Raw genomic sequence first — 72,089 nt, forward strand, 5'->3', positions numbered from 1 at the left:
TCTCTTTTTATAATAAAAAAGTAGCAAGTCTTTTTTTTGACACAAAAAAAATAGCAAGTTAGCAACATTAAAAATGCAAGTAAGGATGATTTTGTTATTTAAAAATAAATATAAGAATAATTATGTCAACATAATTAAAATTGTAATAACATTTAATGTCTCCCCTCCCCTCCCCTCCAAATCCCCCCAATTTGGGGGGAAGCAAAAAGTGGTCTAAAATGTGTTTTGAATCCCTCCCCTTCCCTCACCTCCCCTCCTAAAAAATTGAACCAAACATAAAAAATTGAAAATATCACCCCACCTTCCCTCCCCTCTCTTACAAAACCCCCGAACCAAACGGACCCTTAGTGAATAAATAAAATTTATTTGATTCCTCACCTAAATGGATCCACAGACATACTATACGTGTTGGGATGGAAGATTCTTCAAAAACAATGGTTCGATAAACAATTTATTCATTTTGTTAGTTTTTTTACGATTTAAGTGGGTTATAGACTACGAATTATGAGATTTTTCCAGTCTCACTGAATAAATTGTTAAACTACGAATTTCCGTGTGTTATAGACTACGAATTTCGGAATATTTTCAGACTTAGTGAATAAATAATATTTATTTGATTCCTCACCTAAATGGATCCACAGACACACTATACGTGTTAGGATGGAAGATTCTTTAAAAAAATGGTTTGATAAACAATTTATTCATTTCGGTAGTATTTTTACAATTTTCGTCGGTTATAAACTATGAATTATGAGATTTTTCCATTCTCGGTGAATAAATAGTTCGATAAACAATTTATTCATTTCGATAGTCTATAACCCACAGAAAATGTAAAAAAACTATCGAAATAAATAAATTATATATGGAACAATTTTTTTAAGTGCTACGGTAATAGTTAAAACCCATTGCCGATTCTAAAAAACGAAGAAAAAAAAAGCCAGAACTCGACGCTAGCTTCCCAATGGCGCATCCTTCCTATGAACACTACCTTGGGGATGACGCGTCCTTCCTATGGAGGCTATCTTCTGGATGGAGTGCTCCCCTCACACTAAAAAGTAGGGTAGTTTGGTATTATTTTGTTTTTGGAAGAGTAGTTTGATAAAAAAATCTTTCAACTTGATTGACCGGTACTTGATTAATATTGATCCATTAGACACATATGAGAGACTTATTTTTAATTTTTTATCGATACAACTATACACTCACAAAATCATAAAAATAATTAAAAGAAAAGAATTAAAATAATGTTAATTGATGTTAATTTTTTATTTTTGAAAAAAACTTTTTGATTTGTGTGTATGTGCCCAAATATATTTTATTTGGGTTTGTGCTAAGCAAGAATTGTTCTGTATAGAAAAAATTCTTTAATAGGCATAAACACAAATGACATGTGTTAGACACACTCACAATATCATAAAAATAATTAAAAGAAAAAAATTAAAATAATGTTAATTGATGTGACTGTTATGAACTATTTCTAGAGAATAAGTATAATAAAAAGAAAAAAATTAAAATAATGTTAATTGATGTGACTGTTATGAACTATTTCTAGAGAATAAGTATAATAGAGAAGAAGGAGAGAAATGGAGAAGAGAAAGGAATAGACTATTGTAATATTCTATTCAAGATATGTCTTTTACATTGTGAGATACTCATATATATATATATATATATATATATATATATATATATATATAGGAGATTACATGAGCCAAGAATATGAGCCTAGACTAATGGACATTCACATCTATATTATTCATAACACTCCCCCTTGGATGTCCATCGATGATATGCCTCATTAAAACCTTACTATTAAAAACCCAGTGGGAAAAATCATAGTGAAGGAAAAAGAGTACAACATTCCTTTGTGTGTGAACTGCCTCGTTAAAAACCTTACCAGGAAAACCCAGTGGGACAAAACCACGGTGAAGTGAAAAGAGTGCAGAATATATTTATATTCCCCCCCTCATAAAGACAATTATTATACATGAGATGAAAAATCAAATAATCTTCTGTACTAGCTGCTCCAAAGTTTTACTAAAAGTTGACTTTGTAGAAAAATCTGTCATATCTTCTTTATTATATTCTTCTCTAAATTAACACTGCGTCTGATATTATCTTCATGTTGAGTTGTTGCAGGAACCATCATTTTGTAATAAAACATCTTCTCAACTTGCTTGATGTAGTGCTAAAATGTTCACATGATTGGATGATATTGTTGTTTCTTTAAAGTATAAATAATTGTATGTTTTGCTTTACTTCAATATTTGGGTTGGATGAATAGGCAAAAATAAAATACTACGAAATTATAGCAAATATATTAGTGTGCTTAATTGAATTAAGATATGGTACTTCAGGACCAATTCAAATTGTTCATCATTTTCTTGAGACATGACACATCAAATGACATTGCAACCATTTTTAGTATACAACAAATTAGATTTGTCAATGTCAAACTGTTTTAACACTTTTGCTATATAATTTTATTTAAATTATAAATTTAAATGAGAATATCTCATAAGCTCTTCAGGAGTCTAGATAATATTTTATCATTAATATAAGCCTCAGATATAAAAAATTCATTGTCAAATATAATTAAATTCTTCAGGGATTATCATTATCAAGTGAGCCAGTCAAATACGTTAAAACACATATTTCACATGAATTGAGTATTTCATATGCTACTCAACTTAATTAATTTTTGAATTCACTTCAGGTGAATATGCTTCTTGAAAATCAATGATAGACATTTATCAATATACTTGAATAACAAATCAAACTCTAAATATTTTGTTTTCATTATTTTTCTCCTGAAAATTTATTCATATCGATTTATCTCCATCTGCAGATGAAATGGACTACTGGTCCAAAAACATTTCGCTTTGCAAAGCTAGTTTAATATTGTATCAATTGCGTCTATCAATAATTTAATTGTCTATAATCTTTAATAAACTTTGATTCATGATCCTCATTATTTCTTGTAATATATAGCGCTATATTATATAAATAATCATCGTCAACGTTGATTTTCTTTCGGTTCCATCGTATTCCTTTCATGACATAATTTATTGAGATCTCTTTATTTTCATAAATTTTAGCTACCTTATAAGTTCTTCAGGAACTGCAAAATCAATTATGTCGAATGTTCTTTTGGAATTTTCATATCCTCACTTGGGTCATCTTTGTTTTTAGCTCCTTATCTTATTTGAGGAATTTATCCTTGAAACCGATTTGCTTACCATGCTTCAAGCGTGGTTAAGAATCATTTGCAATCTTAGATTGTCCAATAAGGACATTCATTTTTATTGGAGCATTAGCAGCTGTTGATTGATTTCATAAACTTTGCAAATGAGTTATCTTTTTGAACTTCTGGTTCATATTGATTTTTAAGAGGATCAAAATAAAAATTAATAATTTATTTCAAACATTTCAATTGAACTTCTAGTTCATATTTTTAGCTGCTTATTATCTCCCCATGATATTGGGAAAACTAATTCACCAATTGATAACCAGCCTACAGGGCTGTAAAAATATCTCCAATTTTTTTGGCTCAATTTGGAGATTCATATAAAAATTATTTTCCCAATATTCTTTTATTACCCATTTAAATGCATTATATTGGAGCAATTGAGACGTACCCAACACATCCAAAAACTTTTATATGAGAAATTAGGTTTATAAACCAAAATTCAAATAAATTAGGGGAGAGCTTATGTATATAATAATTTGTTGGCATGATGCTATTCAATATCTCGACATACATGTTTGAGTGTTCCCAAATATAACTTAGAAGTTATGATCTCATAAGTATCGGTCGTGTAATTAACTTTAGATGTCTAAAGAATGGATCTTCAAGTCCATTATTTTATTTAATTTTTTTTTGTATGAACATATTCTACAAGATGTTCGGTATAAATTTCAATTAACATATGATACTTATAAAATACTTTCTAAAATAATATATATAAATAAGCTATTAAAAATAATCTCACAACCTTCTGGTTGTGAGGTGATAACAAACATACATGTGACCATTTAGTTGATGTATCAATTAAACTTATAGAAATGTAATTTGTTCCACATCATCGGTGTATTGATTTACAAATATCACCTTATATATATTCTAAAATAAAATGCTCATTTACTTAATTTGTTAACTTTCTTTGGGAACTAGTGTAATACATAAAAATTATTAGAAATAAGGAACTTCAGGCCCTTCAATATGTATCAATAGTTTTTTTTTTCGCATCATAATAGATCCGGGATAACCCAACTGGTCTTGCCAATGACAAACTTAATATGATTTAATTTGTAAACTTCTAGTTTACTTAAATATGTGCTTAAGTTACGTTGCACTATCCCAAACTAGAGGCAAAGATTGATAACATGTATCGTAATTTAGAGATACAAGATCTCCTCCGTTACTTGTTTCAATATGATATTTATTTATGTGAATATCCTCCAAGCATATATAATAAATTTCTTTAATACTTTAAAATATACAATACATTAGTAAAGTATAAACTTTGTTTCTCGATATAACAATGTATTGGCTCTTCCGGAGCTTCAATAATTTTTGTACTATCAAACCATAGGATTTAATTCCTTCCAATTTTTTATTTTTATTTAATGAATAGTAATATAGATGAATACTCTCATGCTAACAAAATATGTTTCGGCAATTTTTTTTCCAGTATAACATAATAAAAAATTGTAATAATTTATTTGTATGAGAATTAAAAGAGTTGAAATAAAGTATAACATAATAATGTTTATGTGGATTTCAGCAGAATTAGAAATTAGAAGGTTGTAACCAAAAAAAATAAAATACATTAGAAGATAGTAACAATTAAAATATTTTTAAAATTAAAATCAATAAATTGATTTAAATAAGTAACTGAATAATTAAACCAATTTATATTTGAAAAGAATAATCTTTATTATTAGAGGAAAAAAAACGTATGAACCATGCATTCAATCATGAGCTAAATATATCAATAATATTCATTCAATGTATGTGCAACAATGAATATACAAAATATTCTTGAAATTATCTTGTCAAAGTTGCTACTTCTTGAGCATATTCGAGAGACATAAATAATTCTTCTATTAATTTCCTTTAATTTTGGTCCATTCTATACCAAAATCAAATAGATCATATAGACCGTAATCTTGCCGTAAGAATTTGGTTCTTCAAAAAATCTCTTTTTAGAATGGCCGGAGAAATTCACAATTTTACAATCCTTCATTTCATTGAGCGATACTACAAGAATGCTTTAATATTGGATTTTAAGTTCTTCAAGAACTATACAAATAATTTTTTCATTAACAATAGTTAAGGAAATCCATATTCTTTGAGCAATTCATCTAAGATGCGCCAATATTAAAGCTTTAGTTCTTCAAGAACTATATCACAAGTGACCTTCATATAATGATCACAATGATCTTCATAATTTCTTCAAGAAAATTTCATTCTTTGAGCAATCATTCAAAGATGCTTCAATATTAAGGTTTTTTTTTTTTTTCTTTAATTAGTTCTTCGGGAACTAGCTATAATATCACATATATTTTCATTAGTTTTGCTAATTTGTCCACTTTTCCTTTTGTTTTTGTTTTTTTTTTCCCAATTCTAGCGAGAAGCCGAGCTTTTAAAATTAACACAGCCATGACTATTACCACGACCATGGCCATAATTTTGTCCATGGTAATCGTGTGTTGCTTCATTCAATTCTGGGAATGATTTTTCATTCATTTATCATTGATATATACTATCATCAAATAATAAAATTAAGCAAATAATTAGATAAGCATAATAAACACACTCAAATAAAAAAATTAATTCCAATTATTTTTTATTAATACTAATGTAATGTAACGTACTGAAAATTTATAATGCAAATTAAATAGTAACTTAATAATAATTATAATGTAACCTATGTTATGAATAAGATTAATTAGTAACTTATTGGAAAAAAAATTGGCATATGATTATATGTGCTTGCTTGTTAAAAATAAATATGATCTGCACCAAATTAAATTTTTTACTTAACAACAACATGATATGCATAGATCATGAGCAATATACAAAGAAGTATTCTAAGAAAAATTGGCGCATGATATATGTATGTTTAGTTTTGATTATTATTATTACGGTAAATAAATAAATCCAATAAAAATTATAACTTGTTATGACTCTAAATTTTTTTTGATAAAGTTATCCTTTAGGAATGCATGTATATTGAATTTTTCTGGAATTCATAAGAAATAATTTAATTTTTCTTTTAAGTTCTTCAGGAACTATATAATATCGTTATAATGTAAGAATAATCCTTTATGCAATCCTTCAGGGATGCATAATGCTATATAAAAGTATGCATATATTATAATATATCTAATTGTACGATCCTTCATAGATGTATCCATAATGAATTCTTCAGGAATTCGTGGAGTATAAAAATTGGTTTTTAAATTCTTCAAGAATTGTACATAACAGATCAAATCAGTTATTTATCCAATCCTTTGGGAATTGATGTTTTTGAATTCTTCACAAATTCAACCCAAACAAAAATAATATATAAATAATATGAAAAATTATAAAAATAAATAAATTCATTTTACTCATATCTATGAATCTTCGGGGTTCATATTTTAAAAGATACACTTATGAATCTTCAGGATTCATATTATAAAATTTCATGTTTAGAAACGTATGCTTGTGAATCTTCAGGATTCATATTTTAAAATTTCATCACACTATGAATCTTCAAGATTCATATTTTAAAAATTTCACTACGATACTTCTGGATCGTAGGCTGTGAATCAATATAAAAAACGAAAAAAAAATAGAATTAAAAAATACAAGAAATAAAATTATCACCTCCCATGGTTGTTATATCTTTCTTGAGAGGGGAGAGACTATCGTGCTGATAACGTGTTATGAACTATTTCTAGAGAATAAGTAGAATAGAGAAGAAGGAGAGAAAGAGAGAAGAGAAAGGAATAGACTATTGTAATATTCTATTCAAGATATGTCTTTTACATTGTGAGATAGTCATATATATATATATATATATATAGGAGATTACATGGGCCAAGAATATGGGCCTAGACTAATGGACATTCACATCTATATTATTCATAACAGTGACTTTTATTTTCTTTAAACTTTTTGATTTATGTGTATGTACCCAAATATATTTTATTTGGATTTGTGTCTAAGCAAGAATCACTTTGTATATGAAAAATTCTTACAAATACAAATGACATGTGTTAGACACTCACAAAATCATAAAAATAATTAAAAGAAAAGAATTAAAATAATATTAATTGATGTGACTATTTTTTTTTTTTTTTATTTGTGTGTATGTGCCCAAATATATTTTAGGCATAAATGCAGTTTTGGTCCCCTTATTTTCAATATTTTGAAGTTTTAGTCCCCTATTTTGAAAACCAACTTTTTGGTCCCCCTATTTCAATTTTTTTATTACTTTTGATCCCCCACCCTATTTTTGAGTCAATTTTGATGACGTAGCCAAGTCACTTATGACATGGCAGATGCCACATGGACACAATAATTATACATGTAATTATTCTTTATTTTAATTTTAATAAAACACGTTAAAAAATATTTTTATTGATAAAAAAATTAATTTAATTAAACTATATGTTACGTATAAAAATTGAATCCTGCTTCAAAAATAAAATAAAATTGAATCTATGATTTTCAAATTGAATCTATCTTTCCCAAAACCAATATCCTCCCCTCCATGTTCTCCCTAATCGATCCCTACTTCTCCATCCATCAATTAAGTTTTCTCCTCCATAAACATTCTCCACCCTATTTTTGAGTCAATTTTGATGACGTGGCCAAGTCACTTATGACATGGCAGATGCCACATGGACACAACAATTATACATGTAATTATTCTTTATTTTAATTTTAATAAAACACGTTAAAAAATAGAGTTTAATTGTTGTGCACTGTCGGTGTAATTTTTTTTTACATATACATCCAATCACACGTTGCCACATCATTTAATGAATGTGGCACATCATGTGTGTTTTAATGACCATACATGATGTGTCGGTATATTATTGGATGCATGTGCAAAATAACTTTACACCGACGGTGCATATAAATTAAATTCTAAAAAATATTTTTATTGATAAAAAAATTAATTTAATTAAACTATATGTTACGTATAAAAATTGAATCCTGCTTCAAAAATAAAATAAAATTGAATCTATGATTTTCAAATTGAATCTATCTTTCCCAAAACCAATATCCTCCCCTCCATGTTCTCCCTAATCGATCCCTACTTCTCCATCCATCAATTAAGTTTTCTCCTCCATAAACATTCACATATAAAAAGCTATCGTAAAAAAAAATTGTGTCTATAATGTTCCTATTGAGGAACAAAGAGATTGTTCTTTACCCAGATTATCATGGCAGAACTTGACAAATTTTAATTCAAGTATAATGATCCTCTAAAGTAGGAGCAAAATATAAAAAATCCATCTTTATAAAGGAAACACAAATTCTTAAGAAGCTTTAATTTGTTAATTTGGTTAAAAGGGTAAAACCAAAAACGTATGGAAACAATTGAACAGAGATATAAACTCAACGAGTGAGAATAATATTTTTTTTGCAGCAAGAAAAATGAAATTAATTTAGCTAGGGGCACAAGATATGCCCATGGGATTTAGGGTTTCTTTTACTTACGGTATAAGGATTATTTTTTTAACAAATATTATAATTTAATTTATTATTTTATCAATAAAAATATATTGTAATATATTTTATTGAAATTAAAATAAAAAATAATGATATGTAATTATTGTGTTCATGTGGCATTTGCCACGTCACAAGAGAGTTGCTCACATCATCAAAATTGACTCAAAAGTAGGGTGGGGGATCAAAAATTTTAAAAAATTGAAATATGAGGAACAAAAAGTCGATTTTTAAAATAGGGGGACTAAAACTTCAAAATATTGAAAATAGGGAAACCAAAACTGCATTTAAACCTATATTTTATTTGTGTTTGTGCCTAAGCAAAAATCTTCCATATCATGTGTATAGATACTTCCACACAGTGGCGTATGTGGGGTTCAAAGTTTTAAAATTTAGTAGATTGAGTAGTTGTTTCTACGATGTGGGAGAAGGAGAGAGAAGAAGTGGGTGGTTTGGTTTAATTAATTAACTTATTTAAAAAAATATTAAAATATGACTTGACAAAACAATTGATTTTAATTGGATGAGTGTGTAAATATCAATTACTTCATTCTCTTTATTATCTTTAATATGTGGATTTAATTAACATGCACCGACGATGTAAAATAATTTTACATTGTCAACCAATATTAATCATGTTTTCCGCCACATTACCTCACTTTCTTAACATGACATGGAAAAATGATGGTTATTTATTGGATGATCGTGTAAAACTATTTTACACCGTCAGTGTATATCAATTAATCTCTTAATATATAGAGAAAAAAGAATATGTACTGAAGGTATAAAATAATTTTACACCGTCAACCAATACCAACCATGTTTTTTGTCACATCATCCAACTAAATTCCACTTTGTTTATTATTTTCTTAATATGTGCATTTTGTTAAAATGTGCCCTTAAGGCACATGTTAAGATACACCAAAATAGAAATTCAACATTTAATTATACAAGAAATTTAATGCTTCAAAAGTCAAAATACACATATTAGCATTTAATAATTTCTATTTTTGCTTCCTTAACATGTGCCTTAAGGGCACAAGTTAACATTCACCTATATTATTTTCGAGACTATGGCTTATCTATGGTTGAGTTTGATTGGGTGTGAAATCCTTTGTACACGATTGACAAGTTATGCATTGTTATGCATTTTGTTTTAAAGTGCTATCCTTTCTTGTTTTATAGTTTCTTTCCACCAGAAGTAATCATATTTGAGACGTGTCAGGTCACTAAATGTGGATATTTCTCATAATCGTAATTCGAACATTGATACATAACATTGTAGGAATCTAAACCCTTCCGCTATGCCCAATCCCCACCTGTCGAAATCTTTCTTTCTTACATTATTCGGAACGTAGGAATGGACGTTAAAAAGTCTGGAGTGTTTGACAAAATACGAACTTTACTAGTACACCTTTTTATGTGCAAAAGTGCTTGGTTGCATGTAGGGGTGGCAAAACGGGCCGGGCCCGCCGGGCCGACCCGTTTGACCCGCCATTTTTGGCGGGCCGGGCTGAGGTTTTCGGCTCGCTACCTTAAAGTGGCCCGCCCCCGCCTAACCCGCTTAAAAAACGGGGCGGGGTGGGGCGGGGCGGGTTAGCCCGCGGGCTTTTAATTTTTTTATATTTTTTGCTTTTACTAAAAATTGGGCTTGGAATGAGGAGCCCAAATCTCAATCCAGTAATATTTTTCTCTCATATAAAACTTCACGTTTCTTTTTCTTCCAAAATTAGGGTTGTTTGTTTCATTCATTCCATCCGCCGCCGTGCTCCCTTTATGCTAGTATTTATCATTTTATCTTATATTGTAATGAATTACTTATTAACTTAGTTGATGTTTCTGTTAGTTTAATTAAGCGTAATTGTAAGTGTTAGTTTAATTAAAGGTAATTGTAAGAAATTACTTATTAACTTAATTAATGTTTTTGTTAGTTTAATTATCCCTATTCTCTGCTGCAATCTTCTCTCAACTCTTAATTATCCTTATTTTCTGTTAGTTTAAAAATAAGAGGTAAGAATTTTAAGGAATTGTAAAGTTCTAATTCAATCGGCTTAACTTCACAATCTTCTCTCAACGCAATCTGCTAGTATTTTTTTTAACATCAACTAGGAGGTAAGAATTGTGAAGTTATAATTCAAACTATAAAAAAAAAAAAAAAGTATTTGGCGGGCCGACCCGCCAACCCGCCAACTCGCCAATAAACGGGCGGGCTTGAGTTGTTGAACCCGGACACCTAAGTTGCCCCGCCCCGCCCCGCTTTTGGGCGGGCTTAAACGGGGCGGGCCTAAACGAGGCGGGCATGCCCACTTTGCCACCCCTAGTTGCATGTCCTTCAGGAATATGATAAATAGTGTAGGCAGCATATGCATGATTAGTAACTACCTTTGTTCTAAACTCATTATTCTAAGCTTATTCTTATATAATTTCTGTTTATACAATTTATAGAAACAAGACTAGCTTCTACAACTTGCACATTGAAGTTAAAACAGAACAAACAATTGCTTTTCAGATGCATCTTTTTTTTTTCTCCTGTTCTGTTCTTCTTTTCATGTTGATCTTTCTGTTCATCTTAATGTTTTCCTCTACCACAGAAAGTGTCTCTCAAAAGAAAAAAAAATCAATGTAATTTGTGGACAAAATCAAAATCGAGACTTTTGTATCACCTCTCTAGACGGTTACTTGGAAGATAAAAAAGCCGATTTGAATCGACTTGCCATTGTTTAATTTCAATACTTTTTGTATGGGTTGGGACACCAAAAGAGTTCTATGTAGGAGGTTCAGAGTTCGATCTTTGCTACTAACATTTTCCCATCCCTGAACAAATTAACCACCGACACATAAAATAAAATATTTGTGTTCAAAGGTGCAATTTGGTTCTAGATCCTTTCTAATAATGGTTTCACACTATTGTATACCAATTCATTCCCATGTATAACAGTTGCTGACCTCAGTAATTTAAAAAGTTAAATTTTAACATAGGATTGATCCAGTTCATTTAAATGCAAGTTCACACTACAAAATTCGTCAAACCTTACTTAAGAAAATACTTAAAATCTTCTAGAGGATAAAGCAATCTAAATTGTCTTAGCAATGATGTAATCAAACTCAATCTTGAGCTCCTTCAAATGATTCTCGAGAACATGTGAATCATTGTGATGGTGATCCTCATCAAGCATATTTGTGGCCACTGTAATTGCGGATTCAATCTTCCTGATCTTTTGTGAGGAAAGCTTCAAATTAATATCTTTTTTCTTTAAAGCATTTCTCATTTTGTAAATGTAGTGATCCAATGCATTCACTGCTTCAGCCTTCCTTAGGAATTTCATGTCCTCAACATGGTAACTCTCAGCTTCTTTAATCAATTTTTTAATTTCTTCAGCTGACATCCTTTCTTTGTGATTGGATATTGTAATTTCATTCATTTTGCCACTTCACTTTTCCTTAGCAGAAACTGTCAAAATACCATTTTCATCTATAGCAAAACAGACATCCAAAGGATGGCCACGAGGAGCCAGGGTATGACCAGAAAGAATAAATGAACCAAGCAAATTGTTGTCACTAGCTCTTGTTCTCTCACCCTCATAAACCTCAATCATGGAACTGGATTGGTTATCTTTGATTGTAACATATGTTTTGGTCATCTTGACGGGAATGCAAGTGTTCCTCGGAATCACCACATCCATGATATCTCCTAGTACAGACCTACCAAGAGACAAAGGTGTAACATCCTGCAGCACCAACTTAGGAACATTCTTGATGTCATCACACAACAAAGCAGCCTGAACAGCTGCCCCATAAGCTACAGCTTCATCAGGGTTAATGCTCTTGCACAACTCCTTCCCCTTGAAAAACTCCTGCAACAACTCTTATATATTATTTATACCTATAAAATATCAGATGTATATTAATAGATTAATTTTTAGGCCCTAAAATAATAGTTATATATTGTTAATGTTCATAAAATATCATATGAGTATCAATAGATTAGTTATCTATACTCGTAAATATAGTTCTAGTACATTTTAATCTTTGCATAAAATTTAATCTTAGATTAAGATGTTCCTTTTTGACGTTATATACAAAGATAATTATTTTGTATTTCTTGTTCCATTTAATTTAATGCAATTGATTTAATATTGATAATTTATTTGTTTACAAGAATGATTTTTTATTTTATTTTATATTATATACAATTTAAATCGACAATTTTTTTAAAAAAATTATATTTTTATTAAGGGGTCACTTTTATATTTTGCACGGAGCCTCCTAAAACTCGGAGACGCTACTGGTGCATATATATATATATATATATATATATATATATATATATATATATATATATATATATAATTACGAAAATTATACCGTTTCAGAGTAAGGCAATAGGAAAATATGAAGAGAAAAGACGAAAGAAGTGCATGGTACGATGTTCATACATTCATTAAAAAGGTCCATATTCATTTCCTCAAACTTGGCCGTTGAGAGTTTTTTTATTTATTTTTAAAAAAAGCTAAATGAATATGGACATTGATTTGTCTTGTTGATGCTAAAATTGACAAGAGCATGGTAGATGTTGTTATCCTTGTTGGTGGATCTTCTAGGATTCCCAAAGTACAACAGCTATTACAGGACTTTTTCGATGGAAAGGAGTTGTGCAAGAGCATTAACCCCGATGAGGCCATAGCTTATGGGGCAGCTTTTCAGGCTGCTTTGTTGAGGGAAGACATTAAGAATGTTCCAAAGTTGGTGTTGCAGGATGTTACACCTTTGTCTATTGGTAGGAAGGTGGTAGGAGATATCATGGATGTGGTGATTGCTATGAACACTTGCATTCCTGTCAAGAAGACACAAAAATATTTTACAACTGTTGATAATCAACTCAATGACTTGATTGAGGTTTATGTAAGGTTTGATGAATTTGTAGTGGAGACAAGTATTTAAACCATGCCAACAACAGTGTGCTGAAACCATGTTGTATGCACTCCTGTTTCCATTATCAGTTTACAAGTTTCTTTGAGTCTAACCCACTTGGGTTGGTGCGTTGTGTAATAATTAATAATTTAGAGATCGATATATTATATGAAATTAGAACACACTTACTTGATAATCATAATCACAAAGCAACGTTACCGAAATTGCACCGATATCGAAAACATCGATATACTAGACAAGGTCTTCCTCTGCCTAATCACATGCTCCAGTCTTTGAGGTGTTTGATGGGGAAGACAACAAATGAGCGTTCAACTTATTGTTAGCTTGATGACGTGACGGCAAAGGGGACCTAGCCTATCTATTTATAAGATAACAACCCTAGTACCACCCATCATAGACTCTAGAGTTGGGCCTACACTTTGTTTCTACACAAATCAGAATTAGTGTTCAAACCCATTATTACTGATCACAATTATCGGGCTTAAACATCATCAAATGGATCACAACAACATCAACCCGTTTTTATTAAAATCAAAACTCACAATTGATTGCAGCCCACATAATATTGGAAAATATTCTAACATTCTCCCACTTGGGCAAAATCAATTGTATATTTTTAATTTGAGAAAACATTTTGAAAACGACTCTCGGGTTGATAACATATTTTAATGTGGCCACATTGATCCCAAGATGCAACATCTAATTAAGACTCCGTCCAACAAAAGTTAAATGATATCGAATCATAGCGGTAATTATATCATTATCGACACAACACCTTCCATGGTTACAAATACCACCAAACTCCGTCGACTAGTCATTTGTGTAGAGTGTAGCGAGAAAATGATATGTTTGTGATCTCAACCATACTATCATTTTCTTCGTCAGTCCTCAATTTCTCTCAAATGCCTTAAAGCCAGAGAAATTCTATGGTCCATAAGATACCACAAGTCCAAGCTCCAAAACAATGTTGACTACTGCAGTATAATGATCTAATCAACATCGAGCTCCAATATTTTAGACATAATTTCTCTCAAATGCCTCAAATTAAGCCAGAGAAATTACATGGTTCTTAAGATACCATAATGCCTCAGCTCCAAAATAGTGTTGATCACCGGCTAAGTGATCCCGACAACACTGAGCTTAAATTTATTTATGTTTACACATAATGCCTCAGCTCCAAAATAGTGTTGATCACCGGCATAGTGATCCCAACAACACTGAGCTCAAATATTTTTATATTTCAAATAATTTCAATATTATAAAGGAGTTAATATAAAATTTTAAACTCCCACTAATCAAGCATATCAAAAGAATATAAGTTATCTCCCACTAATCAAGTGATTTATGATGTTCAACATTTCAATGGAAACATAACAATTATGTGTGGAGAAATTCATTTTTGAATCAAAACCAAATTGGATTAGTATTATCATAAGAGGCCAATATAATAGTACAATTACCTTTGGGCAGAATGCACCAACTAAGGTCAAAACCTTAGTCAAAACCTCAGATGAGTTAATCAATGAGTATACATTGAGCTTTGAAAGTTGTCACCTTTGGGCTGGCAAATTCCTCCGTTCAACGCATTCTCCAATAACTTCATCTCAAATTAAATTAATTTTTAATCGTAACATATAATAATCACCTTTGGGCAGAAAATTACATGTTGTAATTAAAACAATTACTCAAACTACAAAGAAAATCTCATCGATCAATATAAGTGGTCTCACTTTGGTGGTGACGGTTTATACCAACGCACAAAATTTTCTTGCATAGGAATCATTTGCTCTTTTCAAAATAGGAACGGTAAAAATATGCACTATATAAATGCATCTAGACTGATCATTCATTATTTTAATTCGCATTCCCAACATATTTCTTTTAATGCGGAAAATTAGTATTTTAAGTGAGAGATCATTACTATTAAACAGTCAACTCATAAGAGATCATTACTGTGAAACAGTCAACTCAATATAATAAATACATAATTTATGTAGCGGAATAATATGAGACTTCATTTGAAATATTATTGAGGATATAAAGCAAACAGTCCCGAACTTTTATATAAATAACATAAGACTCCTCAATATAAGTTTCTATAAACATTTATAAATAGTTGACATGTAAAACTCTCTCACTTGATAGAGAATTATAGTTGAATTATCAATCCAAAAATGTTAAAATATTTAAACAAATATTCAACTATTTCCTCTATCACACAATAGACATGTCAAACAATGTCACACTAAATTTATATTTTTCCAGAATAAACTTGAAATACTCTCACTCAATAGAGTAAAATTTTAAAAAAAATGGAGTATATAACATGAAATCATTTAATCATTATATGGAGAGTTTTTAATTTAAAATATTCTAGAAAAATAATAAAACTTTCATATATAATTGCATATTTACTGTTTCAAAACAAATTTAGAAACAAATTTCTCCTTATAAGCAATTATATATGCAGTCACAAGAGGACAAGTAATTGCACCACTAACCTCCAAGAGTGTGACTTTCATCCTTGCAATTAGAGTCAATGAACTTTAATGATTTGAGAGTATAATGAAGTCTTTTACAGCGTCATCTCAAACAGTTCACAAATCAACAACAAACCATTATATCATAATAATAAAGGAGCTCTAATAATAAATCAATGCAAAGATAATTCAATTTTCAATCGCCTAAATAATTGCTCCAAAAATTTCTCTATAAATATTTCATAATTGAGCAGTATTCTCAAAATAATATGAAGTAGCATATCTCTACGTGTCCAAAATTTCTGATTGCCTGAAACTGGGTCACGACGGAATGAATCCCGGCTTGTTTTGATAATGGAACCCAAGTAATTTATTGAGAAAAGAAGGAAAATATGACATTCAATCATGATCAAAATTAGCCTTACAACCAAGTTAACAGATTTGCCATGAATGAAATTCTTTTCCTCGCATAAAATCAAAATAAAATGGCTCTGGAAAATTTAATGATGCAAATATAATTCTTTAGCAACACAAACTGTCCATATTGGAATTTAAATCACTCAAATCAAAACCTATAATCAAAGTTCCAAGCACAAAAATAGAGATGTGCCATATATTTAATTCATAGTAATTGACAAGTAGAGTGCTCATTTTTGTTCCCTTCAATTTACAACTTAAATTAATAATAAATCTGGAACAGAATTTTACGAAGCACATAAAACAAATACTATATTTCAATACATTCCTATTGAACTGATTCGAAACGGTAAGCCGTATATATACAAAACCGCAGCTCAAGAGCAAAAACATAAAACAAAATCAATATGATTTACCATAAAGTGCTGACATCGTAAAAACATATATAAGTTTTAATGTATGTAAAACCGAAAACCATCAATAAAGAGTGAAATTTCAATTCACATAGGAAAACATGGCTTAAAAAAAATATATCAACCAATATAAAATATCGATATACTAGACAAGGTCTTCCTCTGCCTAATCACATGCTCCAGTCTTTGAGGTGTTTGATGGGGAAGACAACAAATGAGCGTTCAACTTATTGCTAGCTTGACGACGTGAAGGCAAAATGGACCTAGCCTATCTATTTATAAGATAACAACCTAGTAACACCCATCATGGACTCTAGAGTTGGGCCTACACTTTGTTTCTACACAAATCAGAATTAGTGTTCAAGCCCATTATTACTGATCACAATTATCGGGCTTAAGCATCATCAAATGGATCACAACAACATCAACCCGTTTTTATTAAAATCAAAACTCACAATTGATTGCAGCCCACATAATATTGGAAAATATTGTTGGTATTGGCTTGGGACCTGGGAGTGTGCTCCTCTTGAGGTCTGAGGTTCGATTCTCTCTGGCACCAATTTGGGTGGGCTAATTTAGCTTCTTCAATTTGTATCATTCCATAATTTTACATAGTTGAATCTTAAGCACCAATACTTGTTAAATTACTCAAATCCTAGTTTATTCTCTCCTTAGATTTGATTACATATATCTTGTTACTTTAAGATTATAAATCAATTTTTTATCCGGAAGATCACTACCATCTGTTGAAACCTGAAATGTCAACTGAATCTGTGGATTGGGATCATCTTTGTTTGGTTGTTGTTAAGAAGTCCCACATCGGTTGCGAGATGGCCTGACTAAGTGTTTATATACTAGAGGCAATCCTCACCTTACAAGCCGGTTTTGTAAGGATGAGTTAGGCCCAATATCCATTTCTAAGATGGTATCAGAGCCTCTCAAAGATCCGTTGGGCCACCCGATATCGGGCCACCTACCATTTATATCCGCGTACCAAGCCCAATAGCGCTGGACGCGAGGGGGTGTGTTAAGAAGTCCCACATCGGTTGCGAGATGGCCTGACTAAGTGTTTATATACTAGAGGCAATCCCCACCTTACAAGCCGGTTTTGTAAGGATGAGTTAGGCCCAATATCCATTTCTAAGAGTTGCCTCTATGTTTCAAGATGCTTGGAAAGCAAGCATTCAAAATTCTATATGTGTCACCGATCAACATGGATTTGAAATTATTACCATAGGACAGAGTAGGCAGTTAATGAACACCATTTGTTACCATCATCAGGTTGTTTGTTATGTCATTTAAAGTACATTTAATCACTTTTTAAGTATAAAAATCTGATGAATGGTATTTTCCGAACTCTTCCCTTTTTGAGTCTAAGTTGGGCCATAATCCGAGCTATGCTTGGAAGGTATTTGGAAAGCTCGGCAAATTCTTATGAATGGTTAGGTGGAGTATTGGCAATGGAACTAATATAAAGGTTATGAGTGAGCCTTGGTTGCGAGAAGCAAATAGAGCATGGATATCTTCACCGCAAGACCAAGGTGTGTATAATTTTTATGTTAATGATCTCTTGCTTCCTGATATGAAAATATGGGATAGGGAGAAAATTGAGTCTATTTTTCCTATGTATGTTGCGAAACGCATTCTTGAGGTTCCATTATTTAACATGGTTGACGAAGACAAGTTAATATGGACTGATAGCACTAATGGTAATTATAGTGTCAAGAGTGGATATAAACTGATAATGAATATTACAGGGAAGGTGGATGTTGTGTCCTCAAAGAAAAATTGGAATAGCCTTTGGACAATTCTTGCTCCGCCAAAGGCCAAGCATTTGTTATGGAGGATAAGTATAGGTTGCCTACCTACTCGATTACGGCTTCAGGAAAGGCGGGTTCCATGTCCGTTGTTGTGTCCAATTTGTGAGCAGCATGATGAAGATGATTGGCATGTAATGTTTGGATGTGCTGCAAGTACACAGGCTATGCAGGCAACAGATTTCGGTTTTAATTTAGAAGCTTACCTGCAGCAAACTAACAGTGTTAGTGATATTATTCTTGAGCTGTGCTTGCGTGAAGACAAGGAGGCAGCAGGTAAGTTCGCTATGCTTATCTGGGTTTTATGGAACAACCGCAACAACAAAGTTTGGAACGATTCATGCGAACCGGGATGAAGCTTAGGCCTAAAAGCAAGTCACTTTTGGGAGGACTGGTTTTCGGTGCAGCAGGTTCAATATGGTGGCTCCCAATACAATCAGCAGCAGCCCCTTATGTGGCAGAAACCAAATTATGGATGGTACAAATGTAACGTCGATGCGGGCTTCCACAAAGAGATAAGTAAAACTAGTGCCGGTCGGTGTTTGTGTGATCACATGCGACGTTTTGTCATGGCAGAGACTACTTGGGTGGAAGGAAATTGCACCATTTTGGAAGGTGAATCCATAGCTATACTTAATGCATTGGAAACATTGGGTCAAAGAGGTTTATCTAATGTTATCTTTGAGACGGATTTTAAAAGCGAGGTGGATGCAATTCATCATTTATGCGCCAGCGAACATGGTTGCACATACTTTTGCTAGGACGGCCGATTCTTGGCCTCACCGCTGTCATTTAGAGACATTACCTCTTTGTATTAATCCTTTATTGAATAATGAAATGATATAAGCTATTGTTTAAAAAAAAAAGTATAAAAATCCGATTGATGGCCAAAACTATAATTAAACCATTCTATTTCTTATTTTAAAATATACTAAATCACTTTTTGACTGAATAATATTTTAAAATCACATTATTAAATCACTTGCTTAGTATTAATTTCTTTTTCTTTTATATAAGACCACAGGAAATAAAACTTAAACTCGAGAATTAAATATATTTTAATTTTTAAAAAAAAAATGTTTCACTTTTGGCAAAACTCAGGAATAAAATTTAAAAATACATATAAAAATTATGGATGCTCTTTGCCTCCGTATTATTCATATTAAAAATCACACTTGAAAAATATGTCTCAATAAAGCAGAGAATATTGAGTAGATTTTAATCAATTTACGAGTCGAATAGAAACCACTATAAAATTGAAGAATAAATATTTGCCCTTGGATAAATATTTCGAAGAATAAATCACCCCGTGTTTCTTTTTTACTTTCGAGTTTTCATTTTTGCCCTTTGATAAATATTTCGAACGTGTTTTCTGAATTATTTTTTTGCCTTGAAAAAAATTTGAAATGTGTTTTACGAATTTGAACTCGGAAAACGCATTCCGAAAATTTTAAACAAGGGCAAAAAATAGAAAAACGGGGGTTAGAAAAGAAACCCGATGTGTTGGAAGAGAAAAATGGTTGATTGAAAAAGAAAGGCCCAAATCCAATTTACAATAAAAGCTCACAACAAAACACACTTCAATTTTCCTTTTCGTTTTCTTCTTCACATTTTGTAATCTCCTTCTTCTTCCTCTGCAACAAGATCTAGATCCAAATCAATCATCAATGGCTACACCAGATCACTTATTCAACCTCCGTAACAACTTCTACCTCGGTGCATATCAAGCCGCCATCAACAGCAGCGAAGTTAACGGCCTCTCTCCCGACGACGTTATCGAACGCGACACTCTCGTTCACCGTTGCTACATCGCACTTGGTCAGTTACAGTTCGTCATCTCTGAAATCAACGATTCTGCTCCTACACCTCTTCAAGCTGTTAAATTACTCGCTCTCTATTTCTCTTCTCCTGATTCAAAGGTCTTAATTTCTCGCTTTTCTCAATTTCGATTTCGCGAGTATCAATTTCTCTTCAATTTATCGTAACCGTTTTTGTTGTTGTAGGAATCTGCGATCGCGAGTATCAAAGAATGGCTTGCTGATCCTGCTATTGGAAACAATGCGACTTTGAGACTTGTTGCTGGAATTATCTTTTTGCATGAAAATGATTTCAATGAGGCGCTTAAGTATACTAATGCTGGTGGAACTATGGAACTGTAAAATTGTTTTCATTCTCGTTTGATTTGATTGATTTATTCGTTGTTGTTGTTTCGATTTCGATGATTATGATCATGAGGAGAAGATATAGATATAGTAGTTTGTTAAGTGATTGGATCTTGGTTTGTATTCAGGACTGCTTTGAATGTGCAAATCTTTATTAAGATGCATAGGTCTGATTATGCTGAGAGACAGCTTAGGATTATGCAGCAGATTGATGAGGATCATACACTTACTCAACTTGCCAATGCTTGGCTTGATTTGGCTGTGGTAATTTTCATACATAAATAAATTATTATTGTTGCTGTTATTGCTATCCACACGAAAAAGGGTTTTTTTGTAAACAAAATGAGTAAATTAATTGATGATGCTTTCTTTGGTGATTTTGGAATGTGATGTATTATTGCGATGAAAAGTGTATTTTTGAAAAATAAGAAAATTTATGTTTTTGTGGGTGAATTTGGAATGTGATGTTTGTTAGTATTGGTGGATTAGGGAGGGGCGAAGATCCAGGAGGCGAATTTGATCTTCCAAGATTTGTCTGAGAGATATCAGTCTACTAGTTTGCTCTTGAATGGGAAGGCTGTTTGTTGCATGCAAATGGGTAACTTTGATGAAGCTGAGACTCTTTTGGTTGAAGCACTTAACAAGGCATGTTTATTTCGTTTCAATTCATTTGATTAAACTTTTGATATTGCTTTTGTTTTCTCATATAGAAGACTGTTTGTGGTTTGATATTATTCTTTTTGATAAAGCTTGAAATTTGGTTGGCTCTTTATTTTAAGAGAAATGCTAATATGTACGATGTATGCTTAGGGCACTTGTTAGTGTACTAAAGATAGAAATCTTTATTGGAAATTGTGCATTCCATTTCTCAAAAAGTTAAAATTGTTTTTTTCAAGACATAATTAGTATTTGTGGACTCCTTAAGGTGTCCCTTAGGACACAAGTTAGTACGGTATGACCCTTAATTTTAATCTTTAGGCTATGCTGAAGTAGGGTTTTATATGGTAATTATTGGTTTTAGAAATGGTGTTTGTGGTGAAGATACACTTTTGTGATTTTACAGGATGCTAGGGATCCAGAAACACTGGCCAATCTTGTTGTATGTTGTCTTCACCTTGGCAAACCATCTTCTAAATCATTCAGGTAAGCTCTTTGGACATCTTTATTGATTGTCATTGACCCCCTATTTCGCTGTTTTTCATTGAAAATATATATCCTACCATGGATGTACATGCATGTGTAGGCGGGTTGAATATTTTTTTTCCTTGAAAAGATTGCTGCTAAAATATGAATCAACTCTTAAAATTTTAATGAATTAAGGCCTGTAGGGGATATTTCTATATGGAATTTGTCTCCCCAACTAGTGGCTTTAGGCCAAATGTTTGTAGCTCTCAAGTGCTAAATGATAGCAATTGGTAATGAAATTAATTAATGGAGTTCCGAGATTTAAAATTCACCAGAGAAAGCTTGTCGACGCTTTCAATAAGAAGCTGTGCTATATATTGCTAAAACTTATGTAAATTCAGATCATTATAACCTGTTGGGTTTAAAATGGTATAATCTGGTTTTAAACCCTGTCCTGGAGTTGGCTCCTTGAAGTAGGAAGTCATAAGTAGGTGGGGCATCATGATCCAAGTGGGTTCAGCTTTAGGGGCTTCGTATTAAACCTAAAATATTTCATGGATCGCATATATTAGAAACTAAACTGCATCACAGTTCTGAATTTGGCTTGTTTCCTAAACCTGATTCATCCGTGTGTCAAATCTCACTCAAACTGTTTCTTGACTGAACTATTTATGTTCTAAACATATCATTCAATAGTAAATAGTTATTTGTAGCATAACATCAGTTGTATGAATAATGGTACATAACTTGGTCCCAATTTCTAAGTATCAACAGAATCTAATGCCATAGTATAACTCCAATAGTGAAATTGTATAATGACAAGTCCAAAACTCTGACATCGTATACATATGTAAAAAAAGTTATATATTTTGTTAAAATACTTGTTTATACGCGTAGGTTCTGTTTATTGATTTGATTATTCTTCAAATTTGAACGGGACCATGCTGGGATAAAACCATTTTGAACAGCCCTAGTAATCTAAAGGCCTTGATGCTTAGAGAAACCGGCATACTTATAGTTTTGTTTTCCTCTTGAATTTCCATTGTAAATAGCTTGCATCGGTAATATCTATGAGATGTATGTATCCTTTTAAGTTTGATAACCAATCACCTATCTAACTTTCCTGTGTGGAACTGTGTCTTTTTGGTTGAACTTGAATGTACCGTTATACTTCTAGACATTGTGTTTTCCCTTTCTAAAATGTTCTGGAGGTCTGGTTATGTATTTCTTGTGTCAATATAATGCAATGTTACATGCAATGTTACGCTGTTTGTCCCCGTGAGTTTATTTATTGTCCCCTGCCCCCCTTGTTACTTAGAAAGTTATTTGTATGCTAATGTTTTGTAGTTTACTGGTATTGTCAGTGTCAAACACAATAAGGTAGTTATGACATACTGAATTTAGTTTCTACAAAGAATCTTTTTCTAATATCATTGGCAATTCTACTAGCATTATAAACAAACCAGTACTGTGCTTAGTTTATGCAATTGATAAAGAAGTTTCACCAGTGAGTGACTTGTAAATGTGTACTGTTTTGCAGCCAGCTGAAACTTTCACACCCAGACCATGTCCTGGTCAAGAGGGTATCAGCAGCTGAAGAAAGCTTTGATAGAGCACTACAATCTGTTTCATGAGCTCATGATTCAATGTCTTTCATGATTTGAATGGTGTGTGGTTTTCCTGAGGAATTTTTACACCTTATCGTGGCTATTGTATTGGTTGCGTATAATCAGTTGGGTAAATGTGTTATAGGATTCAAATTTTATGACGATATTTGTTTGACCTAATTATCAATGTTGCAAAAATTACTGCTGATCATTTTATTGCAAGTTCATATACATCATATTTGTACTACCTTTTATAGGTATTATTATTTCAAGCAAAATTATGACTGTGTAGAGTTCCTGCCAAAGTTTAATGAGCATGTGATTTTTAGCTAAGACCATGTATTTATAACAAAAAATTTGTAGCAGTAATAAATCCATGTAAAAACGTGAATACTGAATACCAACAATCGTTTTGGGTGGGAAATAAAATTATAGCGATGATAGTTGAGGGACAGTAACAATTTAGAACTAGCGATATTGAAATTTAATGCATAAAATGAGTCATTTTCTCAAAAAAAAAAAAAAATTTTGCAATTTTCAGTCCAAGAGCCACAATTCCACTGCATTGTCATGTCAAGGTTGAGAATCGACTCTTGTGCAGATGTAAGAGCAGGTTGGAATTTCTTGAAGGTCGTTTTATTTCTCCCTCTACCCTTTGATATTTTTTGGTGTACTAAGTTTCTTCTAAAAGAAAATTCAAGAATTATATATTGGTGTATGTTTAAATAAAGTTTGGAACTCAAATTTACTTCATTCAAAAATCTCCGAAGTGAAATTGTATTGGATTATTACATCTAGACACTTTATATAAATTGAGTATTCTCTACGTATAATTATGGAGATTAATCATTTAAATTGGATAGGTCTACTATGAACATCAACATTCTTCCATGAAAGATTTAAAAATGTTGCATTCTTGTGGTTAGATTTGATCAAAAAATGTTAAGTTGGAAGTTATTCTTTGGGAGCATTGCTCCCTCCCTTTCACACTAAAAAAAGTCAGAAGGTATTCAAATCAATGAAATCATCTCATACAAGTGCTTTTGAACAGTGACTTAATTTTGAAAATGTATTGAAAACTTTTTTGGCTTAAATGCAGTTTTGCCCCCTGTTTTGATTAAATCGGAATTTTACCCTCCCTGTTTTAAAACGCGGACTTTTACCCCCCTGTTTTATAATTTTTTGGATTTTGCCCTCCCTAAAATTTTGCTTTCGAGTCACAACTTCAAAGTTTTGCACACAACTCAATTTGGATCAATAATTCACCAAAAGGATATCGAAATGACCGTAATCGAGTTATCTTTCCACAGAATCAAACCCCACTAAATTTAGAGTTACAAAAAGAGATTAATTACCGTTTTAGTGAAGGTATGTCCCCCAAAAATTCTGCACAAAATCTGCTTTCGAGTCACAACTTCAAAACTTCGCACAGAATTCCATTTGGATCCATAATTCATCAAACGGATATCAAAATGACCGTAATCGAGTTATCTTTCCACAGAATCAAACTCCACTAAATTTGGAGTTACAGAGAGAGATTAATTATCATTTTAGTGAAGGTCTGTCCAAATCAATTATTGTATGGAACTACTACTGGTATTTTTGTCATGTCTCTCACCATGTAGCTCATTTTTCAATAGTATTTACATGTCCGGAAAGCTAATGAAATTACCCTTGTTTTCATTTAAATTTCATCAAATTTGGAGTTACGATGTGTTTGGTAGACGATGTTGAATTTGAAGGTCATAAGTAGATTTCTGCAAAATTAGTAATTGGACAGACCTTCACTAAAACTGTAATAAATCTCTCTTTGTAACTCCAAATTTAGTGGGGTTTGATTCTGTGGAAATATAACTCGATTATGGTCATTTTGGTATCCGTTTGGTGAATTATTGATCCAAATTGAGTTGTGTGCGAAGCTTTGAAGTTGTAACTCGAAAGCAGGTTTTTGCAGAATTTTGGGGGACATACCTTCACTAAAACGGTAATTAATCTCTCTTTGTAACTCCAAATTTAGTGGGGTTTGATTCTGTGGAACGCTAACTCGATTAAGGTCATTTCGTTATCCGTTTGGTGAATTATTGATCCAAATTGAGTTGTGTGCGAAGCTTTGAAGTTGTAACTCGAAAGCAGATTTTTGCAGAATTTTGGGGGACATACCTTCACTAAAACGGTAATTAATCTCTCTTTGTAACTCCAAATTTAGTGGGGTTTGATTCGTGGAAAGATAACTCGATTACGGTCATTTCGATGTCCGTTTGGTGAATTATTGATCCAAATTGAGTTGTGTGCGAAACTTTGAAGTTGTGACTCGAAAGCAGAATTTTAGGGGGGGCAAAATCCAAAAAAATATAAAACAGGGGGGTAAAAGTCCGCGTTTTAAAACAGAGGGGTAAAATTCCGATTTAATCAAATTAGGGGGGCAAAACTACATTTAAGCCAACTTTTTTTTTATGTCGGACTCCCGCTAATAAGAATTAATGTGAAGCAGTAGTAACACATTCCATCATCCAAACAAATTGAAAGTTCATTTTACACGTAACCTCTTCTAAATACCTCCAATCGACCGAGTTTTATGTTTTTCAAAGTCTACCTTAAACATTAGTAATTCTTTCTTTAACCTGTAGGCATCATCCACCAATTCATTCACAATAAGAATACTATCAAGGATTTGTCTGTTTTGAACAAAAGCTGAGAATCTGACACCACCTTGCCAACCACTCTCCGAATCCTGTTAGCAAGAATCTTAGATAGAATTTTATACAAACTACTCACCAAAGATATAGGTTGAAAATCTGCCAATCTATGTGAGTTCTCAACTTTACCTTTATAAATTTGATTAGCAATATTTAGAGTAATTTAGTAAATTTAATAGTAATTAACTTTATTTTTTTTTTTTATAATAACTTTATTTTTTTTTATAATAACTTTATTTTGGCTTAAATGCACTTTTGGTCCCCCTATTTTCAAAAAAATGAAGTTTTGGTCCCCCTATTTTAAAAACCAACTTTTTAGTCCCCCTATTTTCAGTTTTTTTGAGTTTTGATCCCCCATCCTATTTTGGGGTTAATTTTGTTGATGTGGCCTTGTAACTAATGATGTGGCAACATTCATGTGGACAAATTTAATATCCATGTCATTATTATATATTTTTAAATTCAATAAAACTTTATTTATAAAATATTTTAATTGTTAGAATTATATATTCAACTGAAATAATAATTGTTAAATCTTATAAAATATGAAATTTGAAACCCTGATTATCAAACCTTCAACTACTAGAATTTTATTCACCGTCGGAGAGAATCATTCCTTATGGATTTCACTAATCCTATGGTTTCCGTTCAAACTCAACAATTTTTGAATTTTTAAAAACGAAAAGAAATTAGAGATGATTTTGTGTTTCAATAGAAATTACTCATACTCTTTAAACTATCTATGACTTTGGATGAGTTTGAATGAAAACCCAAAAATTGTTTTAAGTTTGAAGTTTAATTCTAGATTGGTTTTATATAAAGTTGGATGATGATGAAAGTTGAAGGTTCTTGAAACACAAAACTTGCTTTCAATATGCAATTGTTTGATATGAATCAAAGATGATTATGTCCATGTTGTGATTGTTTGTTTTTTCTTAGGTTTAATAAATTAGAGGTTGTGAATTTTTGGATTTTTTATTTTAATGAACTTTCTTAGGTTTAATTAAATTATTTTATAAAATAAATTTTATTGAATTAAAAATAAATAATGACATGGATATTAAATTTGTCCACGTGGACGCTGATATGCATTAGTGACAATGCCACATCAACAAAATTAGCCTTAAAATGGAATGGGGGATCAAAACTCAAAAAAAATTAAAATTGGGGGACTAAAAAGTGGGTTTTTAAAATAGGGGGACCAAAACTTCATTTTTTTGAAAATAGGGGATCAAAAGTGCATTTAAGCCCTTTATTTTTATATTTTTTTATACTAACTTTATTATATTATTTTTAATAGTTTTTTTTACAGTAATTATTTTTAATAGTTTTTTTTAATAGTTAGTTACTTTCTATATTTATTTATTTTAGTGATAAATCAAACGGACGAAAGCTAAAAGGTAAATCACCTAATCCCGATCCCAAAACCCTACTTCATATATTCTCCTACTTCATTTCATTCTTCATCAACAACAAGCAGAAAATCTCTCGCTTTTTCTTTTTTCACCTCTTTCCCTTCAATCTCTCGCTCTGTATTTTGAATAACACGTTTGTCTACCATGGCCGATTATAATTATATATAATCGACGGATCTTATCTCCTACCGCTCACACTTGTGTTTTTGGATGTGGCGAGGTCGAGTCGGCCCGTCACTTATTCATATGGTATTGTTGGTTCTCTTTGGAATTTAGGCATTCCTTTGGCAGATTTCAGTACCTTGCAGTTTACGTGGTTCCCGAGCGCGCCAATCATTTTTACAGCTCATTTGGCTTGCATGCATCCGGGTTGTAACTGTTCTCATTTAGGTGGTTAAAGTCGACGAGTATTACATTAGCTTCAAACTGCCATAGTTGGTGGTCTAGTCCTTTGATTTGTTTGGGCCTTGTATGATTTGTATATGATTTTGATTCTCGGTATGTCTTATGCTCGGGGGTTGATTATGTTAATATATCTCATTTTGGCTCGTTAAAAAAACAAAATTATATATATGGGGGAAATAATATATTCGGATCCGCATCCCATAACACCCAGAACAATCAATACAATAACCATGGTTGCGCTCCGTCTTCGTCGAATTAAACGTATGCTAATTTTCACATGATGTACATTCATATATAGGCCGGTTGAATATTATGTTCCTTGAAAAAATTGCTACTAAATTATGTTACTACTCTGAAAATTTTAATCAATTAAGGCGTGCGGGGGATATTTCTTTATGGAGTGTCTCCCCAACTAGTGGCTTTAGGTCAATGTGGCTCTCAAGTGCTAAAAGATAGAAATTGATAATGAAGTTTAATTAAATGGGAGGAGTTCTGCGATTTAAAATTCTTCAAAGAAAGGTTTTGGACTCTTTCAATAAAATGTTGTGGAATATGTTGGGTTTTTGTATGTTGGCTATATTTTGCAAAAATATCTTTTAGCCAAGTGTTGAGACATATGTGCGTACACCAAGTGTTGAGACAGATGTAACAACACTTGTATGTCTGATTGTTCGCGCCAGCTAGCGTTTTTATTTTCTACTCAATCTTTCGAAGATTTGATTGAAGAATTGTTTCGTGGTTTCTTACTCAACAAGGCGCACGTGATCAATGTGTTTCAGAAGGCAGCTGAACCCTAGTTCTATTTTCTAAAGGAATAAAATAACTTTTAGAAAATATAATATTTGTTTCAAAAATATATCTTGTGAAGATTGCTGCAGAAAATATAAAAGATTTATTTCAAATAAATCTTTGTGCTTCAAGAAGATTAGAATATTTAATTTTAAAATATATTTACAACAAATATATTTATGGGAGGAATATTTGATGCAAAGAAAGATTTGGTAAAAATATATATTTTGCATCTAGAAGATTTCTTAGAGCTGGATCATTGTGAAAAGCCCACGAGGCTCTGCTATTTAAAGGGTGCTGCTAACCCTATTTTATTTACCGAAACTTGAAGCTAAAATAGAATATCAAAGATGTAGTCTTTTAAGGGTTTCGTGTCTTTAAGCCACTCTCTAGGAGAGTTGGTGTAAAGTGAACCACTCGGGTTGTGAGATGGTCACTATGTCCTCACTCAGAAACCTATAGGTAATGAGTTGAGTATTGTAATTGGAGGAAGCTTTTAAGCAACTCCAAATTGTGAACTTAGTCGTTGGCTAGGTGGTGATGTTATTGAAGTGTGTCTTCATCTTTGTCAAGGAGAGTGTCTCCATTCTGTTGTTATTGAAATCCTTACTGGTTGTAAGGTTGAGGGGAGTGAGACGGGGTCTCATATCTAGGAGTTCCTAGGTAGAAGTTGCATTGGGTAGGGATTAAGTGAGGAGTTGTAAACGGGGGAGTTTAGCTCTGAATTAATACTGCTGATAGTGAATTTCCTCCTGGATTGGTATCCCCCAGATTAGGCTGTTAGGCTGAACTGGGTTAACAATTATGTGAGTTGTTTATGTTTTTCAGTATCTGTTTTTAATGCTCTGCTTTATTGTTCTTACTGCTAAGACAAGTGTTACGACAAGTGTCTGAACATCGTGGACAACACTTGTCTACTGTGTACCAGAATTTCAATTGGTATCAGAGCAGGCATCCTGTTCTGTATCTGGGTGAGATCCTAGGGAAGATACTTTCTGGTTATGAACAAGTAAGGAATACTGAAAAGTTGTTTGGACTTGAAGAAGTTCATATTTGTTTGAATGGTCCCTAGAAGTGGAGGATGGACTATTCATGGCACGGTGTATAGCTTTGATGTTTGAGCTTCTGTATGGTTTGATTTATTTTCAAACCTATGTTAACCTGTTGCACCTGGAGTGTGGAATTTGTGCAAAGGTCATTATGGTGTGCCTGAAGTTTGTTGAGGAGTTTTTTTCTGCTTTGAATTCTGCGGCATATATATATGATGGAAAACTTCTGGTGGTTTTGAGTGTGCAACACTCTGTTCTCCTCTGAAGAGGTTCAACTAACTTGTTGGAGATGCCAACGATACTTGAGGGTGATCTCAAGTCCACTCATAAAGGCACTCATATATGAGTTTGTTGAAGAGAGATCTCAAGGAAGTTGTGAGCAATTTATTTTTGCTTCTAACCCTAAAAGCCAACCTCCAGTGGCTTTGATAAAGGATCTCTTGGTGTGTTCCTTGAGAAGGGGACTGATGTCCTCCCATATGTTGCTACATCTGACCAGCAGTATGCAGAATCTTGTTGGATTTATTTTGACACTAGAAACTTATGGTTGACTTCTTGGGTGAGTTTATTTCTGATCCAAGTAAGTGGTAGTGCAGATGTGTGTTTTGCTTTTCCTGTGTAAGCTTGATAAAGGTATCTCATTAAAATTATTTATGTGGAGGTCAAGCTTAAATGTCAAGGACATTTTCTCTGACATCTGGAGAATCCTTCTGATCAAAGGAGACAGATTTATGGAATCTTGTTTATGGCCATGAAACAGATTCTGTTTGGAGGAGAGTAACTTGTGTATACCAACCACTAGATGTGCAGCTATTGAAGGGGAGAATGTATAATTCTCTAGAGTGCTCTGGAAAGTTATTAATGAGGAGTCCTTATTCTGAAGTTGTGAGATCTTGAAGATATGTCAGGTGTAATTTTTTGACATACTTATTTTTCTCAATATATCTGGTGGTATTTCTCTGAAACAGGATGGAGGTTGTTTACTCTAACTTGATATTATCAAGTCTATAAGAGCATGGAACTCTTGTTCTGTTGTAGTGAAAAGAGCTTCATGGGATTATGAACATTGGAGCTGCTTCAACCTATGTCCAATGGTTGAATTGTTATCTACACTTTGGAGTGTCATCCAAATCACCTAGGATAGGCATTTCAGTTGTTTCTAGCAAGGAGGAGTTATTATTTTTGGGAGCAAAGGATTATTGTTCTTTGGTATTGAAAGTTGATCAACTACTGATGGTTGATTCTCTTGTGTCCCCCTGCTATTGTTAATTATGATGTATGGACTTCCACTAAGGCCATAAGTGAGTTGCTGTTGATTCACTCATGGAACTCGTCCCTAAGACGGATGTTGTGTCAGATGTTGAAACATCTATGGCACTTGAGACAAATGTAGTACCAAGTGTAGGTACATCAGTGGCACCTGCAACTGCCACAAATGTTGGTACATCTGGGGTACCTGAAACTGTCCATGATAATGCTACTGAAAAATATGGAACTTCTGTGGTAGCAAAATCTGGTAATATCCTTGTGGATTACTCTGAGTCAGATGAAAGTTGTAAGTCCCTATCCGAAGGTAAGGGAGTGAGTGATCCTGAAGTTGTCATCATGAGTGACAATGTTGTTGGTGATAAACATGTCACAAAGGTATCTAATACTGATGTTGCAAGAAGGACTAGGAGTATATGCAGGTCTGTGTGAGAGGCAAGTGTGTTCATTTCTCTCCCTCCATAATTAACAAATTTTTGGGAAGAAGTTATGAAGAAGTCACTGATCTGGAAATCGCAGATAATGAAATTTGTAGAACAATTTGCTGCTGTTAATTGGGTTCCTACCACTCATTCCAGTAATGTAGCCAAAGAATTGGCTAGGTTCATCTATGCTGTTGGAACTAAGGTCAGGTTTGATTGTGGTGCTTATGTCTTTTATGCCACTTTGGAACATGCTAAATCTTTTGCTCTACAACTACCCATAGCATTTCCTACCTTACTTTGTGGTATTGTTCTTGACCAACATTCAACTATTCTTATGGATGCTGATGTTCCCTGAAGACACTACTACAATTTTGGCCTACAATAACACTAATTTAATAGCACTTTTTCTGAAGTGCTATTAAAAATCTCAATCTGACGCTTATAATAGCACTTTTTGTCCGAAGTGCTATAATATAGTGGAAATAAATTTTAAGCGGGGCCTTTAATAGCGCTTTCCTTGCGAGCGCTATAAAATATATGTCCCTTTGATAGCACTTTTCATGAAACGCTATTATAGGTCTTTCCGGAAAAGAAAAAAAACACTAAAATATTTCGCACTCTCACAATGCTCAAAATCGCACTCTCACAATCGCTTCTTCACAATCGTGAATTAGAAACCTTCGCACCTCTTCACGATTTCAAACGAATCAATAATATTGCCGCCATCGTTCAATCACCTTTGAGTTTTTTTCAATCGATCTTCGTTCTCAGAACAAAGTTCAGTCAGGTAGATTCGTTCACAGATCTGTCTAATTTCATTCTCGTTAGGTTTCGGATTTTACTCACAGATTCACGTGTTCATCATGTTGTATTAGCAAAATATGTATACAAAAGTTAGGTGTTAATTTAATTCCGATTTCCTTTTCAGTTTTAGATGCTAATTGAATAGATTTTAGAGAAAAATTTGAAAACTGATATTTGATTTTACATATTTGCTTGGTTTAGTTGTGTGAGTGAATAAATTGAGAGGAAAGTATAGTCATTAGTCCTGTTAATTTTCTTTGATATAGGTATTTTGGATTATTGATTAATTTAGAGGATATATGTTGATGAAAATTCATTGCATATGTGGTGTTTGTTAGAATGTCTCTAAGAAAAGAATCATTATATGCTTTGTTTGTGAATGTAGTTGCAAGTTTGTATGTGCCTCTAGTTAGCTAATTAATCTCTGTGAAAATTCATTAAAGTGAATCAGGTTCTTTCAATGTGATACATGTTTTCTTAACATCATCTATAGTTAACCTGTGGTGATGGGAAAACACGTTTAGCAATCCATTCATACCCATATACCAGTGTTAAGTTTCAGAATATTTTTACCATTTTAGATAGTGTGGCTCTTCTGTTTATGATTTTTAGGTTTTTGCTTATGTTTAATCTTATTTCTCCAGGTACATTCCAAGATATACCTTTAGTTGGCTAGTGAAACCCATGTGGTTGGTCATAAGTATGAATAACTTCTTGCTTACTTTTTCGGATTTGGACTCAGAATTTTGGTAGCATAACATGATTTTTTTTTGTTTTATATAGACTTTCTTCACAGAGCAGCTGACCTGACTCTGGTACCATCTGTTGCCATTGGGAGGGATCTTCAAGCAGCTAGAGTAACAGCAGGTGAACTTAAAATCCCCTTATTCTCACCACGCCTTTGTCAATGCAGCAAAATTTAGAGACTGATTTGGTTCTCTTGTTGATATACAGCTAACAAGATTCGTCTTTGAAACAAAGGTGTTGATTTTGAAAGTTTCCATACTCGATACCGTTCGCATGAAATGAGATTAAGACCTAAGGTTTGAACCTTTTCTCATTTTTTTCGTTATCTACAAGTTTTGGTAATGATTGGTTTTCATGTTATTCTTACAACAATGGTGAACCTAAGAAGCCTTTGATAGTTCATGTTGGATGGCTTGGAGTTGAAAAGAGTTTAGATTTTCTCAAAGGGTAGAAGAACCTAAGGGTTTCGTGTCTTTAAGCCACTCTCTAGGAGAGTTGGTGTAAAGTGAACCACTCGGGTTGTGAGATGGTCACTATATCCTCACTCAGAAACCTATAGGTAATGAGTTGAGTATTGTAATTGGAGGAAGCTTTTAAGCAACTCCAAATTGTGAACTTAGTCGTTGGCTAGGTGGTGATGTTATTGAAGTGTGTCTTCATCTTTGTCAAGGAGAGTGTCTCCATTCTGTTGTTATTGAAATCCTTACTGGTTGTAAGGTTGAGGGGAGTGAGACGGGGTCTCATATCTAGGAGTTCCTAGGTAGAAGTTGCATTGGGTAGGGATTAAGTGAGGAGTTGTAAACGGGGGAGTTTAGCTCTGAATTAATACTGCTGATAGTGAATTTCCTCCTGGATTGGTATCCCCCAGATTAGGCTGTTAGGCTGAACTGGGTTAACAATTATGTGAGTTGTTTATGCTTTTCAGTATCTGTTTTTAATGCTCTGCTTTATTGTTCTTACTGCTAAGACAAGTGTTACGACAAGTGTCTGAACATCGTGGACAACACTTGTCTACCGTGTACCAGAATTTCAGAATATAATCTAAAATTTATGTAAATTCAGATCATTATAATCTGTTGAGTTTAGAAAGGTAGGTTCTAGCTTTACACGGTTGTTTTGTAATTGTTCAAACCTAATTTAAACGTTAGTTTCATTTCAAGTTAGTTGGTTGTAACTAACTTGTTAGTTAGTAGTTGGTTAGTTGGTTACTTGCCTATCAAGCTAACCACCTATCTTTTGTTTTCTATAAGTAGGAGTTAGAATAAAGTGTAAATATCACCTCTTGTAAATTCTTCTCTCATATTCACTGATCAATAAAATCTCTTTTCTTTCTCCTAAATCTTCTTCCTCTTCTTCAATAACACAAAGTGTGTGTGCTTGTTCTCCAACAAATTGGTATCTAGAGTCTTTTGGTTCATTGTGTAGCATCACAAGATTCAGGTTCTTGGGTGAGATTGTCAACATTCAGAGGCAATGGCAAGTGGCAATCTAGTACACTTTGCACTGCTAGCAGGAGCAGAAACTGTTAAGCATATTGAAGCTTTGAATAACATGAAATGGAAGCAAGCTATGGAGGAAGAACTACGTGCCACTGAGAAGAATCAGACATAGGAGATAGTCAAGTTACCATCAGGCAAGAAAGCAATAGCAGTAAAATGGGTGTTCAAATTGAAGCTCAACCCAGATGGTTCCATAGCAAAGCACAAAGCAAGATTGGTTGCAAGAGGTTTTCTGCAAAGAGAAGGGCTGGATTACTTAGAATTTTACTCACCTGTTGCTAGAATTGAGACTGTAAGGCTGGTAGTAGCTATAGCAAATGCAAGAGATTGGCCTATGTACCATCTAGATGTCAAATATGCTTTTCTAAATGGACCATTAGAAGAAGTAGTTTTTGTGACTCAACCTCCTGGTTTTGTGATAAAAGGTAAAGAAAACATGGTATACAGGTTGAAGAAAGCCCTATATGGTTTGAAGCAAGCTCCAAGAGCTTGGAACAAAAGAATTAATGGATTCCTGGTGAAACAAGGTTTCAGCAAATGCAAGTCAGAATATGAAGTTTATGTACAAAAGTCAACTTCAAGCATCATTCTTATATGTTTGTATGTTGATGATCTCTTAGTAACAGGGAGTGACACAGCTAAGATTGAGAAATTCAAAACTATCATGATGACTGAATTTAAAATGACAGATTTGGGAGAAATTTCTTACTTCTTATGAATTGAATTTTTGAAAACTTCAAAAGGATTAATGATACATCAAAGAAAGTATGGTGGTGAGATTTTGAAGAGATTTAATATGTTTGATTGTACCTATGCTATAACTCCAATGGAGACAAATCTTAAGTTGGAAAAGAATGAAAGTGAAGATGTAGTGGATCCTACAATGTTCAAACAGATTGTTGGTTCATTGAGATATATGTGCCATAGCAGGCCAGACATATGCTTTGCAGTTGGCTTGATTAGTAGATTTATGGAGGATCCTAGACAATCTCATATGAAAGTTGCTATGAGAATATTGAGGTACATAGCTGGCACACTAGATTTTGGAATTCTCTTTCCAAAGTCAGCAGTGAATGCAAAATCAGAGATAATTTGCTATTCAGATGCTGATTGGTGTGGTGATAAAGTGGATAAAAGGAGTACCACTGCTATTTCTTCAAGTATTTGAATGCTTCAATTGCTTGGTGTTCAAGGAAGCAACCAGTAGTTGCACTTTCCTCATGTGAAGCAGAATATATTGCTGGTTCTTATGCAGCATGTCAAGCCCTATGGATTAACTCAGTGCTTAAGGAATTGAAGATCAATGTGAAGAAGCCAATTACACTGCAAATTGACAATCAATCTGCAATAAACTTAGCTAAAAATTCAGTGTTGCATGGAATATGCAAACATATAGAAGTCAGATTTCACTTCTTGAGGGAGCAGGTGAATCAAGGTAGCTTGAAAGTAATTCATTGTGCTACTGGTTCACAAGTTGCAGATATTATGACTAAGAGTTTGAAGATTGACAGATTTTGGAACTTAAGGAATTCACTTGGTGTGTTCCAACTTAGATCATGATGTTGAACATGTTGCATAGGTTTGAAAATTAAGGGAGCATGTTGTTTTGTAATTGTTCAAACCTAGTTTAAAAGTTAGTTTCATTTCAAGTTAGTTGGTTGTAACTAACTTGTTAGTTAGTAGTTGGTTAGTTGGTTATTTGTCTATCAAGCTAACCACCTATCTTTTGTTTTCTATAAGTAGGATTTAGAATAAAGTGTAAATATCACCTCTTGTAAATTCTTCCCTCATATTCACTAATCAATAAAATCTTTTTTTTTTTTTTGAAGCAATAATAAATAAAATCTCTTTTCTTTCTCCTAAATCTTCTTCCTCTTCTTCAATAACACAAAGTGTGTGTGCTTATTCTCCAACATATACACCCTGTCCTGGACTTGGCTACTTGATGTAGGAAGTCATAAGTAAGGTGGAGTGTTGTTATCCGACATGATCCGAGTTGGTTCAGTTGTAGCCTTAGTATTAAACCTAACATATTTCACAGATCACATACAATCTATGAAGTGAAATGAGCATGAATTGAAAAGACCACAAAGTGGCACCAAATGAGACATATAAATATAGTATTTTGCTCACAATTGTACGAGGAGTCCAACCATGTCATTTAATTTAATTAATTCAAAATGTGTAACACAAAATAAAAATTCTAACTTTTCATGTTTCTTCCTTTTGAGTGATTACTTGTTGTACTATTTCTCATGCAGGAATTATTTGTTCTTACACGCGCACGCATGCGCACACACAAAGATATAGAAGAACAACTTTATAATTAAGAACAACTTAAGTATGAGGAGTCTAACCGTGTCACAAAATCACATTAGAACATGTGGGTCCAAATAGATTAATATTTGCTTGACATTCAAAGTTGTGAGACAGACACCCCTCTTAAGAAAAACGTTTAATATTAATAGTGTAGATTTTATTTTATAAAAAAAAATATGGGTTACCCTAAGTTTTGGATATTCGTTTACCACTAATCTAACTTTCTCAGCCAATGGAGCCAAACTCTAAAAAACAACATATTCAGTTGAAAAAAATGGTTAACATAAATTATTATTTTTTATCATAAAAAAAAAGTATACTAATTCATCAATTTTTGTTGTACTTTTTCATCAACACAATGGTAGTGAACGGACAAACAAAATTTGTTGTTCTCTAGCTTTGCTCCTGGGACAGATTTTGTTATTTCGAACAATATGTTGTGCACCTAAAATTAATTATATAATTTTTTATTAATCATAAAGTACAACATGTGTTCAAAAATACCAATTTTATGGAGGATGAATAGAGATTTTAATTAAGAAAAAAAAATCAAACCTCATCAATCATCGGTAGGAATTGACTTGGAGGTTGGAACAACACTACTTTGTTAGTCTGAAACAATGTAACAAATCTAGAACAAAAATAAGATAAATTATTTAACAAAATTTTAGTTTGTGTAAGAATTTCTCATGGTTTGCTGTGTATAGTACACTTCTTCCAATTTTACAAAGTCAATCACCTGAAAAAAATAATTAAACAACTCAGAAATTAAGAACCATAATTAATAATTATATATCATGACAATTTTTCATTATCATATTTAATAACCATTTCAAAATTATTTTTGCTTTTAATAAAGCGTACCTTGTCTCTGGACCTTCCTGTCACTGTGGCTGTTGGAAAATTTCTTGCAATGCCTTTGAGCGTTCCTCTCATATAATTTCACAAAATAATAATAATAATAAAAAATAACCAAATTAATAAAAAATCACAACCAAATTAATAGCATAGTAGCTTGAGAGGAACAAAACTTAGAGAAAAAAAAAAATTATGTAGTCATAAAAGCTTTATGACTCTGTTGATATGACTCTGTTTCAATGAGTAACCTTTTTCAATGAAATGTTTTGGATATGTTGATATTACTCTGTTTCTGTTTTTTGTATTATTTTTTGTATAGTCAAATCAAAATGACTATACTTTCAAATTTTGCCTCCAACAAAGCGAGTTTTAACATCCAATGAGACATTGCAAGACAATGTTCAAAAGTCATCCACGAACCATAAAAGAAATAACTCTTCTTGTCACGTGTTTGACCAAATTTACCCTTTGTAAAATTTATTATCATTATTCATGACATCGAATGCATTTTTGAATGACTTGAGGAAGTGTGCGCGTGCATACACTCACTCGCGCGTGCATGCGTGCGTGCAGGGGAAGAAGCTCTCATGGAATGAGTCCATGAGTTCACTTCCAAAGGTTTGTTTTTGGGCTTGGCCAAAAGCCCATTAAACCAAAGTAAAAGAGTAGACATTGCTATTGAAAGATAGAGAAGAAGAACATATAACAAATAAGAAGAGAATAACAATGTCTTGAATAGAGAACAGAGAGGAAGAGTGGAGCAATGTCTTGACCAGAGAATTTATTATGGTTTTTTCCACCATGATCTTATAAACTTCATCTATCATGGGCAAGAACTCCTGAGCAGGCTGGAAAGTACCCCCTAAAGTAATACATGCAAAAAGTTAATTAGTAAAAAAAACAAAAAAAAAATACTAATAATTTTTTTTATTTGGTACAAAAACATTTCTCACTTTCTTTTTCGGTCCCTTGATATCCATCCCATGGCTTCCAGCATAGTATAATTATGGAAGCCTTACAAAGCTAAATAACTACAAAACAAATATTACAAACAAAATCCAGTTCCAAATTAGTCATATATATATATATATATATATATATATAAATTTTTAAAAAAAATGATGGGATTTATTTTCTTGAAATAATGTACCTTGTCTAAGCACCTCCCACTAACAATGGTTGTCGGGAAATGCCTAGCTATGTCCTTTAATGTTGCTCTCATCTAAGTTAATTATAAAAAAACATTAAAAAAAATAGTTATATTATATTTTATGAAAGGAAATTAGAATCAAATGTGAGAGAGAAAAAAGGGTAAAATGGTATAACTTTGTACTCATGAAAGCTCTATCTGAATTTTTAACAATCGGAGATAGAGTTCCATCATAATCAAGGAAAATTACAATTTTCTTCCCATACACATCTAACAACATTCGATAGAACATGTTAAATGCTGAAGGCTTTTGAGATTCAAAAGGAGTTTGCGAACCATGTTTGGTTCGAACAGGGGAAAATGCTCTCATGGATGAGGTCACTTCCAAATGTTTGGTTTTGGGCTTGGCCAAAAGCCCATTAAACCAAAGTAAAAGACTAGACATGGAGCTGTTGAATGGAGAAGAACAGAGAAGAATGGAGAAGAAGCACAGAGAAGACTGGACATATGACTCATTTATAGTACTATGTTCTAACCTATTATTGTACTGATAAGTGATAAGGGACTAGTTAGAATATGTACTGATAAGGGACTAGTTAGAATATGTACTGATAAACGCTAGTTAAAATGTTCTTGTGTCTTACTCTGTCTGGCATGCATCCTGGCTCCCGAGACTCTTTCATAAAATTTCAACAATTTCTCCCGCTCCTCAAAAGCCCACAGGGACGGAATTGATTTTCATGAAATGAATGGTTATTCGGGAAACGTCTGTTGATGAGGAGGTGTTACATGGTATCAAAAAGGAAACCAGGGCTCCGTTCGAAGAGACGAAGTTTGGTCCTTCTCCCTCACATGCTCCTTACCATGAGCAACTCGGTTGGCTTCGTGAATGAGAACGCTGATCACCCTCACGTTGGAAGATTAACATTTAAAGGGCTGAAAAGGTAGCGACGGGATGTAGATCTTGATTTTGGAGGTAGCGTAGTGTAGTTATAATGCCTTCGCTCTCACATCCATAGCATGAGTAGTATAGGTGGTGAATATGAAATGGGTGGAAGAACCTTACTACTCCAAGTCATTGGAAGAAGCATTGTTTGACCTTTTTTTTGGGTGTGAAAGAGAGGGAGCAATGCTCCCAAAGAATACCTTCCAACTTAACCAATGAATTTTGGATCAAATCTAAAGAATACAATATTGTTAAAACTCTTAAAGAATTAATCTGCACAATTATACATAGCGAATGTCCAATTTACATGAAGTATGTAGATGTAATAATCCGATACCATTTCACTTCAGAGTTTTTTGAGTAAAGTTAATTTGAGTTCAAAAACTTAATTTAAAGTAAACAGACACCACCAATCTATAATTCTTGAATTTTCTTTTTAAAACAAACTAAGTACACCAAAAATATCAAAAGAGGGACATATAATACGACCTTCAAGAAATTCCAACTTGCCCTTACATTACCACTTATGCAGTTATGCTAGCTCAAAATACAAAGCATTATCAAAAGAAAGGAAAAATTACACTCACTTCAAAAATCAAAATGCAAAAAACCAAATAGTTCAGCATTTAACAAATTGCTTATATGTAAAAACAAAATAATACTAATATTTTTGAATAAGTATCAAACGGTGGAAGGAAGATACAAAAATTAAAAAGAACACAATCATTCACTGGATCTTCCCTCAACAACCAAAAGAAAGAAAATCAAACATTCAAATATTGTCGGTAAATCAATTTGTGGGCTCGAGATGTTCCAACAAAACGACACATTCAGTAGGTGATTGAGTTTGAAAATAAAATAAAAAAGTAGGTGATGTGATAAAAAAAATTGGTGAATGAGTGAAACATCAATGTCATTTTTTTTTAACCATTAGATTTTTAATAAAGGAACATAAAAATCTTGTTTCTATCTATTACGGATTATGATCTTTATGATCTACGGTGACATATTTTCTTCGGTGAAATCTCAACCATTCATTATGTCTACTGCCTAAAGTCAAACTCAATTGTAAGAAATTTATATGGTTTAGATTGACAATTAACAATCTCCGATGGATTTTCACGAAAGACAATCTTTGTACATGTCACTACTATCCTGTAATCTGGATTATTATTGGTACACATATGTCATTGTTTGTGTATTTGTTGTTTCACGAAACTTTGTTTGCGAGTTGGATTTTAGAAAGTATGTGAAGAGAGGGCTTATTTTTCTTTTTTAAATTAAGAACACTATAAAATATTTTTTAAAATAATTGAAAGAACATGATAAATGATCAGAGAATATGTTAATCGTATTTAAAAATTATTTTCATAGTATTCTTAATTTAAAAAAGAAAAATAAATTCTCTCTCACATCACTTCTCCAAAGAAACTAAAGTTGTGTTTGTAACTTGCAAGTTTGAAGGAGAGGGCTTTGGAGGGAGGGGAAAATAGCGAAATATTTCACATTTTTTGAAAGATTATTTTTAGAGAATAACTCCTCTATTCTTTCCACTTGTTTCTTCCTTTTTTTTCAAAACTACTCGTGTCCAAACTCGCAAAAGAAGCCTAAAAATCTAGGAAAATATGAAAAGGAAAATGCTAAACAGTATCCCGGGAGCACTGTTTAAGGAATCAAATATAGTAATATGGCATTGATACTTGTGCAGTCAACTTTTCAAAAGTTTAAAAAGTGATATTTTCAATTTGAAACCTTTTTTTTTTTTTTCCTTAACCATTGTCCCGGGGGCACAGGTTAGCATTACCCATAAGAAAATTATGATTGACTTGAACATGCTAGAGTTCCACCAAACAAAATGCAACCAAATACAAGGGAGGGAAATGCTTCATAATTAAGTTTTTATTTAGAATGGAAAAATCAATAAAACAGAAAATAAAGCTATATAAGAGCCTGCACATTATATTATTGAACCATTATTATTATATATGTTGAATACAAATAAGTATAATGAATGAACTACCAACTCCCTAAGAACAAAAATTCATCATCCCATGTATGAGAGAGCAATATAATGGCAGCTGCTATGTATGTGTTCCTCACTATAGCTCTAAGAACTTCCGTAACCGTTAGGGCGAGATTTCTGCCATTTCCATGCAACTTGTATGCTCCTTTCAAGGTCAGTGTATTGTGCAGTCCAGTTCAGTTCCTGCCTGATCTTAGTTGGGTCGCTGTAAACCTCGGCGTAGTCGCCGGGCCGGCGCGGAAGGAAGTCTACTTTGATGTCAACCCCTGTAGCCTTTTTACAAGCGCTCACAAACTCCTTAACTGACCTACCTTTTCCTGTACCAACGTTGTAGATCCCAACTTTACCAGGTCTTGCCTTTTCGAGAGCTTTGACATGAGCATCAACAAGGTCGGTTACATCGATATAATCTCGAATGCATGTTCCGTCAGGTGTGTTGTAATCTGTTCCTGTAACCTGTAAGGTCGCAACAGATGCAGTGAGAACAGGTTCATTTTACATCATGATATACTATTAGCTTAGAGCATTGTTTAGAAACAGGTTCAAACGGTTGAATCGGTCAGTTCGATGCTATGTTTGATCACGGTTTTATGTAGTCTTGTTGAACACAATACAAAAATCAAAGTAACTTATATATGGCAAAATCGTTTGATATTTTCTACAAGAACTAGTAAAAAATTTATTCATCTACTAAGATTTTAGCAAGGTATCAAATACTATTCCGACAATTAGTCTCATAACAGGTTGAATTTGCTGACTTATGTAAACATTAGCAAAAAGTAAGAATGGCAATATTAATATACCTTTAAGCCTTGTGTAATACCGCGAGCTGCATCGAAGCAGGCACCTGAAATTCGACCATGTTCCCGAAGTTCAGGTCTTGGCGCCTCGCCTAATCTCCCTTCAGGGTCTGATCCAATCACATTGAAATATCTAGATATTTCCAACAAAAAAAAAGATCAATAATTACAACAGTAATGATTCTAAATTCTAATGTTCAAATTAACAGTTTTGGTATGTCAAATAATCCAAAATTACCGATATCACTTTTCCTTTTAGTATATATAATGCCAATAAAGACATGAAAAATAAGAAGTGCTGATGTAAAATACAAACCTTAGAATCATTACAGCCATCTTGGAATTTTTAGAAAAATCAAGGATGATATCTTCTGCCATCTTCTTAGCTTTTCCATATGGATTGATTGGTTTCTGAAATTAAGTATATATCGATTTAATACTACACTCCGATGTAAGCCATTGCAAGATGCAACGAAAAATAAAAAGTTTTAAACTAAACTCAATAACTCAACCACACTTGGATTTCGCACCTGTTCAGTTACTTCTGTAATTGGCATCTTTTCAGGTTCCCCGTATGTTGCGCATGTACTTGAATATATAAATGTCTTCACATTATATTTAGCCATAGACTCCAATACCACCAAGGTATTTGATGTAATATTATGATAATACCTGAAAAACAAGTTATAGAACATAAATAAAGTAGAACTCAAATGGATTCATTACAATTGTGTTTAGTACACAAATACAACTTTATCAGTTTGGAAGAACCCGAGTTCGAATCCTGATGGAACAATCTTTGGCCAGACTTTACTTACCTCCTGGCCTGACTCCAAATTACCGAGGTCCCTTTTTCCTTCGGAACTAAAGGGTTAAGACCCCAAAAAAAGTACAACATTTTTTGTGTTAACCCTCTGGTTCCTAGGGGAAGGGGGCCCCTGTAATCCAAAGTTTGGCCACGAGGTAAGTAAAGTCTAGCCAATAATTGCTCCCACCGGGAATCGAACTCGGGTTCTCCTTGGGAACCAAAGGGTTAAGATCCAAAAAAAAGTACAACTTTATCAAATGGAACTAATGTTCCCAAATGTAATCTACAAGTACTTACTTAAGAGGGTAAAGTGTACTTTCTCCGACATATGCAACAGCTGCAAAGTGCATCACAGCATCAAACTTATTCTCTGAAAATATTTTATCAACCTAATAACCAGTCAAGTAAACAATTTTTCCGGGAGATTCATTAACAAATATGCATCGATCGAAGTAAAAATTCAACAGCAAATTATTTTCTGTAACAAGGATACGGATTTTGCATCCCCCAAATCAGCATATATAAATTGAAGCCTTCCAGGTTCTGGAAATAAGCTTTGAAGAACCCTAACGGCACCCAAATTTCCACGCGACAGATTATCCTGAAAGAGACAAAGTTTGTTTAGCACAGACTGGTCATTGTATTTGCATTCAACTTTATCACAGAGAAGTTTTCAGTATTATTGAGACATACCACTATGGTAACTCTATAAGATTCCTTCAGAAGACGTAAGGTAGCATGTGAACCGATATAGCCAGCACCTCCCGTCACTAAAACATGAGTGACACCAGGCTCATGGACAGAAAACTGGACCAAAAAGAGAAGCAGAATCCCGATCAATAAATCAAAACATCACGATGAACGCATAGGCGCATACATTAGTTAATATAATTTATAGATATAGAGACATTCATATAGAAACACGACATTCACGTATCTATTAGATGGATTACCGGACTAGGAGTAGTGAAAGACGGAGATCTCTTGATCACCAAAATACATAATGCCGTTAATGCTACAAGAAGAAAAACCTTCCCGATAAAATTTCCCTTCCTTTTTGGATCCACATAGTCCATACCTGATAGGCAGAAACATAAATGAGAACAAATATATCTTAAAGCTTCAATATAACTATAACTCCGAATAATTATTTATAATACGCGAACAACCAACCAACATGAAATAAATCACAGAACTTCCGACAACTAATTCATATATAAACACCTTATGCAATCGATAAATGTTAAGCAACCGGAGACTAATTCAATATAAACAGAAAATTAGTCAAACCACCATTTGTGCTCAAATTTGGCAGAATAACCTTACCGCCTAATGACATAGATCTGGCTGCCCTTGGCTGATTTCTCGGCCTAGAAAAGTTTAGCATTTGCAAAACCAACAAGAACTTACTCCGCAATATCAACTATCACATCAAGGGCCGCCGCACTCAGGAGGATCTTGAGTGATATGCTGTAGCAAAAAACAAACCATATAAGTTTTCTTTCTTTCTTTCTTTCTTCTGGAATGAAAACAAAACTTCTAAAGAAGTTTAAAATGGAAAAGAAAAAAAACCAGTAGAACAAAAAACAAACAAATTGATGAGTCAATCAAGGGTAAAAGGTAACACTTTTTCTCCAAAAGTTATATTGGTGAAGAGTGAGAGAAAAAAGAATGAAATAAACAATGAAAAGTGAAAAACAAATTCAAAAAGTTAAGATACTAATGACCATAAAACCTCTACAAAAACAGAACCTTGCAAATTCACCACTCACAAAAAAAGACTCAAAATCACATAGCATGTGATGCTGTGAAAGAGAACGTGACATACATGAAAGATCCAAACAACTTAAGCTAAAGAAAATCATGAAAAAACATGGACATAACTTGTTTGTCAGAAAAGCACAAGGAAAAAAACAAAGCATAGTGGACCAACTTTACAATCTTTTTTCAAATTTTCAAAAACAAATATCAATGAATCCATTACCTATGTATGAAACAACAACTTGAAAATTTCAAATCATACCAAACAGTTGAAACACACAAACAACCAAGTTCATCAGAACCAATTTCAGGATCCAATCAACACATCAAAATTTAAATTATTGACAAATTCAAATTCATCAAAAACAGACAAAAAACCTTGTATTTTTTATCCTCATTTTATATTTAGCAGCATTATTAGACCAATTCAAATTCATCAAAACAAAACAAAACAAAAAAATACCCTTTTATTTTTATCACCATTTTTCATTTTGCAGCATCATTAACTAACAATCAACCTAAAAATCAACTAAAACACCAAACCTAAAAAGAAAACCTCAAAGAATCAACTAAAAACAATATCATAATACAAAACCCAGAAATGCAAAAACACCAAAAACAAAAAAAAAACTGAATTAAACAACACGTTTTAACAGTCCAAAACATATAACAGTAAATAATTAACAAAACAAGACCATCAGTGAAATGATTTTTTACAGAAACAAAAAAGAATCTTTTTTTACAAAACAGAATCATTTTATAGAGTAGCCCAGAAGATTATATGATCTTGTAAGAAGAAAAAGAGTAGAACTTTAAGCGTTTCAAAGTAAAAAGATGGTTTTTTTGAAAAGAAAAGAAAGTAGTAGTACCTAACAGATTGTGGAAAAGAGAATGAAAGTGGGAGCAGGTGAAGGAGTAGAATTGTGGGGTGAAGAAGTTGAAATTGAGAGAGAGAGAGAGAGAGAGAGAGAGAGGGAGAAGAAATGGGTTGGGGTTGGATTGTTCTAATAGGTGGAGAGTTTCTCTGTGTATTCATGTTGTCAAAGCGTTACAGGCTGCAAAAGGAAACAACACCGTAGACTAGACTTTTTCCTTTTTTAATTTACTTTTTTATTTTTGTGAAATTTATTTATTTTTTATTTTACCGTCTTAATTAATACAAAAGTCAAAATATATTTTGTTTATATTTTAATCAAATATTCTTTATAATATGAAATGTCAAAATATAATTTGACCGAGGATGAGTGAGTTTTTAATGATTTGTTATTGGTTGTATAAAAAGAAAGGAAAATACATTTTTTTTATCAAGCCAAAATGAGATATATATTAACTTAAAAACAGTCTCCTCAACATAAGGTGTGCTGAGATAGACTATCAAAGTTTACAAAGAGACAGAGAAAAAAAAATACATACTCCCTCTGATTCTATATATAAGAAAACTTTTATTTTTTAGATTCATTAAAGGAAATTAGTTATAGTTGCTTGGAAGAAGTTATGTAGACATTTTGCTTAAGGGGGTTTAAATCTCAGATCTTTGGCTAATTTAAACACTGCTTTCAACCTTAAACTGTGTTGGTCTTTGTTTAATTCTAAAGCCTCTTGGTCAAAGCTTCTTCAAGCAAGAGTTTTAAGAGGTAGAAAGGTAATTCAACATCACATTTATTCCTCCATTTGGAGCAGCATCAAGGAGGAAGCATCTGTTATCTTGGATAATTCTATCTGGCTTTTGGGTAATGGAGATTCTATTAGCTTTTGGAATGATATTTGGTGTGGGTCTGTCTTATCATAAGTTTTTAGCATTCCTTCCCACATCAGTCGATCCCTCACTTCCACAGTTAGTGATTACATAGTCAATGGACAATGGAATATACCTACTCAATTATCTCAGCATTATAATGCTATCAGTTGCCTTGTTCAGCAAGTTACTATCCCCTTAGAGCCTTCTTAGGATAAATTGTTATGGAAGCACACAGATACAGGAGACTTGCAGCTTTCAGAGGCCTATCTTTTCAAGGTTTAGCATTTCCAAGATTTACATTGGGCCAAACTGATTTGGAGTCCAGATATTTCACCCTTTAAATCCCTTCTGGCTTGGAGACTCATGCATAACAAAGTCTCTACTGAGGACAATCTCATGATTAGAGGATGTTTGTTAACTTCAATGTGCAGCATTTGTTGTAAAAATTTGGAATCCTCTTTTCATATTTTCTTTGAATGTGATTTTGCAATCAAAATTTGGTCTTGGTTTGCCAATTGCTTGGGTATGGTTTTACAATTCACAACTATGGAGGACATGTGGAGAATTTGTGATTTAAATTGGTCTCCTCAATGTAAGTCAATTCTTACCTCTGTTATAGTCAATTTGTTAAACACAATTTGGTATGCCAGAAATCAAGCTCGGTTCTGCAACAAAATCATTAACTGGAAATCCCATATCTCTATAATAATTGCTAACGTTTCTCTATCGGGTAACAACTCTAAAAAAACTTCTTCCAACTAAATTAGAGACTTCATGATTTTGAAGCATTTTAATGTTAATATTCATCATCCAAAGATCCCTATTATTAAAGAAATACTTTGGCAACCCCCGTTGATTAATTGGACAAAGTGCAATATTGATGGTGTAGCAAAAGGTAATCCTGGAATTGCTGGTTGTGGTAGGGTTTTTAGAAACCATGCTGCTGATTTTGTGTACTATTTTGCAGAACCTTTGGGCATCACATCTTCCTACCAAGCTGAATTATGTGCAGCTATGTCAGCCATAAAAATTGCTTACAAAAATCGCTGGAATAACCTCTGGATTGAAAATGATTCAGCCCTTGTGATTCTAGCTTTTAACAGCACTAAAATTACGATTACTTGGAACTTAAGAAACGGGTGGAACAATGCAATGTTTCTCTTCAAACAAATGAATGGTCTTGTCTCTCATATTTTTAGAGAAGGGAATCAAGTTGCTGACACCCTTGCTTCTCTTGGTTGTAGTTTATCTTCCTACACTTTTTGGCTTGAACCTCCTGATTTTCTTGCAGCTAGCTTACATAAGAACAAGAAATGTTTTACAACCTTTGGATATTGTGTTTGATGGAGTTTTGGTTTTTGTCCCCTCCATCTTGTTTTGTTGTTCACTTTTTCTTATTTTCTATATATTTTGGGTTGGTTAGCTTGCTGCTACCAACTTCTTTTGCTTTAATATATATATATATATATATATATGGGGAGGGATCAAATTACACCGGTGTAACATTTGAGTAATGTTACACCGCTCAATAACGCTTTAACGAATACAAATTTTACAAAATCCACCGTTGGATTGAAAGCTTATATCGTATAGATTATCCATATTAATTTTTACAAAAATCTAAAATCGTTTGGTATGTTATTGAGACCAATCAAGATTAATGGTTTATGCGTTTTTATTAAATACCGTTCATCTTAATCGATCTCAATAACATATCAAACGATTTTAGAATTTTATAAATTCTAACATAGATGATCTATATGATATAAACTTTCAATCAAACGGTGGATTTTGTAAAATTTGTATTCGTTAAAGCGTTATTGAGCGGTGTAACATTACTCAAATGTTACACCGGTGTAATTTGATCCCTCCCCTATATATATATATATATATATATATATATATATATATATATATATATATATATATATACACACACTATAATATAGTTTAGATACATCCATTCTACGATAAATCTAAAAACTAAACGTTTTTTTATACGTATGACCGAAGGGAGTATACACAAATGATATATATTAGTAAGGTCAGGATTAAATGACATCAACTAGTAATAATCACACATTTTTATGATAAATTTATTATTCTTGATAATTTTTTTTTAAAATTCCATGTTTTCTATCAAAAGTTTCTATAATAAGAAATGCAAATTATATTTTAACTTTTGTTTATATTTAAGATTGAAGGAAACAAGTTTGGATATAGGTATATATAGTCGCAAAGTAAAATTGGACAATCTTTATTAATCTTTAGTTGGTTCAGTGATAATTGACACTAAAATTGGTAGAGAAGATCACTATTCAATCCCTTGCAACTGTGATCGAGAGGAGACTGGAACCACTATATGTAAGAACTGACCTCCAAATCAGATTATACGGTACAATGGATCAGATACCGGTAGTGAAAACCAAAAAAGAAAAAAATTTGGAGAATCTTTACTGACAAATATATTTGTTGAGAATAATATAAATAAATATATTTAAAATAACATAAATTTATATTTATTTATATTAAAAACAAAAACATCTTTACAAGCCATAATTTAATTTGAATTTCTTGATTTAGAATATTTTTAAAATTTGTCTCTTTTTTTATAAGATAAATTTTTGTCTATTATTTAAGAATATAGTTTGAAAATGTATTTTTTTTTCTTATAATTTAGTATCTGACATGTCTTGAATAAAATTACAGCCAACGGAAATACTTATAAAAATCAAAAGAACAAAAGTAAATAGTGAATTTAGTTTATTATTTTGTTTATAAATGGTTTCAAAATACTCTTTTTGTATATTGAATATAGATGTGTCTTACTTTGACTTCTCATTTTCAAAAATAAACTTACTAGTATTAATAACAAATATATTAAAGAAATAACAAATATATCTAGTCATTTAAACTGTAATTTATATATATATATATATATATATATATATATATATATATATATATATATATATATATATTTTACTTATAGTTAGTTGAGTCAATGAATGTGGATCCGGTTGATAAGGGGCATCAATTCAATTTCACGTTCAACGGAAAAATATCATCAGTAAATATCTTCTATTAATGTTTTTCGAGTTTTGAAATTTACTCGGAAACAACTCACCTAAAATTTTTATCATCAAAAGTAAAGAAAAAAAAAATTGAAAGAGTATATATTTTTATTTATTTATAGTTTTCACCATCGATATCCGTCTAATTAAACCGTCTAATTTAGTTCCAGGTGATTTATAAAATCAAGTGGTTTTTGTTTTTGTTTTTGTTTTTGTTGAGAGGGTGTGTCTCTTCATACATTTTTCTTTCATTATAGGCATCACTTTCTTTCATTAGGTACCATTGCCGATTTGCCGTAAACCCTCTGTTGGGGGGTATCCGGCTAGGTATCATTTTCTTTCATTAGGTACCATTGCCATTAACCCTCTTTTGGGGGTATGGGGCTAGTGTGACTAGAATCGTGCAAAATTTTCTCACGCAATATTTAAATTGGTGAAAGGAGATACAATTCTACGATATTTTCTATGATTTTTATTATAAGAAAAAATATTAAATAATTGATGTATTTGATCTTATATAATGTATAGAGTTCTAACCACTACTGGTATATTGCCCCTAATAAACAGTTTAATAGCTAAAATTTTACATTTTCAAGTGAATAAATGAATTTATCATAGTTTGAACATCAGTCTTTATAAAATGTTCCAACCAACTTAGATATGATCACGTGATGAGGTGAATAACTCAACTGGTTTGAGCTTGGGGTTTACTAATGTATTTTTTTTTGGACTACCATGAAATCTTTGTCAGAGATCATGTAGAGCACACAAGCTGAATTTTCATCTTTCAATCGGATTTTTTTTATACATAGGATAGGAGTGGAGATCAAACCTTTGGCCTTCTATTTAAGAGGATCAAAAATCAAAAATCAAAAATCTTACTACTTAAACCAATTCATATGAGTCTAAATAAAACCTCTAACCATCTGCTTAGGAGTCTAGAAATCCTTCCTACTTAGACCAAATTTTTGGTCAAGGTATTAAGCTTTTTTTTGTTACAATTAAATACTATTTTTACTCTTCCTTTATGTGATCATTATTTTTGGATTTGAATTCTCTACATTCAAATATTCTACCTTCACCTATATTTAGTTTATTTTTAAGGACAATAATACTACTAAGTATCTATGGTAACACTTTTGACAAAGGGAGAAAATATCTTAGTTTAGGGTGATGAAAAAGAACATGAAAAGGGTCCCAATGACCGACATGGGTGTCAGGGAGGGACATGGAAATTCCGTTCGTCGACCAAAGAACAACAAATGGTAACATATTATTGGATGTTCAGAAACGTTGTTGTCGAGATGATCTCTCCTCTCTTTAATCACGGGAATTCAATTCTTCAATGCAGACACAAACACAAACAATTTCTTTCCAATAATGCTAGTTAATAATGTTCAACAATCTTTTGATTTTTTTAATGATAAATTACTTCAAACTTAACCAATGTTTTGAATTTGATCTATGATTTAAGTATCTAATAGCTATGTAATACGGATATCTCTATGATTAGGTGTGTTGTGATATCTGACACTCGTATGACACTCCTGGACACGTGTCGGATAGTTTAGATCGGTGTCCGACACTTGTAAAACACTCGTACGACACGTGTTGGACAAGTGTTCCAAAAAAATATTTTTTTTCTTTGCTTATAACTCTCTTTAAGCACATATCACACATATCTACAAGAGTTAAAGATGTGTCGAAACAACAATATTGATCAACGATGGATTGAAGAGATTACATTTTGATTACAATATTTTTAAGTTTTTCAATAGTAGATGGATAAAAAAAGGTAAAATACTATCGTATCTTGTTTTAAAACTTCTTTTAAGAAATAATTTGCTCAACTTAGATTAACATATATATATATATATTGATTATCAATTTATATCTTTTTTAAATATGTAGTAGTGTCGGTGTCCTATATTTTTTACATTAGCGGTGTCACTGTGCCCGTGTCGTGTCGCGGTGTCCGTGTCGGAGTCTGTGTTTCATAGTGTAATAGTATTAAAAAATTTAGGAAGAGTTTGTCAACCATTTGATTCTCATAAAGCTCGAGTGATTAGTCTTTCCAGTTATACACGGAGGAATTATGGTTTATGCCCATTTTTTTTTGCATAATACTACTTTTGTCCCTAAAGGACCTCATTGACTAATTAATAAGGGAAATTAACAAAGTTAATAGTATTGATAACTTTATTGATATTTAATGTTATTTTTACAAGTTTATCCTTTAAGAAAACGAATTTATTTACTCTATGTTTTATGATAAGAATCAGCAAAGCCACTAGGTTTGGTCTAGTGGTGAAGGATTTGGATAGTATGCATGAGGTCCTAGGTTTGATCCTCATTGCCAACATTGTAAACCAAAAAATGATAGGAATCAACATAAATAATCAATTTGTCCCAGTAAGTTCGTGAGTTTTTGATTTTCCTCTCTGTATCTTTATTGTTTTAAAATAATCTCTGAATGTGCGAATCGTTTTTCGTTTTCGTCTCTAACGTTAAGTGTCATTTCAAAAATGATGATGTGACAAACGGAGACTGACGTGATAGTGTGTGACATGACAAATGAGAATGATGTGTCAAAAATATATTGCAGGTGCAACATAGTTCCATTTTCTCTTAAATTTTCTACCAAATTAGGCACGAGTTTCGCAAAATCTAGTTCATTTCAACATATTTCCATCTATATACATAAAACTTCATAAACTAGTAATAAATTGAGTTGAGCAAGACTAAATCTTTAACTATGATTGGTGGTCGTGCCGGACATAATTTTGTTTTATCATTTTCTGATTGGTGTACTAATCCTATTGTATGTTTAAAAGAATCTCCTTTATAATTTTAAGCGATTGAATATCCATTATACTACTTTATAATTCAATTTTGATGTTAAAAAAATCTCTAATTGTGACAAATTAACGTTCATATAAATTGTTTTTGTTAAATAACTTAGTGGCTAGAAATTTCACCATTAAATTGGATAAGTGAAATGACCGGAGTTCAAACTTCAACCCCCTACATGTATAATATAATGTTTCTGCAAACTGAGTTAAGCTCTAAGACACATTCGGATTCTTATTAGGAGAGAAAAGTGACAAATTAAAGTGCACTAATAATTGTGAATCAAAGATTTCATTTTTGGCTCGTTCAAAAAAAAAATCGTTTTTGGAAACATTGAGGTTAGTGTTCATAAGTTATTCAATATCAAAATTGTTAAATTCAACGGGACTACCAATTCAAACTCAATGTGTGACTTTCAATTGTGTTTGTCAATTTATCTACGGAAAGAAAAAAATTATTGATCTGAGAAAAATTACTTTTTTTTTTTTTAAATCGAGTATTCTCTGCTCGCAAATGCAGAGATTAATCCCTCGAGCTTTGCAAGAAAAATTATTTTTAATTGTCAATTATATTATATATGTAGGAGGAATGGAGTTTAAACTTTTATCGAAATTTCTAACTCTTATCACAAACTCATGAACAATCATTATTTATCTATATAAATTAAAAGAAGTCAAAATACAAACATTTGGTCACTAATTCTCAATAATCATTGAGAAGCACGTGAATTTTTCTTTTTTCTCTTTCCCTCAAATTATTTTAAATTCTTTCTAATGTATGTACTGATTACTCATGCATAACAACAATTATTTTCATTTAAAAATGTCGTATGTCATTATCGCACACAATCAATAGACCTACGAAATAAAATAATCTTAATATATAACTAATTTCAAACACTTATGCCAACTATATACTACTCTCCTTTATCCACCTTAGAAGGAATCAATAATCTATACACGATCAAAATCGATTTTGGAAAAATGGAAAGAAGTTATGCACATGAGCCATTTGATGCAATTATAATTTGTTTTTTTATGAAGTTTGTGTTAACTAAGGAAGGTGGCAATGCTATTAGCCTAGAGATAAAGCAAAGTCAAGCAGCTTTCCATTTTATACGTCATGAAAGGGTCTACTAGTAATTAAGATAATAATGTACAATTATAATGAGTTTGTATGTATAGCCTAACTTAACCACATACAGATCTCATCCATCCCATTCATTTTTTTATTTTCATTTTTTTTTTGGTGATAAATTTGATAAATTTCTATTAGTACATGAAATTTCAACTATTAAAAAAATAATTAAAGGCAGAGATTGCCCTGAGTTTTGTCCGGTATGGGTGACGGTCCGTTTATGTAACATTTTTTATTTTTAAGCAAATAACAATATATTAAATAGAAAGAAGGGATAATTAACTTGGGGGTAAGAACATAACTCAGCAACCACACAAAAGTGTAAAGATAATCTTGAATGGGTAATACAACCTTAAGCAATTTACACAAAACACAACTAGACCAAAATCTAGTGAAAGAGTTAAATGTGAAGTAGCCGAAGACACATCAAACACAATCCAGCATGCCCAATGCGGGACCCAAAATCAAATTGCAAAAAAAAAAAAAAAAAAACGAACCAATCTATCTCTTAAGACACGGCGACCGAATCTGACCGTTAAAACAGAAACAAAGATACCAACCGACAATTTGCTACAGCAGCAACGAGTACAAGGCCAATTTCTAGCCTTATATGTAACGGAAAAGGAGAAGAGCAAATGACGACAACAAAGAACGATTCAAGCCACCGTCATAAAGCACTCAAAAACTCCAATCAGCAGATCTGAAGATCCAAACCTAGACCTGTCACCTTTGCATCGCGGATGCAGAATTGAAAGCTTTGATCCTTGACAGGAAGGAAGAGGGTGAAAACAAATTCAGAATCACAACCACCCAGCCGCACAAGAGACAGATGAGGAGGAGCAAATCGAAATGGGTTGAATTGAAACCAACCAAACAAAAATAAAATATGTTTGCCTAACTCAACCCTGGGCCCCTACATATAAATGTGATGTCTCTATCAATTAAGCTAAATTCATCAGGACAAATATTTAGATTATCTTATCTAAATAATTTTGAATATCATATAGGTGTTTAACTATTATTTTTTGGCAAAAATATAGGTGTTTAATTTGATTAAGAAATTAGGTAGTATTTGAATTTTCAATGCCTAACTTAGTGTTCACTTCTTATAGATAGCCGGCCACTAACGGGTAGGAGGGAACCAATTAATCAATTATATGGGTTGTTGGACTTTTTCTATCTTGTTCTTTCATCGTTTTCTATTTGGAAAGAGACATAATACCCAAATAAAAATTATTAAAAAAAAATTAAAATCAAAAGAGACAACCCATCTTTCCAATTCACATGATATAATAAATATATTCAGTCCAAAGGCAACTTCAAAATTAATTTTAGCAAAGTCTTTGTCAAAATTGATTCTTTTTTTATTTAATTAAGTGAAAGTGAAGGAAAGGGATGTCAAGTTGAAATTATGGTATTAGGAACTGTTATTTTCTCCTTACTTCATCATGTTGGATTGTTTGAAAGAATTTAATTATGCTATTTGCGTAGGAATAAGATTACGGTTGAGGTTAGTTATGAGTTCAATTTCTTTTTAAAGCTTTTATTTTTTTTTTGAAACATTCTTTTTAAAGCTAGCTTGTAATCTTATTCAACATGTCACTTTTTATAGAGGTGAGAAAGTTGGTACAAATTCTTCGTCCTTAGCTATCAAATACCAAACTTCCTAAACACCAAATTTTTCAATAATATCTTAATTGGATCTCTTCAAATATTCATTATGATTTGAAATTAGTGGCTTATTTAGGTATAAAAGTTTTTGACTTAAATACTACTACCATCCCCTAATTTTATTTATTCATGAACATGTTCTCATTTTTTCAACTGATAATTTAGTGGCTTTCGCCGTTTAAAATGAATAAGTGAAAATTTTCAAAATCGAGCTTTAGTCTCTGCATGTTTAAATATACGAATTTGAGTCATTAAGTGTTAAGTGATGATGTATAATTGGTTTTATGTGGCAATGTGTGTCTTCCATCGCCGGGGACGGAACTAGGTAGTATACAAAAGGGGCGACCGCCACCCATGAAACATATGATACTATTATACTATGCATATATAACATAGAGTCCGCCACCCCTGCCATTCAAAAAAGAAATTAGAGTCTGCCACCCTATTTCTTCTTGCACAATTAGTCATTCCTTATGTTATATTGTTTATTATTTTATTTAAAGTCACTAACCAGTAGCAAAGCGAGATAGTAACAAAGTAAAGTGAGAAGCCACTAACTAGTAAACTAATAAAGTTGTTCCGTGATATGGTGGTAGATAAAAAAATTGTTGAAGTTGTCTTATCCAATTTCTTATTTTTTTAATAAATTAAACACATCATTTGGATAATATAATAGAGAAAACTTAATTCCTTTTAGTAATTATGGAAATGTTATATAAAAAAAGTCAAAGATTCATTATTTCGATAGCTACATTTTGGTATGTATATTCTTTTGTAGGATATATAATTTTTAGGTTTAATTATTTTTGGTACCCTATTTTAAAATCAAACTTTTTGGTCTACCTATTTTCACATTTTGTTACAATTTTGTCCCTAACTCGTATTTTTTGCCCTAAAAATGGAGACGATAAATCATCTTTTATGACTTTAAAAATCATACTTTTTAGAGTAAAAATATGGGTTGGAGACCAAAAAGTTCGATTCTTATATAGGGGGACCATTTTTGTGAGTTCGATAAAATAGGGGACAAAAAATGTAATTAAACCCTTTTTTTTATTAGCATGAAACTAAATTTTATAAAATTATTAGTAGTAGAAGTTAGTTATAGTTGATGTTATTTATTAGTGTTATATTTTCGCCACTCTCAATGATTTTTCCTAGTTCCGTCCATGTCCATCGCCGCTTTAATTGATTTTTCTTTGTTTTTTGTTTTGAGGATTTGGTAGAATTGGTGTTTAGAGTTTTGAAGTGGAGATTATTTTTCATTTGAGAAGCGGGAGAGAGATCACATATAGAGATTTTGAGAGAATTTAAATTTTGAAAAACTGTTGTTGCATTGAGAAGATTGAGAGGATGAAAAAAGTCATGAAAGATGTTGTTTGCAGTTCACTCTGCAGGTTTGAGACATGTTTCATTAAAACAAATATGTTAGTGTTGTGCTAGGTGGACATGCTTGTTATTGAGCCAAAATTCTCTCTACTTTTTTTGTCTGCTTCTTCAAATCAACCCCTATTTGATACAAAAAGGGAGCGAAAATTCAAATTTTCAAAATTGTCGCGTGTTATCATATTTTCTATTCAAAATCGTACCAACAAATATTTTCTATTCCAAACAAATATAATTAATTTTCTTTATTAGTGATAAAAGCTTAAATCGGCGAAAAAATACTATTTTTTTATGATGACTTGGCAATGCATTGATGCAGTCAGGATGAGACACGTAAGTCATATATTATTAAGATAAGATTAAAATTTCATACTAATACAAAATAAATACGTATTAAAAAATATTTGTAGTTTGGTCTATTTTTTTAAAATTATTCCAAAATGTAATTCAATCTGAGAAGTTTTTAGAAAACCTAATTAATAATATTTAATTTTGAAAGTTTTTTTATTTTGATCGAATTGAATTTGAACATCTTTACACATGTAATAAAATTATTGGACTGAAAATATGGTCCACGTGTCTCTTTTGATTTTTATACCAATTTTTTTTCTAGTTTTTTTTATCTACAGAGAAAGTGACATGCACCACTAAAGCTCACTACGAGGTCCCAACTTGAACCCGGATAAAACTAGAGCTGGGTATACGGACCAAGGTCCGCGGGCCGACCCGTTTAACCCGCAGCCCGCACGGACTTAAGACCAAATTTTTTTGGCCCGTTTACATTTTTGCCCGTGTGGGTTGGACCGTTAAAACCGCGGGTTATGCGGGTTAAATCCGCGGGTTCGCGGGTTAGCCCGTGGCCCGCCTTCTTTTTTTTATATAATTAATTACAAAATTTATCAGATATAAATAACTTGGTCCATGTCCAAATTCAACTTTTTTAACCACAAAAAAAAAAAAAAACTTAGTCTAAACCCTAATTATAAAAAGCAACAACACACTCCAATTTTAATCAAGTAGACAATAACACAAAACGTTAGGATTCAGACATGTTCTTATACTTATAATATTTTGTTCTTTTTCACTATCTTTTACTTTGTTTTAGCTGTATATACATTTGCTAGTATTTAAAAGATTAATGTCCAAATGGGTAGTTATTTTTCTTGGGGGTATTTTCCGCTATTATGTTTTGAATAATTTGGTTACCTTGATGTGATTTACTTAAGTTGAATCTGTTAATTTTTTATGCTTTTTTGGGTACATGTAGAAAGTTTTTCTCACTAAAATGGATGATACAAAAATGACGATAAGAATCAGTTGAATTTGATTTTAGTTGCATTACTTACAAAGAGAAGATAGATAAACTCAATGATATCACAAACTTTATTTATTTTTATTTGTTAGTTACAATTTATATGTTATAACATAAAATTATTAATAATATATTTTTTTAAGCTTTCATTATATCAATATTTTATTAATTTAGTTTATTTTTTTGAAAAAAGTGATTTTTTATTTTTTTTTTGGTAATAGTTCGCGGGTTAAGCGTTTAACCCGCGGGCTTATGCGGACCGAACTCGGGCTTAATATTATAACTCGTTTATATTTGCCGACGGGCTTGTTCGCCCCGTTTAATATGCGGGTTTATGCGGGGCGGGTTAAACGGGGCGGGCTAGCCCGCATACCCAGCTCTAGATAAAAGTGTTTTGGATCCTTTCAGATCTTATTTTTTTGTCAATCTCTCTCGTTCAACAAATTCTAACCTTCAGATTAATCTAAGGGTTAAAAGATATTAAAATCCATATTAACACAACCAAAATAATAAATTCCCTTCAACCAAATTCTCTTCAACCAAAACGTGAACTCAGACCCACATATGTGCCAACTTGTCATTTCTTCATCCTCTTCAATCAATTTTTCCATCATCGATCAATTTTCCCATTCATTTTCTCATCCTCTTCAACCAATTTCTCCATGGAGGGGCTCTGCAACTTCCATCAATTTTTTCACCTTTTTACTCATTTTAATTTTTGATTTCAGAATCTCATACCATGACTCTTCTTATACCTTCTTTTTAGGATGAATGAGTGTTACAAATATAGCGAGCTAAAGAAACTAAGATAGTTAGCCGCTGCCAAAGAGGAAGTAGAATAGGAAAAGAGAAGAAACAAAAACAGCTAACTTTTTACGTATAATGCTCAATTTTTTTTTTTTATAATTATTCTTCTATTCATTTTTGATTGAATTATATTGTTTGTAATACAAGTTTATTATCTGTTTAGGACATTGTGTACTACAAACTCATAACTGTTAGGCCATATGGTGAGTACGATGTCCGGGACATTGTGTGTACACGAACTTATGGTAGTCATGATCATGATTAGGAATTTGTTTTTTCTATTATTACAGTTGTAGGTAGTTAGGTAGTTAAACATGCAGTTTGCTAGTTGCTTAGAGAATAAGTAACACATTATGGTGTATGAATACTTAGGTACGTGAATCGGTCAGTGTTGACGATCGAATCATTAGCCGGTTTGAGAGGGAGTTGTTGGTTCTTGGATCGATTCCATATTGATGGTTGGTTCATTCACCAAAATGTAGACTTTTAATTAGTCTTGTTAGGATCATTTAAAAGTTGGTTATCAATTGTTGAAGTAATTGTCCTACGCTTTTGCTATAATAAAAAAAGTTTAATACGTGGCTTAAGCTATCCACAACCATATACCGCATACAACTGTTGACGACGCTTTGTTCAAGCGTCAGTGGACTATTTTGTCCGCATATTTGTTCAAGTTTATTTTTGGATGTTTTTATTTTGTACATTAGGTTTTATTTTGAGAGATATTGATAAAAAAAAATAAGATTGACAGGATCTAACTTAACAATATCGATATTATTAGAGTCAATATATTCCGCTTTATTACATTACATTACATCAACAAAAAAAAAACATAGCTCCCAGCGAGGATTGAACTCGCGACCTTTCCCTTACGAAGGGAACGCAATACCACTATGCTATGGAAGCTAATCAATAATATTGATTACATCAACTTTTTTAAGGATAATTTAGTAAAAGACTAAAAGTGTTATTCTCCTCCATTCATTTATTATACATTTTGTTTTTAATCTTTGTAACATTCTGAAATGAATTACTCACTGTCATTGTAGAATAGATGGAATAATAATTAAGGTTAAATAAGTTTTTGTCCGTACAAATATCTTAGCGTAGTTTGTTTTTCGATTGCCTTCCATTTAAGTGTAATTATATATATATATATATATATATATATATATATATATATATAAATTGATCAAAATCTCTCTAAACAAATTTCTACAAGTTATAATCCCTAAAATATTTTCACTCACGACTTTTGGTTTCTATTTTAAAGTCACTGATGACAGTCAATTATATGATGGTTTTAGTAGTAATTTAGGGTAGTTTTAATAGTAACTGAAGCCCAAAAGCAAGTAAATACCTGAAAAAGTGAAGTTACTTGGTTCAGAAGCAAGAAATGTGAAAAAAGCATAAAAAAGAGCAAAAACGTAATAAACAGCGCGCACCATCGTACCTATGATGAGATCCAGCGTGGTGCGATGAGAAGGCAGTTTAAATTTAAGAAAATCTGCAACAAATCTTTCTCATCATACCACGATGAAAGACGGTTGAAGAAAACAGAAAATCCTGATCAAATCTTCCATCGTACCACGATATGATCCATCATGGCCACGATGAGGCAAAATTATACGCCATCATGGCCACGATGGGTGCGATGGACGCGTAGAAAAAGCTCAAACCTAGCTGAAAAACTATAAATAGAGTCTTCCTCCTTCACTATTATTCATTCCAAAATATTGAGAGCTATTCAATATTCACTCTAGAGTTAGGAGAACTCTAAGGAGGAGGCAAGGAGGGCTAAGAAACTCCAAGGCCAATAAGGTTATTTTCTTTCTGTCTTTGTAATTTATTTTTCCTAAGTTAGGTGGAGTCGAGGAACTCCGTTACGAATGCTTGGTTTTGTATAATTTGGGTATAAATTCAATTGTTTCTACTTTCAAACTCTTTTATTGTTTGGTTTTATATTTATTTTAATACTGATCACATTAGAATAAAATCTAAGGAGCTAGTGGATATCAGATAGGAAACGAAGCTAGTTATCCCGAACGAAGGACAATGTGCTAAGGTCCAACATGAGACCATTAAATTTAGTATCTGAGGTCTTAATATAGGATTAGAATGAACGATAATTTCTACCTGAGGCAGAGATAGGACTAATTTGAGGCACATGTGACAACTTGCGACACATTGAGCCTTAAGGCGTGAGCGGTTTGGACACCTGTTTGAGTTGGCGGAGACTAAATCGGGTACGGTGGCTGAGATGTTTGCTTTAGGGTGGGGTGTAGATGGAGAGGCATTGGAGTGGCAGAGGCGGTTGAGGGCGTGGGATAAGGAGATGTTGGGGAAGTGTCAGTCTTTACTTCTTAACATTTATTTGCAGGCTCAGTCTTCTAACACGTGGTAGTGAAGCCCATACCCTGATGCAGGTTACACTGTCCGAGGAGCATATCAGCTTCTGACTTCTCAAGCTTTAGTTACTTTGGATGCTGCGGAAAACCTCATCTGACACTCTCAGGTTCCTTTGAAGGTTTCCATCTTTGCGTGGCGTTTATTGCGTGACAGGTTGCCCACGAGAGTAAACCTAGTCACTCGAGGTGTTTTGTCTCCTATAGCTCACACTTATGTCTTTGGATGTGGAGCGGCCGAGTCGGCCCATAATTTATTCATCTCATGTGGTATTATTGGATCTCTTTGGGATTTAGTTCGTCTGTGGATTGACATTCCTTTGGCGGATTTCACTACTCTACGTGACCATTTTGTCCAGTTTACAGTCTCAATGGGTGGATCTCGAGCTTGGCGATCCTTCTTGCAGCTCATTTGGCTTTCTTGTGTATGGGTGATATGGACGGAGAGAAATCATCGTTTGTTCAAAGGCTCAACAAGCACAACTCATCTTTTGTTGGATAAGATCAAACTTTTCTCTTTTAGGTGGTTGAAGACGACGAGTATTACGTTAGCCTCAAACTACTATAGCTGGTGGTCTAGTCCATTACTTTGTTTGAGCCTTGTATGATTTATTTATGATTTTTATCTTTTTGACTCTTTGTAAACTTTGGTAGTCTACATCGGCACGTCTTGTGCTGAAGGGCTGATTGTGTTAATATATTCCATTTTGGCTTTTTCAAAAAAAATTCTTAATGAAACAATTTCAACTTGGACATATATAATATTAAAATGTTATATATAATAATACGAGAGTAATCAAATAAGTACAAGAGAAATGCCGAGTATAACCTTAAGTTCTTTTTTTTGTCAATAACCTTAATAAGGGTAAACTTTAGTTTTTTTTCGTAAATATAAGTATATTTCCATGTGAGGGTGTGTCGTCAAAATAAGGGACGCAAATAGCAACTCCCGTATATTTATGAATCTAAGAAATAGAGGCCCCAAAAAAATTATTGTACTAGCATCGCAATATTTTTGGGCCAAAAATAAAAAACTCGAACAACCCAAATTTTTCTGAAGATGTTTTTTCTTCCCTCCTCCCATGAATCTTTTTTTTTTTTTGACAATCTCATGAATCTTTTATATCCCCCAATATTCCGAATTTTTTCTAGTGTAAATTCAGAGTAAATTTCGGTTTTTAGAAACCAAAATTTGTTTTCAAGGCAAAAAAAAAATTCGGTTTCTACGAACCGAAGTTTTTTCAAGGGTAAAATTGAAAATTCAGGGGATAAAAGATTCACGGGGGTGGTAAGAGAAAATATCTTTACTGAAAGTGGAGGACTTTCATTTCACTGTGTTTGGGTTGACACATGCCCCAAATATTTTTAGCTTTTTATAGGTATACCCCCACAAATATCAGTCATACTCATACTCCATATTTTCAAGTTTTTCCTTTAATAAATTTTGATTTCCAATTCTACCATTTTCCTGGAGATGTCAATGGGTTGGAGCAGAAGACCAGAAGTGGGGATTGGGGAGTACTTCTCCGCTCCCTTCTTCGAGATCTAAAATGCTTCACATCCTCACCCTCATTCTCTATTTTGGACAGTATTCTTTTTCCATTTCCGTTTTCGCTCATCCTCATAGTTCTCATAGGGACTCCATCAACATTAAAGAAGATATCAATTTTTAATTAAACTAGTTGTAAAAAAATATAATCATAAAAGAAATAAAAATCAAGACATTATTGTGAATCTCGTGATAGTAAAAAATATCATATATAAACGGGGGGACTTTCACGCCATTCCCACGGAGAGTCCCACTTACAGATACAAATTAACATTGCTACATTCTCCCCTTCATCTATCTCATTCTCTTAAATCGCTCATTATCACTCTCACCCCGTCTCCCATTTACGGCAAATCCTCACCGTTCCTTCGAAATCATATTTTGACCGGTTCAAATTCCATGTGTTAGTTTTTAAAATGAAATTTAATTCTTTTCAACATGACATTTGTAACTCAAAATATTTCCTAATATTTACATAATGTTTAACATGATCTTCAAGTATCTTTATTGCCTTAAGCTTCGCAATTGTGTTGTTTGATCTCCAAGGCGCTTTGTCATTTGTGTGGCTGTCGGAGGTAGGGCGCTGGTGCATTATATTTGTTGGCCTTTGGGACTGGTTTTGTTTGGTCTGAGCCACTTTTAGCCTGGGTGGTTAGCTCTCCATGCTGGTGGTGATGTACTCTTCTAATATAGTCTTAGCTTCCTGGCACCTCTGTTTTTGTTTTTGCATGTTCCTCATGTTTTGGTTTTGGGAAATAGCATTGGCAATGACGTTGGGTTCATTGTTTATTGTAACACTAACACTTGCAATTTTTGGTGGTCTAAGTGCGAATTTACAATTTGGGCCCTAATTAATAATTGTAGTATAAAAAATTTGAATTCTCATAAAACATTAAACTTTTTATTTAATTTCAAAATACTCTTATAAAACAATTCCTACTACCATTTCTAAATGCAATCATACAAAGTCACTTAATAATTGTGTTTACACATGCAAAGTCACTAATAATTGTGTTTACATCAATATGTTATATAAGAGAAAACTATAGATGACTGATGAGTTGCAGACTTGTAGAGAGAAAAATAGAGGAAGAAGATGAGTGTGTGTTGATATGAAGCGACATTGCAAGAAGAAAAGAATTTGCATACGTGTAGTGATGAAAAAGTAGTACGAAAGCGGTTTGACATGAAATTTGATACTTGTTACTTGATATGAGTAAGAGATACATACGCATAGAGAATTTGATTATTGATACTTACATATCATTGTATCAATTCATCAATTATCAACCATATCAAATATCATTGTACCAAAATTCATAATTGATACAATTATATGTTCACCGATAGAGAATAAGAAGCGACAAACAAAACTATGAATTTCATATAGTATATTTTTTGTTGGGCCTATTAGTCCCCTAAAAAAATTATTTTGGGGCACAAATCTTAGTCTTATTTTTATGGACCTAGGGCGGTCGCCCTCTTCGTCCTCCCTCGGATACGGCCCTGCCAGTGCACGATGCTCCTGCAACGTTTTCACTTGCGTAGGGATATCAATTGTATTTGTAAATAGGGAACCCTGCGAGAATTGCTCCATTTGAGGTTTGAAGGCGGATAATTTTTTCCAGAGAGAGAAATTTCCCCTGAGGGAGGTTTGAGGATGAAGATGATGTTTTATTCTCCGCTCCGCAAAGTCTCTATTCCCAATATTTTATTAAAATAACATTTATATGTGTACGTTCACGCAAAATAAAAAATAATATAAATTTGATAATATCTTATAATGTTGATGGATTCGCATCCGAACCTTGAAGATCAGTAAAGATGTTAATGAAAAAAAAGACTCATGATTCATGAATAAGGACGAAGATGAAGAATATTTTAAATAATTTGTAAAAAAAAATAGATAAATACTTGCGTTCATTCTCCACGAATTTTTTTCTTCTAAGCTACCAATTAATGATTTATGGGTATTTACCGATTAACCAATGAGAACAAACCATATACATGTTTAGTAAAAGTTGGGTACAATATGTTTTCATTGATTGATGAAAAATATCTAAAACTATATAAGAGTAGAGTAGACCTCGACTTCTCCGCGACTCCACTTCATTGACACCTCCATATCCACGCACCATGCACGCCATGTCACACTTGCGCACTTAGAGCATCCACAATGGAGAAATCCAATTTTTGGTATCTAAGTGGGTCCCGCGTGTACACATCACTCATTTATAATTTTTTAATAATAGTATCTAATAAGCACTCAATTTCTCCAACCCAGCACCTCTTAAAAAATTCTAAACCGGTCCACAAATAACTACACATTTCATCAATAACTCTACATCTTTATAAATGGGTCCCACAAATTTTATTAAGTACTATGAGAGAGAGAATGCTTATTTGAGAAGTGGTACCTATTTGATACTAAAATGTGTTGTGTTCCAATAATAGTATCTAATAAGTACCGTGAGTACCTAATAGATACTATACCATTGGAGATGATCTTGCAGAAGATTCATGTGAACCTTACCCTAGTCTTTGATTGGTCATAAAAGTCTCATCACGAGTTTCTCCCCCTAAAATCTCAAACATTAATGGCGGTAATAACTGACTTTATTCAGTGGCAAAAAAAACTTGTCATTGTTAAAGATTTGACATAGACATCACTTTCACTAAAATAATTTTTTTTTAAAAAAATTAAAACATTAAAAACAGAATTTTATTTTTAACAAAAATAGAGGGAAAATGAAATGAAAAAGAAACAAATAAGAGAGCGTGAAGAAAAGTGAAAGAGACTCGTCTCGTGTGTGAGACTGAAACTGAAACTGAGTCTCACTCCACACACCGCGCTTAACCTTTTTCAACCTTTCTTCTCAGATCTTCAATTTCTTCACTCAATTTTCTTCTTCTTCAATCGATTCTCTTTCTTCTTCGTTTGCAATGGACCAGGTAAGTTCAATTCAATGCATCGGTTAACGATTTTCGATTTCGATTTTTAGTTCGTTTTGATTCATCACGCGCTGATTTTGATTTGTGAATTTCGATTTTGTTTAGTATGAGAAGGTTGAGAAGATTGGTGAAGGTACATACGGTGTCGTTTACAAGGCTCGTGACCGTGTTACCAATGAAACTATCGCGCTTAAGAAGATTCGTCTTGAACAGGAAGATGAAGGTGTTCCTAGCACCGCTATTCGTGAGATTTCTCTTCTTAAAGAAATGCAGCATAGGAATATCGTTAGGTATTGGATTTCTCTCATTTTTTATTATTTTTTTTGTTTATTAATTTAATGATTTTGTTCATTTTTTTATGCGAAGTTAATTTTTTTGGTGTAGATGATTGAATTCATGTGTTGAAGTAGTGTATCGGAAGATTTTACTGTGTTTTTCTGGTGAATTGGTGTTTTTGCTTTTTGGAATTTTGTTTGACTTTGATGTGTAGTGTAATGTTGGATGGTTTGGATCTGCAAGTGTAATGATGCTAATCATTTTAATCATAATGAATGATAGGTGGTTGCTTCATATTGTTCTTCATAAGGTCTTGATGATTGTTTTTCATAGTTTTATGCGGCTTTGGTTCAAGTTTTGATAACTCTATGGTTGTTTAGGTCTTGATAATGCTATTGCTATTGTGTTACATTTTCATTTTATTTTTCTGACAGAAATGTTTTCATTTTATTACTGCTGGTCTTAATGTTTGATATGTCAACCTATCCTTATCCTTATCCTGTATGGTTGGTTTAGATGTCAAGGTTGGTTGTGTGGTGCAATTGACAACCTGTATTTGATAGTTTGGTTCCATTCAGTTAATGTTTATGTTTGGTAAACTGGTGGTGCTACTGGCAAAGATGCCTAAAGTAATCATTTGATGCCTTACACTTAAATGCCCTGTATTGTTCATGTAGGTGAGGTGATTGTTCGATGCATCCACAATCATGTCAACAATTTCATTCTCAAGTCTTGCTTTTGGCCTTACTAACTTCATATATTTAATGTGCTATGGTTTTATATGATCTTCAGTAACACCCATTATCAATGCAAATTCTATTTTAGCTGTTATGATATCTCTCCGGAAGGCATACTTTTAGGTCTTGGGGTGTTATGTAATTTATGCCATAAAAAAAATAGGAGTGAATGACACGAAAAAAAATATTGTCTGTAAAGTTTTTCCCGCATATCACTTTCTTTTATGTTGTTATGTTAAATCTTCTCTGCATCTGTAACCATTTCCTTACCAAGATATGCTTGTTTGTTGTGCGGATGACAGGTTGCAGGATGTGGTGCACAGTGACAAGCGATTGTATCTGGTTTTTGAATATCTAGACTTGGATCTGAAGAAGCATATGGATTCGTCTCCTGAGTTTGTAAAAGATCCGCGACAAGTAAAAGTGAGTGACTTCTGAGATTTTCTTATCTCCTGAGTTAGGCAATGATAGTGATTGATGAATGATGATAACCTTATGGTTGGCACTTGGCAACAAATAGTTTAGCTCGTCAAATTGCAGGTATATATGGTGCATGACTCATGACGCGAGTTTTGTGCAGTGTTTTAAAACCCGGACCGGTGATCGATCTGGTTAAGTTAAGGCACTGTGTCACTGGTTGGACCTCAAGACTGTTAAACTGGTCTATATAAAAAAATTTAAAAATATTCATGACTTAAATTTTGTGACAGTAACTATGAAATTTAATAGAAGTTCTTTTATAAAAAAATTAATACTACCTCCGCTCCACAATATAAGGGAAAGTTTACTTTTTAGATACATTGAGTAACTAATGTATCTAGCCTATATTATAGGTCAGATAAATTAGTTACCCAATGTATCTAAAAGGTAAGTTTTCTCTTATATTAAGGACCAGATGGAGTACATTTGAAAAGTAAGAAAAATAACATTAACTATCTATTTTATTAATACATGATAGATATAGGTGATGTTTAGGAAGCCAAATAAAAAGATCTAGGTGTGTGAGCTTATTAATTTGGTATTATAGCTCATGTTTTTTAATGAAGTATTAATTTATTAAATATATATCATTTTTAAGTTTACTTGGCCGAGCGGTAAGGTTAAGAAATGTGATTCCTTTGTCCCAAGTTTGATTCCCAATAGGCATAGGTTGGTATTTTTAATAAAATTTTCATTCAAGCATCAAACCAGTCCGGTTCAGTGCGGGATACACCGGTTTGACAGTAAACCCGGCTGGGTCACTTTGGGTTTCACCAGTTTGCTTACGTATCTGGTCCTATGCGCTGACTGACCCGCCACAGCTCCGGTTCCCGGCCGGACCGGTCCGCTCCGGGTTTTAAAACATTGGTTTCGTGATGAATTATACAGTGTTTAGTCACTTTAGTGGATTGCAGTTACTTGGTTATTGTGTTGTTGTCTGATAAAGTTTCCCATTTCTGGAAATAAATGATTTCATTAAGTTTGACCTATAGCATTTTGGTTGGAACTGTCCCGTGTTTATATAGTAAGTTGTTCAAATATTATTTCACCTACTTGATAAAAAAAACTCCATTGTGTTCGTTCAAGTGAATGTAGCATGGCTATAGAATGTCTGTACTCAGATTCAGCCATTGCTTTTTTCACTGGTTATAGTTTCCCTTCCTAATGCCCTATACATGCGTATTTAGTTTTGTATACTGCTTTTACCCATCACTCCTTTCCTTCACTTCGCATTGTTTGTATATTTCCTCGTAAGATTCATAATTGATATATAATATAATTCAAATATAGAGCTCTACTAATTTTGGCGAACATGGCTAGTTAATTTGGAATTTGAGTTTTTCAATGATCCTTTTGCAGATGTTCCTTTATCAAATGCTCTGTGGAATTGCTTACTGTCATTCACATAGAGTTCTTCATCGAGACTTGAAACCACAGAATTTGTTGATAGATCGCCGTACTAATTCACTAAAGCTTGCAGATTTTGGATTGGCTAGGGCATTTGGCATTCCTGTCAGGACATTCACACACGAGGTTTGTGTGCTGCCTTATATTTGCTTCTAGTCATTCATTCAAGTAACAACAAACTAAACAGACGAGTATAAACATAAATTAAAAATGTAATCCTCCTCTTGCTATTATTAGAGGAGGAGTTAGAGGACTAAAGGAGTGCCATTGCTTGAATTGAGAAGAGAGGACAAGACAGTGTATAAGAGAATAAAATGGCAGAAGTAAAAGATGAGCACATGAAAGCAAGAGGGCAGAATAATAGAAGAAAAGGAAAAATAAAATAAAATAAAAAAGGAAGAGATAATTAGGGTAGAGGAAGGGATGGAGTCAGAAACAGGAAAAATAAGAGAAAATGGATGGACTCAGAACGAGAAAAAATAGAGAACGACTAGAGGTAGAATAGAAAGAATGGGTTAAAATCATCAATTGGATCCATCTCTCTTTCTCCCTGTGGTAATGGGAGTTACCAAATGAGTTACGGAGGTTGAGTCTTTTGTGTTTTAGAGTTTCAAATTTTCTTGTGTTATGGGTTAGTATCATCAATTGGATTCATCTATCTTTCTCTCGTGTGTCCCCCACTAAGTCCTATATTTAATAAATTTTAATACCATTTCACTGTCATTGTTGATTGTTTGTAGGTAGTTACACTGTGGTACCGAGCTCCCGAAATATTGCTGGGATCTCGTCATTATTCTACCCCAGTTGATGTTTGGTCAGTGGGATGTATATTTGCAGAGATGGCAAACCGACGACCTCTGTTCCCTGGGGACTCTGAGATTGATGAATTATTTAAAATATTCAGGTGAATATCTTTATTTCCCTAGGTTTTATGCTGCATGATAAATTGTTTGATTATCAATCAGACTAGGAAGCGTCTTTTGACTTTAAAAATGGCACTAGAAGGGATTCAACTGTATAATCTGAATTCTATCAGACTATGATTATTATTATTAATTTTTTTTGGTACAATATTATTATTATTATTTTTATACACACATTCATGTTTTCCCATGTTGATTGTTGATATCATTTGATGGCCAAGAATGCTAGTTTGTTGAGTAATTGAAAAATTTGCTGGTTGGTCTCATTCTTGCTTCTCTGTCTGTTTAATTTCCCTTCAGGATGTTATGGCTGTGAGGAAAGTGTTTTTTCAGTCAGAGTTGAATTTTGAGATAGCATTTCCGTCTTTTTGCCATTTTCCCTGCTCTTTAGTTTAATATCTCATATTTTCTGACTGAAATGGATGGCAATAAGCAAAGGAGTTCTTAATGGTGATTTTTTAATTTAAGAATTTCTGTAGCGTTGCATGCCATGAATTTAGAAATTCTAGTTGACATATAAAAATCTGTTAAATAGATTAGCAAAATGGGACCGTAGGAAAATATTATTTGCTTTCTAATAGGGATGTATCAAGTAAATAATCAAATCTTCATATAGCTGTTATATATTTACATATTGTTCTTTATATTGAAGAATTTTGGGTACACCAACCGAAGATACATGGCCAGGAGTAACTTCATTGCCTGATTTTAAATCATCATTTCCCAGGTGGCCATCTAAGGTAAGTAAATGGCTGTTTTTCCTTAATCTGAATTGATGTGGTCTTATTACTATCATAATTTAACCTTATCTTGTACTTTGTAGGACCTAGCAAGCGTGGTTCCAAATCTTGATCCAGCTGGTCTTGATCTTCTTTCTGTAAGTGCAACACGTGATACAATATTCTTTTTGCCATTATAAAAAATTAGTGTATTAAGTTTATACCTCAATTGCCGCAGGCTTTTTAGTCTCTTAGGTCGGGGTCTCAGTCTGAATCTGCATTATTGGGATAAAACAGTTAGTTTATTTTGTTCTTAATTATAGGATACAGTACTTCCTGTTCTGTTGACAAATTAACAAAACCAGAGAAATATATTTAGAAGCAAAAAAGATAAATATAGATGGTAGTCATGCTGACTGATCATAGATTAGAAAATATGGTACTACATTAACTTAAAAATATCATTTATGGGGGAACTTCGTTTAGAAAGCATTTTAACTAATTGGTGGAATCATAATTAATGACATGCCCTCTCTTTTTTGAAGAAAATGACATGCCTTCTTAATATCATTTCTTTCTTTTTTTATGGTGATCAGCATTTTTATTTATATTTTCGCACAAAACACTTGAGTGTTGAAACGTTGCAATGCAAATGTTCCATATCATTCTTTTAGATGTTCAACCCGTTGAAAGCAGATGGAGGAGAGGGATTATCCTTTGATTTTCTTATTAGTCTTGAATGGAGATTCTAGTATGATCTTTAATGCCTTCTGATGATCGATTCAATCTCATAAAAAGATATATCTTGGTTCTATTTGATCTCTTCAACAAGTTTAGTAATGAGCATAATGGCGCTGTTGAATATTTGTTTGTTCCCTCTTCTGCGTCTCAAGCTGGTTATGCATCCTCTGTATGGTGGGATAATTATATATCAAAGTCATTCCACTATTCCATTTATCAAATGATGAAATATAGACCATGTGTTAATTTTTAATAGTCTATCAGCTTTTTTCTCCTTAATTTGCACGAGTTATCTGCATTTTAGATACTAAAGTATTTTTTAGCTTGTCAGACATTTCTATTAATTTTCTTAGGTGCTGACTGTATTGTACATGTGTATCTTTCCAGAGCATGCTTTGCTTGGACCCCAGCAAAAGAATTACAGCCAGGAGCGCTGTGGAGCATGAGTACTTCAAAGACATTAAGTTTGTACCCTAATTCC

At 32.7% G+C, this 72,089-nt stretch overlaps 6 protein-coding genes, 1 long non-coding RNA gene and 1 other non-coding gene across 11 annotated transcripts in view; 4 read left to right on the plus strand and 4 right to left on the minus strand.

Moving 5' to 3' along the window:
• Window positions 1-11,633: 11,633 nt before the first annotated feature.
• LOC123898859 (heat shock cognate 70 kDa protein 1-like) lies at window positions 11,634-12,525 on the minus strand. Its single transcript, XM_045949882.1, has one exon. The coding sequence runs from the start codon at window positions 12,151-12,153 to the stop codon at window positions 11,806-11,808; it is 348 nt and encodes a 115-aa protein (XP_045805838.1). The 5' UTR covers window positions 12,154-12,525; the 3' UTR covers window positions 11,634-11,805.
• LOC123896225 (heat shock 70 kDa protein-like) lies at window positions 12,163-13,186 on the minus strand. The gene is made up of 2 exons (XM_045946640.1): window positions 13,097-13,186; window positions 12,163-12,585 (listed from the first exon to the last, which is right to left on the minus strand). Exons 1-2 carry the CDS (start codon window positions 13,184-13,186, stop codon window positions 12,163-12,165), a joined length of 513 nt encoding a protein of 170 aa, XP_045802596.1.
• Window positions 13,187-18,411: 5,225 nt separating this feature from the next.
• LOC123896226 lies at window positions 18,412-19,551 on the plus strand. Its single transcript, XM_045946641.1, has 2 exons — window positions 18,412-19,066; window positions 19,154-19,551. Exons 1-2 carry the CDS (start codon window positions 18,412-18,414, stop codon window positions 19,549-19,551), a joined length of 1,053 nt encoding a protein of 350 aa, XP_045802597.1.
• An 819-nt stretch (window positions 19,552-20,370) lies between these two features.
• On the plus strand, window positions 20,371-23,989 carry LOC123899124 (coatomer subunit epsilon-1-like). The gene is made up of 6 exons (XM_045950192.1): window positions 20,371-20,709; window positions 20,794-20,945; window positions 21,081-21,216; window positions 21,442-21,597; window positions 22,016-22,095; window positions 23,618-23,989. Exons 1-6 carry the CDS (start codon window positions 20,458-20,460, stop codon window positions 23,709-23,711), a joined length of 870 nt encoding a protein of 289 aa, XP_045806148.1. The 5' UTR covers window positions 20,371-20,457; the 3' UTR covers window positions 23,712-23,989.
• Window positions 23,990-32,108: 8,119 nt separating this feature from the next.
• Window positions 32,109-33,731, plus strand: LOC123898166. Of its 4 annotated transcripts, none has more exons than XR_006805275.1 (5): window positions 32,109-32,516; window positions 33,178-33,233; window positions 33,317-33,400; window positions 33,488-33,576; window positions 33,666-33,704. It is a non-coding gene; the product is annotated as an uncharacterized LOC123898166 (long non-coding RNA). The 4 variants fall into 4 exon arrangements; XR_006805273.1 differs by having other exon boundaries at window positions 32,110-32,516; window positions 33,669-33,727; XR_006805274.1 differs by having other exon boundaries at window positions 32,110-32,516; window positions 33,679-33,727.
• An 8,254-nt stretch (window positions 33,732-41,985) lies between these two features.
• Window positions 41,986-46,511, minus strand: LOC123898088 (probable UDP-arabinose 4-epimerase 3). The gene is made up of 10 exons (XM_045948953.1): window positions 46,314-46,511; window positions 45,010-45,153; window positions 44,637-44,761; window positions 44,377-44,490; window positions 44,177-44,284; window positions 43,981-44,072; window positions 43,406-43,547; window positions 43,192-43,286; window positions 42,879-43,008; window positions 41,986-42,531 (listed from the first exon to the last, which is right to left on the minus strand). The coding sequence occupies exons 2-10, from the start codon at window positions 45,068-45,070 to the stop codon at window positions 42,160-42,162; spliced, it is 1,239 nt and encodes a 412-aa protein (XP_045804909.1). The 5' UTR covers window positions 45,071-45,153; window positions 46,314-46,511; the 3' UTR covers window positions 41,986-42,159.
• A 13,742-nt stretch (window positions 46,512-60,253) lies between these two features.
• On the minus strand, window positions 60,254-60,325 carry TRNAT-CGU. Its single transcript has one exon. It is a non-coding gene; the product is annotated as a tRNA-Thr (tRNA).
• A 5,806-nt stretch (window positions 60,326-66,131) lies between these two features.
• LOC123898247 (cell division control protein 2 homolog 1) overlaps window positions 66,132-72,089 on the plus strand; it is a 6,135-nt gene continuing 177 nt past the window's right edge. Inside the window, exons 1-8 of the mRNA XM_045949152.1 lie at window positions 66,132-66,325; window positions 66,431-66,615; window positions 67,641-67,761; window positions 69,178-69,351; window positions 69,966-70,129; window positions 70,801-70,888; window positions 70,972-71,025; window positions 71,996-72,089. The exon at window positions 71,996-72,089 is cut by the window's right edge and continues 177 nt beyond it. Of these exons, the coding sequence (XP_045805108.1) occupies window positions 66,317-66,325; window positions 66,431-66,615; window positions 67,641-67,761; window positions 69,178-69,351; window positions 69,966-70,129; window positions 70,801-70,888; window positions 70,972-71,025; window positions 71,996-72,085 (885 nt within the window). The 5' untranslated portion in view covers window positions 66,132-66,316 and the 3' untranslated portion in view covers window positions 72,086-72,089. The remainder of the gene's footprint in view (window positions 66,326-66,430; window positions 66,616-67,640; window positions 67,762-69,177; window positions 69,352-69,965; window positions 70,130-70,800; window positions 70,889-70,971; window positions 71,026-71,995) is intronic.

This window comes from Trifolium pratense, linkage group LG7 (assembly GCF_020283565.1).
Source record: "Trifolium pratense cultivar HEN17-A07 linkage group LG7, ARS_RC_1.1, whole genome shotgun sequence".
NCBI lineage: Eukaryota > Viridiplantae > Streptophyta > Magnoliopsida > Fabales > Fabaceae > Trifolium > Trifolium pratense.

Coding starts and splice junctions, on each gene's coding strand:
- LOC123898859 (XM_045949882.1), bottom strand. CDS start 12,153: ATGAATGAAATTACAATATCCAATCACAAAGAAAGGATGTCAGCTGAA.
- LOC123896225 (XM_045946640.1), bottom strand. CDS start 13,186: ATGGACCTTTTTAATGAATGTATGAACATCGTACCATGCACTTCTTTC. Junction 12,586..13,096: donor TATTGCCTTACTCTGAAACG/GTATAATTTTCG, acceptor GAGTTGTTGCAG/GAGTTTTTCAAGGGGAAGGA.
- LOC123896226 (XM_045946641.1), top strand. CDS start 18,412: ATGGTTAGGTGGAGTATTGGCAATGGAACTAATATAAAGGTTATGAGT. Junction 19,067..19,153: donor TGAAGACAAGGAGGCAGCAG/GTAAGTTCGCTA, acceptor GATGAAGCTTAG/GCCTAAAAGCAAGTCACTTT.
- LOC123899124 (XM_045950192.1), top strand. CDS start 20,458: ATGGCTACACCAGATCACTTATTCAACCTCCGTAACAACTTCTACCTC. Junction 20,946..21,080: donor GCTGGTGGAACTATGGAACT/GTAAAATTGTTT, acceptor GTTTGTATTCAG/GACTGCTTTGAATGTGCAAA. Junction 21,598..22,015: donor TGGTTGAAGCACTTAACAAG/GCATGTTTATTT, acceptor GTGATTTTACAG/GATGCTAGGGATCCAGAAAC.
- LOC123898088 (XM_045948953.1), bottom strand. CDS start 45,070: ATGCTAAACTTTTCTAGGCCGAGAAATCAGCCAAGGGCAGCCAGATCT. Junction 44,491..44,636: donor CTTTCACTACTCCTAGTCCG/GTAATCCATCTA, acceptor TTTTTGGTCCAG/TTTTCTGTCCATGAGCCTGG. Junction 42,532..42,878: donor GTATTACACAAGGCTTAAAG/GTATATTAATAT, acceptor GCGACCTTACAG/GTTACAGGAACAGATTACAA.